Source organism: Strix aluco, chromosome Z, assembly GCF_031877795.1.
Source record: "Strix aluco isolate bStrAlu1 chromosome Z, bStrAlu1.hap1, whole genome shotgun sequence".
In the NCBI taxonomy this organism is placed as follows: domain Eukaryota; kingdom Metazoa; phylum Chordata; class Aves; order Strigiformes; family Strigidae; genus Strix; species Strix aluco.
The window spans coordinates 37,889,256-37,944,985 of NC_133971.1; the positions used below are offsets into that span (position 1 = coordinate 37,889,256).

Below are 55,730 nucleotides of genomic sequence, written 5' to 3' on the forward strand. Positions count from 1 at the left end.
AGGGGCTTCTTTGTGTGGTTGTGTGATTTGTGTTGTGTGTGAGACACAGCCCAGCTGCAGCTGTGGAGTGTGAATTTCTCTGTACCTATGGTAAATGATAGCCTGTGTGGTGAAGAAGATGGCAGCACCGAGACTGCCTGTGTGGTGAAGATGTGTGCTGACTTTGATTTTGTGTGTATTAGTGGTCAGTGTGTTGGAGGTGTAATGCAGCTCAGGTGAATGCATGCACTAAAAGTGGTGATGGCAGTGATGATGGTGTGAGAGACTGCTTGTGTGACTGGAGTGATGATGTCAGTAAAGTGTGTAACCAGCAGAGAGACTGCTTGTGTGACCAGAGTGACGAGCCCCTCCAGGAGTTATCTTCCTTATTTTGTCATTATTCTATGTATATTGTGTTTTCTGAAGTTTGTTTGTCTGAACCTTAATTGATAAAGCCTTTGCAGGTGCAGTTGTAAAACAAAGAAGGGGGAAATCACCACACACCCCCTTTCATCTCTCATCACCCATCTGTGCCCATTGCTACTAGCAGGCAATCTCCTGCTGCCTCCTGGTAGAAAGAAAACTCTCCTTCTTCTCCTCCTCTCTCACCACCTTTCTCATGACGATTGTGACAAGGGAAGGACGATATTGGCAAAAGCCAGGGCCAGTTTGCAAAACCACACCCTCTCTACTCACACACATCCAGCAAGGCATGAGACAGGAGAGCACAGAAATCAGGAAAGGAAGATGCTCCCTGTTGACGTTTGGACTCAGCAGCTGGATGCCACATGGGCGGCCGTTCACCTCCCTGGTGAAATAGGGGAGGGACAAAAAAAAAAAAAGAAGAGAATTCGTACGAATTTTCTTCTTTTTGTCCCTCCCCTATTTCACTGGGGAGGGGAGGGGGGAGGTGAACGGCTGCCACGTGGCAACTGGCTGCCGGCTGAGCTCAAACCTCAACACACACAGATCTGAAAATAAATTTACAGATGAGCCCCCATCCTAGTTCCCACCATTCTCTCCCAAAGTGCCTTCATCACAAGCAATTTCCCCCATTTCCTGAGATCTAAAGCTCTATTAGAAAGAAATAGAGTATCTCTACAGAACTTTCCAAATCCAGAATTCTGAAGTGATTCTCATCCACTTGATTTAGGTGAGCATTTCAGTGTTAACGTCAGACTAAGGGTTGTATTATATGAAAAACTAACTATTGTTCAACTGCTGAGTGTTTATCAAACCTGCAGAAACTGTTGTTGTGCTAGTTCATGTTTCAGTGTTTGATGTTGTTAACATGGCCAACTAAAGTGGCAAATAAATACCAATATCGAGTAAGTTAACACCGATATAGCAAATCCAGTCTTTCTTTGGGGCTTATGTTTCTTATTCTGAGGCTGTTTCTTTGCTTTCAAATATTCCTGCTAAAAATGATTCAATAAAAATTAGTTCCTGACTGTAACATTTTAATGCCCAGGTTGGATTTTCTCAGTATTTTAAAATATAAATATGCAAGACTCTCCAAATTAGATAACATCACAACTCATTATGTTGCCATTCCACACCCAAAAAATGGCGCAGTAAGGGCTTTTTCTGACCTTTACACACTTTCTCATACTGTTTGGAGATTTCTTCCAGCTTCTCATTATTCGGCTGCTTCTAAATATCACATTGAAAGCGAATTAAAGAAAACATGTCAAAAACATATTGAAAGAAACAAATATACATGCTACATATTAGTAGCTTTTCATTCTGAGCCTCAGTAAGTATTAAATGAAGTATTTAAAGACAAACAGTCGAGAATAAGTAAGTTTTTCATGTAGTGAAAGGAGCATTCAAGCTGACTAAAAAAGTGTTTAGAAGACATTACTACTAACATATCTAAGTGTCACTAATCAGAATCAGGGTATCTGCAGGTATTAAGTATGTATTTACTAGGCAGATTACTCGATTTAAAACAATTTGCCAAGGTCCTGCAGTGAGAAGTTCTTTAAACATCTTTCATTCATCCATTAAGACTAATTTCATCTGGATACTCTTGTTTTTACCCCTATTTCTGTAGGCTTTCTCCTGTTGGTTGGAAAATTTGCCTCATTACTGGATTACTTAAAAAAATTAAAAGCAAGTAAAATTTAAAAAAAATAGAATACCTTTTTAAATTGTAGGATTGTGCGCTGTTTGATCTCTAATTCTTTACTAAACTGGTTTTTAATTTTCTGAAGTTCATTAACTTTGTTCCTCAGGGATTTCTCCTCAGATTGCATTCTACACACCTGTAACAATGCATAAAGACAGCAAGCAAAGCTAACATTTAGCTATAAGCCTTTCACAATCTCTGCAGGTTATCTAAGTAAAAAAATACTTTCATCAAGAATCAAATCTTCGCAAGCATCTTTGCTAAATTTCAGGGGCTAGAAGTGCACTATGCTGTACATCCTGCCTAGGGAACAATTTTCACCATAGAATGGAGTATTAAGTTTGGCAGGAAAAAAACGAAAAACAACAAACCACACCACCAAAACCAAGCCACCAGGAAATAGCCTAATCGAACTACAAATTCAGTTGTCCTTTAAAAAAAAAGTGTTTCCTGACATGCGATCCCATCCACTCCTTGCTACTTCCCAAAGGATTATACACTGCATGTTGAGTAGGGAAAAAGTCCTGAAATGTTACGCTGCTGGGGAAGACATTAATACTTTTTTTAAAGCTTAACTTTCAAGCCCAAACTCTTGCAATAGTCTTCTGGATTCTAAGTTCTTGCGATATCCCATGAGGTTCTAAGAAATTCTACTGCTTAATAACTAAATACTAACAATCAACATTAGTAAAAGTTATTCCATTTTTTCATTTATTTTCCCCAAACTTAATAGAAAACATTTCAAATTTTAAGAAGTCTCTAGAATTTTGCGCTTTCCTTTTCCAATTAATCCATCTTTTCCTCCCAGAGATGAGCATTTTCCAAAAGTCTGAATTCTGAGGCTTTGAAGTCAGCACAAATAACAACAGAAGGCTACTGTTGTTATGATGATTACAAAGTCCTCCTCCATAACCAGGTTAACCTACTTTTGACAAGCCTTTTTCAAGTGTATTAATAAAATTTACTTCCCCCCTTCAATATCAGTACTAATCCATGTTTTGACACCTTATCTTTAGCTCACAGCTCAATGGCAATGTAACTTTAGAGTCACTCTTACTCTAAATGGATGGCTGAACACAGCCTTGTTATGAATCACTTTTAACAGCTGTAGCTTGGGACTTGTGAAAACAGGTTTTACTAACAGAACCCCAAACAAACTTGCAGAAGAAACATTTGCCCTAGGGTTACAAACCTGGTTTTGTACTTGCTGAATTTGTTTCTTGGCATCAGAAAGTTTCTCTTTCAAATCTGCATGTTCTTCCTCTTTCCTCTGCAAATCCTTTTTCAAGCTCTGTACAAGGGCAGAGCTCTCAGAAAGATCTTTACGTAGCCTTGTGTTAGAAATTAAGAGACGTAAATAACATTAGTGTTACACATCTCAAAGAAACAGCTTTTACACATTAACTCAGGCTCTTCGATAGCTGGTTTTATTCATGAATAGAATCCCAGATCTATCAGCTAAATGACAAGCATTACAATTTTGGATTTCAGCTACATATTATATGATCCTGAAGTAACAAACCGCTCAGATTCACTCTTGAACAGTGCAATTTTTTAAAATTCTTTTTTCTAAGCACAGTAGACTAACCATTTCTACCACTAGGTGTCCTTACACAGTAACAAAAGGGACAAGGTTAATATCAATTAAGTATAAACTTGATATTTACATCCAGACCTTGTAAGGATCAAAATAAATAAAAATCAAAAGAAAGTAGAAAAAACAACAACATTGTAACAAGTCCTGTTGTTATTAAGTGCTACAAAGTCATTAAGAAGTTTAATGGGTTTATTTTTAAATGGTCATATTTATTTTAAAAAGCTTACAGTAAGTTACCTTGGATTTTTACTTCGCAATTACCTAATAGAAGATTTCTTAAATTCTATAATTAACAATGCAAAATAAGGTCTCACAAAAGGAAAACCTTTCAAAGTTCCCCAGACCTTCATGCTAAATTGTATTTCAGAGTACATGCACGTGCCCACAGATATCAGAACTAAAGAAACCCTAGTCAGAAGGGCTACACAGCATCTTAAAGCTATTTTTACATGATTGCAATTTCCTTGCCACATAGCAAATATAATCTCTCAGATACATTTAATCTCTTATTTCTTAAAGATTTAAAAACTAGAGGGGGCTGGGGAAGTTCTAATCTCCTATACCCATTATTCCTTCAAGTTCTTATAGTATACTGTGTTCACCTAGAATAGCTATTACCAAAACCGGCTGTTTACTGTTTAATTACCAGGCCTTTTTTTCCTTTCTTCTTTTCCTTTTTACCATTCAGTCCTTTCTAAAGAAAACATTGCCTGCTTTTATACGAGTTACAGCATATAACATTAAACTATGTTATTTCCTCCAAAAAGGGTATGTAACATAATACTGTTAGAAATCCCCAAATAATTCATCATTTCCTGTTTGCCCCTACAATAGTTCTGCATGATTTAGATCTATATTTCTGAAAGAATACAGAAACAGGTGAGGAAAACATAGCTAGCAAAATATGCAAATATAGAAATCAAGTAGTGCATTAAAAGTTCTTAAGCAGTTTGGTTAATAAAGTTGACAAACATGAAGATGTGTTATGTCAAAATAAATTGATGTTCACAGAGGGTAGTTTTAACTTGAGTCCATTCTCAAAGGGCTAGGAATTATCTCATTATTTACTTACAAGTCTATAGATTGTATTTGCTCGTCCTCATTTTTCTCTTTTTCTTAAAGAGTGTGTTTCATGTTCTGCAAGCTGTTCATCAACTGCACAACTTCCTCCTTTAGATTTGCTTCCCGATCATTTAATTCTTTCAGTTTTTTGTCTGAATTGGCACATTCCTCTTGCAGAGCTACTGTATTACTTTCCAGATTTAAAATAATAGATTCTTTTTCTTTAAGTACTTCTTCTAACTTTGCTATGCTGTCATCTTTAGCTCTAAAAGCCTCCAAGAAGCATTCAAGCTCTCTTATTTTTCCCTTGGAGCTGGTAACTTCCTCTTCAAACTCTGCAATTACTCTGTGATCTTCTGCAGCCTGTTTTTCAAAATCCTGGGTTTTCTTCTGGATGTGCTCTTGTAACTGACTCATAAGATCTTTTTCCTTTGTGGACTGATGATCTTGATTTGCAGTCTCATTTAACTTTATTTTTAGTTGTTTATTGCAATTCTCAGCATCATCAAGTCCCTTCTTTAAGTCTTCAACTTGTTGAAGTAGTTCTTGAATCTGCTGCCTTTTTTGTGAAGAAGCCTTAATAATGTTTTTGCATTCTTCCCAAATGCTTTCAACACTGCAATGAAAGGAGCTCTCCTGTCCCAGAGCTGCTGTAGAAGCAGTTTGGGACTCCATGCACACAGGACTCATTTGAGCTCTCTCCAGTTCATCTTTCTGAGAGTCTAAGGAATCCTTTAGATCAACTGAATCAATATCCCTAGTGTAAGACTCTAACTGACATTTATACAACTCATCTACTTTGGACTGCATTGTTTTAATTAGTGGCACTTTATAAATTATATTTTGTTTAGCACCTTCTACTTCGTTATTTAGCTGAATAATCTTTTCTTCTTGTTCCCTATTGATAGTTTTCTGTTTGCCCAATTCAGAAACAATCTCCTGATAGTCAGCTCGACACTGCTGAAGTTCTTCACCTAAGCCAGAAGCCCTTTCTTCAGAAGCAGAGAGCTTGAGATTCAAGTTTTTTATTTGCCCACTGAACTCTTTTTTGTTTTTTTCTATTCTGCATTGTTCTTCAAGTGCAGCTAGCTGACCTTCCAAGGTTTCAGTTCTTTCCTTCAGTGCTAGTATTTCTGCATAGTTCTCAGTATTATTTGCTTTCACATATTCAGTTCTCTTTTGATCCAGAGAGTCATCTTCCCAACTCTCCTTCATACCTCCTAAAAAAAAAATAAACCAAAAAAACCAAAACAACAGTTCAGGATGATTAAAATCAGTAGTACAAGTCACTAGCACTGCCAAATAGCAATTACTATGTGGAAAATGGTCACCATCTGAAAGCCACACCCTTATATCACATGGCTTTTTGAAGTCTTGAAGTAAAGCCCCTCTGAACAGTTTAAAATGCAGTAGGTGCCTCTTAGGCTTATAGACGTGGTTTGCAGCAAGAGGTGTTCAGGAGCCTTAAAGAACATTTTGCCATGGCTCTGTTCCAGCCTTCTACTCTGCACCACTATAGAAAAATCTAGCTAGTTTTACTAATATGTAGTAATATCTATGAGCCAGATAATGGTCACAGTTATGTCTAGTTTCCACTTCCACTGGTTCAACAATCCTTTTAATACAGCCAATCACCCATTTTACACTTAGAAAAGCAATGGTATTGTATACTTTCCTGAGAATTTTCATTCATACTCAATATGCCCTTACTTTAAAAATTAAGCTAAAAATCCAGCACAAGTTTTTTGCTTAGTGTTTGGGACTTTCTTCTCTTTTTTCAGTTTTTTCAGGAGAACTTATGCCCACACCTAATGTGTTGCATGTAAGGTTCTCCCAGAAAGATCTACAACATTCCATCACGATCCCAAATTTCCATAAACATTTTATTAGCTTAAGACTGTTTTTTCCCTGAAGTAAAATCATATGCATTTCACCACCTTCAAAATTGACTCCAGCTGTATTTTCCACTGTTTTAGAATCCAGCTGTGTCCATTTAGTAACATGCATGTATGTTTTAGTATTAAAATCAAGCCTGACTATCACTAAAGGTTTAGGTCATCACAGCTATGTACTCCAAAGTGATACTATAGATTTCTGTGAGTACTGCAACTACAGTAAGGTGGAGTTTGGCAGTCATCTCGCTTTGGGAGCATTAAGCACACGGGTACATGTGTACTGCATGGAAACATCCTCTGAACAGATCCAACAAGTTTTATAGAGTCACTAACAAAAAGTCATACCGAAGCATTAGCAACAGTGGTTTCCACCTCAATTCAGGTTTTGGTTTTTGATTATTTTTAGAGGGATCAAATTCTACAGGACACTTTTTTCCTCCTGCTTTTCTGTACCCTTTCTTTTCTGTTCTAATTAGATGTATCAAGTGTTCCTGCTAGGTCAGAGGAAACAGCAGCTTTACTTTGGCTTGTAAAGCCATGCTTCTAAATACTACAAGATGAAAAAATTGGAATTGGGAGATGGTTTTCTCTGAAAGCCTAGTTGTGTGGTCTCAAGAAAACATATCAGACAAAATACTACAAACTCCTCACACTGGACATGAATTTAACATACTTCACTAAAACGGAGAGGTGCTGAGATGTCTTAAGACATATTTTGCGATCTAAGGTGCCAAGATACAAAAAGTAGCAGAGTTTTGCCCAACAGCTATAGTGAGAAGAGTATGATCATTCATAAGAGGATTTAGAGGTGATCGAGATGCTTTGTACTGACAACCACAATCACGTAGCAAAGCAGGATAAATACTAGTGCAAGAAGATGCATGATATTCAGTGCAGAAGCTTCTTATGTAGGAAGTACTAAGAAAGGAAGAAATCCCATCCCAAAACATGGGAGGCAAGTCCTAGAGAAGACTACAAAAACCTGAACCTCAAGACAAGATAACCTATCTTCTCACAAAATAAGCTTTGGTCATAGGCCACTAGCATGTCTAAATTCTACAACAAAGCCATCACAATGTACCTGTGCTCATTTTTCTATTGTACCAAGTATGTTTAACAAGAACGGTTAAATGTAAGTATATATAAGTTTCATCATTACAGAGCATCTAGTAACTCAGTTTTTAAATTAGATGCCTTATAGTCTCAACAGCCACATATCAAACATATTTAACATGACTGAAGAGCCTGCTCTTCCCAATAAAAAGAAAATCTCAGTGCTGTCATTAATTGGCACTGTTAACTAACTTCTTGTTTGAGAAGAGCTATCCCTTCTCTGTTTTTTGCTTGTTTAAACAAGTTTCAGTCATGAGATAAGAAACCTACTACTATATAATATATCAAAGAGTCTACATCAGCTTCAGTTCTCACCCCCTTCCTGTAACATTTATATAGCTGGCACTATCAAATGGTCATGCTAGGATCCAGTATTCATCCCAGCCAAAAAAGGTAGAGACAAATCAGAAAGGCATCTGGTACAGACAGAAGCTTTTCTTAAGACAGACTTCAAATGACACGTATTTGAACAAGCTGCACAGACATCAGAAGTGCCCTACTGGATGACACACCATCAGTTGACCTAGCCTAATATTTTGCCTCCTTTTGCTGCTGTTGGCAGGCCCAGCCACTTTCCACAAACCTTTTCTGACATAGGACACCTGGGAATGTTGGAGGAACATGAGACAGTAAATCCCTGCTTAACCCTGTCAGTATCTATGTATGAACCTGTTGGCCGTTAGCTTGTCTAACCACTCCTGGAATCTGAGAATGATCTGTCTCTCTCACCTCCTAGGGCAACAAATACTAGAAGTTCACTACCCATGGCATGAAGTGCTGTGTTCCATAAACTTAAACTGATCTTCTAGATTGAGCATTCCCTTGTTCTTTCACTGCAGTGATGAATGACAGTCCAGCATTCAGTTTATTCACCATCTGTATCCTCAGTTTTCTGTGATCATGTGAACTTGACAAGTCTCCTTGTAACATATTTTATCCCTCTTTATGGAGATAGATATTTTCTGATCCCCATTTTTAACCTTATTCTCTTTTTCTATCCTATCCTCACCCAAACAATTGCCTGGAAGATCTTCTTACTTGCACCTATTCTGCAGGAAGAAGGCAAGAAAGTGAGGGATACAAAGGGAAGATCTTTCATTCTCCTCTGGCATATGCTTTCCATAGTTCTACGAGAAACTGGAGCCCAGCTCTGTCCTGAAGATCTTACAAATACCATTTTGCACAAGTCAGTCCCATAAAGCTCAATCTCACCAATTAATAGACTTTAATGAAATGGATAACGTAAGTAGTGGTGTCCTTTTAAGTTTCACCTTCATGCTTGAAGGTCTTCAACTGTAGCTGGTTTATTCACCTCATTCTAAAAAGACTGGTAAGCTCACAGATAAAGCAAGGAAAGCAAAACAGATTGGAAGTGCAAACGTGAGAGCTGCACAAAATATGTATCTGTGGACTTAAAATAATTTTACTTCCATTCAACTGAAAAGCTTTTCTCCTTTGCCAGCACTGTCACCTTCAGCAAAGCTGGTGTGTTCACAGCACGCATACAGCATGAAACATCAAGTTTCACAGTCCGTGCTGTATGACTGAACAATCAGTAACTCGCTGACACCGTTGACGCTTGCGTAGGCAATTTTAATAAAACTTGAGCAGGGGATGCTACTCTCCCAGAAGTCCAGCAACAGCAAGTTTAGTCCAAAAACAATTGTTAAGAAATTAAGAACTACAGCTGAGTCTGCAAGTACATTAACAGATGAGAAAAAGCAGCAGAAAGGAGAGTCTAAAAACTAACGTTTATTTTAAGCATTTAGGAGTGAGCAGTATAGGACCTTCTGCAAAAGTGATATTTACATAACAGTTACTTTGATTTACAGTTTAACATAGTAGATTTTCTCCTCACAACATAACGTTTACACTTCACAATTTTTCGCTTCTGTTCTGGAATAGTAATCAAGTTTTTTTGGAAGGCCCCCTGTGAGTGATGGTAGAAATTTTACCTTTCTCTGCAGGTGGCTCTTTTTCCACAATAGGCTTACTTTCAGAGCAACGTTTTCTTCCCACTTCCAATACAGTCTCCTCACAATCCTTGAATTGGCTGCTTTCAATCACTTCCTTAGAGTTTTTTTCTGCGAGTTTTCTTTTTATGGTAGTTACAGTGTTGTCCTGTGTTAAAATAAGATCAATTACTTTGAAGTTTTACCAAGTGAGCACTTAAAAGCCTTAGTAATCCTTTAGATGCAAATATTTTTACAAATCTATCTGGGTAACCTGTATAGGGGTTGTCAGAAGAACAATTCAGTTACAGATCAGTTACTCAAGCAAAAAGCAGGTACAGCTTCAGACAGTAATAAGCACAATGTTTTGCACTGTACAGAAAGTAGAGCAAGAGACTAGGAAACTACAAAATGCAAAACGAGTTTACCACCTGAAGTATCCAGTGTCGAAAGAGCTGAGGAAATTCATGATTTGCTCAAAGGGCCAATGGTCAGCTCTACAAGTTCACCACTTTCTTGTCATGGTTGGTAGAGCTGGGAGTTTTAACCTCCTTCAGCAAAGCCACAGATCATTTTTATCATGACAGATCTGATGCAATTTGAAAGCCTAGTCAGTTCTGTCATATATACTTTAGACTATATATTTGACTAAGAATGAAGTTTCTTTACTCACAAGATGACACAAGTGGCAAGCCATGCTGGTTGCCAAGGACCAATCACTCATCTAAGTAATTCATTAAAAACAAATAATCTGTAGAACAGACTTGAGGTTTGTGGTCACATTTTAAGTTTCATGCCACAGAGTCTCATAGAAATGCTGGACAGAGCTGGAGCCTTTCTCTTGGAAGGAGCAGTGATAGGAAGCAGTCATCACAACTGCCATCACCCTGAGCATTCCTGCTACTGAAAAGCTAAGGTGCTCGGAGGCAGAGAGGGAACAGAAGATTAAGTATGGTCAAAGCCTTAAGTTCACAGTGGAAGAGAAAAAGGGATCAGAGTGCTGCCTAAGTTTAATTTAAAATGTTCTCAGAACTACGTTTCAGGTTACTGGGCATCAGGCTCAAAAAACCACCTAACTGCATGTTTTGATTTTTTTCTAACCTGTATACATGTAGCCAAGCCAGTCTTTTGGCATTCAGCAGCTAGCAGCAGACTAGCCAGCTGCAAGTTTTATTGATCGCATCAAAAGCGGAGATACCCTGGCCATCCACTCTTAGTTCAAACTCTACTCAACACGTTCATATTATTGCTCTGCCTTAAAAAGTTCGTGTGCATGGTGGTAGTAGGGGGAACACACTGATTTTTGTTGGCAATTTACACAATCACTGTCCTTCTCACATTAACTTCTAACTTCAATTAAATCTGACCTTTTGCTGCAGCAAAACCTCCTTTCCTTCCTCTTCCATTCAGGCAAAAATAAAAAGACAGTGACATAATCCCTCTCCTCCCACTGCTAAAGTCCTCCCAGTTTGAGTGTTGGGGTTTTTTTTCTCTTTAGAGTGGCTCTTCATAGTCTCATCGACAGTCCTCCAATAATAACTCCAGATCACTGCTTCCAAAAGTCCTATTTTCCACACACACCTCCACACACATTCTGCTGTAACTTCAGTTTCAATGCCAACTTCACCTGCTGCCATTTCAAGAAAGAAGCCATTACTTACAGAAAATTTCAATTTTCCAAAATAGTCAAGTCCATTATAAGCAAAGATTTAGATTTTTTTTGTAAACAGAAAATTAAGATGTCTCAGACTTACATAGTCTTTCATGGTTTTTTCTAAACGGGATATCAAATCTTGCAGTCTCATGGGAACATCATCTTTTTGCTCCACAATACCTATTAGTTCTTGAATCCTTTTATTCTGCGTATTCATTTTCTTAGAAAAGAAAGTAGTTCAGTCAATGTTGAATTCTCGAACTATACAATGCATTTAGAAGCAAGATCAGTTAAGCTAAACTTGATATAAAAAAAGCTAGAAACGTACTACAACAGCATTTTAAGCTACCGAAATTTTGTATTAAAGCAAGTAATTCTGCACAAGTTTTTTTTGAGAAAGTTACCTCAGTTGGTTCTTTAAGCTGCTCAGCAGACTCATCCGATTTAATCATCTGCATTTCAGAGTCTGTAACAGGAAAAGAACCCTGCATCAAATACCCAGCCATTACATATTTTACTCAGTAATCCATTTTTCCAGATCTCCTGGTCCTTTAGTAGCTTTTGAATAGACTCATTTTTTTTTGTGTTGGCTTCTACTTGCAGGACACATTTCAAAAGTTTAGGGTTTTTTGAATAGAATTGGGCCCTGCAACCCATATAAAATATAGATCACGTCAAGAGACTTCTGCTGAAATCATACTATGAGGTATTGCTACTTTTATCTATCAGTGTTCCACAGAATACCTGAAAACACTGCATCAGCAAAATGTAAAGTGCTGGGATCATAATATAACCATGAAATCACGAATAAATAATGTTGACGTGTTACCCCACAATTCAGAAGTCTTCAACTGACAGTTTTAAGTTTTGTCTTAAAAATGAAATAATCAAGGCCTGTGCAATTGTTCAACCTGAACATACACAAAACAATTATTATCACCTCTATACATATGATTTGGTTCCAAAATCCTGCTCAACTGGATTTTACAATGCTCAACTACTATTTTACAGTAGTCATTTCTTTTTTCTTTCACATCACACACACACAGAGCTCACCTTTGGTTTTCTGTGTCAACTCTTCTTCAATTTTGATTAGTTCATTGGTTTTCTTTGTCAGCTTTTCTTTGGTCTGAGTTAGTTCAGTGGTAGTTTTGCCCAGCTGTTTTGCAAGCCAACCTATAGCTTCCTGTGGGTCCTCCAGAGACACCACGTGTCTGTGTTTCTTCTGCCTGCTTTTTGATATCAATGACATCATTCTGCAGAGAATCAGCAATGCCCTCAAGATCAGTGTAGGTGCCTGGCCCGATGCCATATTCTTCATTCTGAAAGATAATTTATATCCTTTTAGAAATAGAAATAATTACACAATATCCACTATTTCTACTGAAAATTTGGAAGACCATTATGTCCTCAAACATCTAAGTACAGTTAATTCTGACTTCAAAGCCATCTTGTGGGTTCATAGGCAATTGGATTGCCAGTTTCTGTCTACCTTCACACAGAAGTCTCCAGCATCAAGGAACAGATACTTTATTTTTAAAGCATTTAATGGCCCATCATCACATTCCCTTTTATATCACCACAAAAGCATCCCCTCCAAATTTAATATAAAAGCTAGCATTTTTACCCAATGAGAACACTGAATGAACACAGCAAGCAAACAGTTTTAAAATGAATACATCCGAAATTTTCAAATATCAGTAAAAGTTTGTGAGGTCAAATAAGTTTGTGGTAACTTATCAAATTAAGTTGTACTTAAAACATTGACTTTATATCTTTCCTCCTTGTTTTTTAAAAACAAAGGGTTCCAAACTCACAAGAACCAGCCTCAACTTAAGGGTTTAGTTATGCTTAAGTGTCTATACAATTGTCATTGCTTCAGTTGTAGCTACAATAACCTAAAGAGGAAAAAAGTCTCTGGGACCACTCCAGTACAGTCCATATATGGGGCCTAAGAATTCAGCTTCAAATACCTTAAATATGCACTTAATGCAACAGTTTATAGCATGCTTCAGACAGAAATTATATGACGACAAAATCAAGATTCTTCCTTCCATGGGAAAGGAAGGGCACATATATCTCATCATTTCATCCTATTAGCACACAGAAATATGCTCCATCCAAATTAAGTGAGCAACCTTAGCCCGCGCTCTGAAAAGCCAAAGCACAGGGTCTAATATGAGCATGAACGCCCTATGTTCATACTCATCAAGGCAGAATTCTACCTGGACAGCTTCTCTGGTTTAGCCTATGATCTTGAGGGCAGGGGGGGAAATCACCTAGACATCTTTCAGGGCCATCAAGTTAAAAAAAAAAAAAAAAATCAGTGAAGAATTCTGTCTGCAGTATGATGACTGTATGTCATCTTGGTATGGGCTCGAGTAAATACCTACCACTCTACTAATGGAACTTATAATATGAACATTATGGCCTCTGTTAAACTAGAAGTCACCAAAATTGTACTAGCAAAAATACCAGCTGTGACCAAGAAAAATAAGAAAATCAGTAGCTGGTTTTCCTCAGTAACATCAGGAACAGCCTTATACTTCCAAATGTTATAAAAAGAGATTATGCTGAAGCATAGCTCATATATGATAGCCTGCTTAAAGGAGATTAGACCTGATGATTTAAAGAGCAAAACAAGGCAAGTTTAAGATAACTTTGGTAGATCGACAAGTCTATACATTGTTTCTGCCAAAATCTTAGTGTTAGCATTGCATATTTTAAACAATAGCTTTTAAACATTGGAGGCAGTACCTAAAAGCCACAACCAGTTTGCAATTCGTAAAAAAACTTACTTTGACTGTTGACAATTCTTGAGTGCGTTAACACACTTGCCCAGCATCAGAAGAGAGGTGTTTATATTTCCACTCTCTTTCAATCTATGACCTTCATTGTGGGTCTTAGCATATCCTTCTGAACCAGCAAGATCACACAGTGACAGTCTGAAAGCAGATAAGGAAAATTCCCTTTATTTACCTTAGAACATGCACAAATTATTCACTTTTAAAAACGATCACTTTTTTTAGAGGAAGAATTTCTTGATCTTCATCTGCACAAACACTTCCATCCTCTTCAATGTTGTTTTCTCAATCAAATTTTACATTACTTCCTGACAAACCTTTTCCCAACACACCTCCTATTTCCCCTCCCTCCCGCCATCTCTTCCTTCTGAGGACTCAGAGGAGTTCAGGTGTACAGCAGGCTAACAGAACCTTGTGCTGCACAGAGGGGACAAGGCACAGAACAGCCCTGCAGCCTGATGGCTGGAGGTAGAGGGCCAAGAACTGTGTGATGGTAGGAAGTGGGGAAACCACCACACACGCATGAGTTTCTATCAGGAAGCACTGGGTGTATAGTGCAGTACCAGTACACCAACACAGACCATAACTGACAGTTCCCAGTACCAGCACACCAACACAGACCATAACTGACAATTTCATCACAAAGAAGAGAGGGTCTCTGCTCTGAACTTACTCATTGACTCAGGTCACTCGCGGTGCTCCCGAATCTTCAGTTTTCAGTATCTTAACTGTGAATATGCTGTGACTAAAAGGAAAAGTTTAAATCAGCAGAGAAGTGATAGACAAATACATTCAAAATATTTTTAACCTCCACAACATCTGTTCAAAACTGTTGAATCTGTCAACTTCTCTAAGCATATACTCTATCAGATACAAACTTTTAAAGAGATGCTTATGTAGCCTTTATTTTGCTTTTTCCTCAGACATTTAGATGGAATAAAGCTAAGTGCTTTTGCTTGAAGGAGAGTATTTGATAAAACTGTTAGCTTTTGAACATGTTCATCTTACTGAAGGATTGAATCCTTTTGACTAAAAGCACTGGGTCACATAGTGCTAAAGGATGTCAAACCTAGATATCTAGACCCTGTTAAAGCCTCTTCCCCTCCTACAAGCCACAATCCATATTTTAGCTCCCCCCTCCTCCCAGAGACCATCCTATGCCCAATGTTATTCAAAAAGTTTCTCACCTTCTGCTGGAGCAAGTATTTAGTTTCTTGCTCACGATACTCTGGTGTTTCAACCCCAGTTTTAGAAGTCTAAAAGCTTCTTTAGAATCAGAAATCTGAACCCACTGCAGATCTTTAGGAAGAACAGACATGGTAATCTTGTAAATATCATTATCAAAAAGAAAGAAGGGATTAAGGGATAACATACGCACACCAAGAACGTTTACTTGAGACATAAAAACATTTTACTAAGCATGCTTCAGACAGAAATTATATGACGACAAAATCAAGATTCTTCCTTCCATGGGAAAGGAAGGGCAAATATATCTCATCATTTCATCCTATTAGCACACAGAAATATGCTCCATCCAAATTAAGTGAGCAACCTTAGCCCGCGCTCTGAAAAGCCAAAGCACAGGGTCTAATATGAGCATGAACGCCCTATGTTCATACTCATCAAGGCAGAATTCTACCTGGACAGCTTCTCTGGTTTAGCCTATGATCTTGAGGGCAGGGGGGGAAATCACCTAGACATCTTTCAGGGCCATCAAGTTAAAAAAAAAAATCAGTGAAGAATTCTGTCTGCAGTATGATGACTGTATGTCATCTTGGTATGGGCTCGAGTAAATACCTACCACTCTACTAATGGAACTTATAATATGAACATTATGGCCTCTGTTAAACTAGAAGTCACCAAAATTGTACTAGCAAAAATACCAGCTGTGACCAAGAAAAATAAGAAAATCAGTAGCTGGTTTTCCTCAGTAACATCAGGAACAGCCTTATACTTCCAAATGTTATAAAAAGAGATTATGCTGAAGCATAGCTCAGAGCAGACTATTTCCTACTTCACACATCTTCTAGTCTTTGAAGAAATGAAGGAGTTGGGTTTATCATCTGATTCAGCTTTCTGAATCTATAGTTTGGCATATGAAAGATAAAAGTAGCAGGCCAAATACCTACAAAAAAGCCTTTAATCTAGAATTGGGGTCTTGATTGTTCAAAGAACCTATAACAAATGAAACAGGATTTGAAAGCTGTTTTTCCCATGGCCAGAAACAAACACTGAACTGTTAGAGTTCTGCTAACTCCCTGCCTTGCCCAACCCACAACAAATTACATCACACACTTGATTAGAGTACTGTAAAATGTAATTTGCAGTCAGACTGAACTTTCTCACATATTCTCTGAAGTGTATCTCTACAGAAAATACTAAAAAATAGAACTGTTGAGCCAATTATAACTATAGGTAAGAATTTGGAGTCTTTTAAGAAAATGGAAAAAAACAAAACACTAAAAAATTTGTCAATTGTTCTCAATGTTTCTCCCATTTCAGAGAAATATCAAGGCAGTGGAGTGCACGCAGGCTTTTAAGAGTTACAGTTAAGAATAGAGAGAAAACACTATTAAAGGCACAGATACTTCTGTGTATGCAGGTTGTTGCCTTTCATGCTCAAGGCAGACATTTCTAGTGCCACAGTGAATACAGTTAGGAGTTTTCTAACCTAGAAAGAAACATTATTACAGGAAGACTGACTTTTCAAATTACACCTTTGGCAGTTTGCAATGTATTCTAATCACCTTTTACATAAGAACATCCCTTGATGTCTTGAGCAAGGCGTAGTGTTTTTCTTTTCTTGTCATTTGATACAGGAATCAATAGATCATAAAAACATTCATTGTAAATCTCACAAAATGAAACCCAAAGAGAAAACGTCACGTGATTTTTCGCAGTTGTGCTAGATTGTTCTGAGCCTTTTAAGAGTTCTTCCAAATCTGCCAAGTACAAAATATTACAAGTCATTATAGACCTTGTAAAATGAACTTCATTCAAAAAATTAATAAGAGAAAACTGATATTACAGCAGCCTTCTAAAAAGCACTTACCCCAGACAAAAATCCCTTGGAATTTTTCTCCCCTTTCCTAAATATCTGGAAGTCACATGCGTACCCTATATATTTGCCAGACACCTAATCTACCACTTCCTTTCCCACTTACAAATTCTATCAAAAACATGCAGCTTTGTTAGAATTATTCAAGTCTCTTCAATGTCTTCAGAAGATAGAGAATCAAACCGACAAGTACATGACATTCCAACATTTTAAAGCAAACCTAGTATTTAGGTAGTTTTTAAATGCCAGAATTAGGTTTATCTGATTACATAGAGGGTCAGGATACCACTAGAGACCATAGCATAAGTAGTACTACTTTTCCTTGCCATAGCCTCGTCTCATTTAACCCCTGTTCAGGTATACTTCTAACCATTTCATCCTTGTGTTTTCTGGCCAGATAACTTACTCACTATCCAATTCACTGGCATATAAAAATGTCAAGTAGCCATTTTATTATTAACATAGGCCAGAAGTCAGTTGTTGAACTTAAGAAAGCTTCTTTGCCTGCTTTAATTGCAATTCTTTAATATAAAACATACCCTTATAACCAACTGGTGCTCTGCTGTTAGTGCTCTCTCGATGGTCTACCTGCAAAAGAGAACAGAGACTTTAAGACACATCTCTGGCAGGACATCACCAGTTACTTGTGTAACAGCTCCACTGGACAGTAACACAGTGTCGTTGCAATATGCCAGTACAAAGATCCTGACTACACATCATGTCTAGTTCAATGCACCTGCACATTCCTATTGAAAGGATTGTTCTTACCTTAACACTTGTTCCTGACACCCCCCTCACCTCAGGCCCTATCACAGTAGAGAGCATTTCAGCTCGCTGAGCCAGAGGAAAACTCACCACGGAAAAATAGAGGGGTGGGACCCCGCAGAGAAGCAGGGTGATTTAACAGGATGATTTGCAGAAGTCCGGTTGTAGTTTACACATTATTCTTAACCTGGTGAATCTAGACAGTCTGGAAATTTTTATTATTGGTATTTTGCTAATTCAGAATTCCATATCTTACAGCTTCCTAGGTCAGCTCTCAGAAACAGAGGTAAACATAGAACACTTGTTCACTTAAGAAATTAAGTGAGCAACTTACAGCCTGTACCATGTAGTAGTATCACAGTTGAAATAAAGCCTAGGTTTTAGAAAGAGAAGGAAAGCTTCCTTCTGCTGAATCTTTAAAAAAAAAAAAAAAAAAAAAAAAAGAAAGGTAAAACAAATCCCTACAGATAGAGGTTAATACACATACACTCCATTCCCACTCTTAGTTTTGGTTGTTTGGTTTTTTTAGGCAGAGAACTGCAAAGAAGTGCGACTTGTCTACCAAAACCAGTATGCTTAAGAGAAGAAACATGGATTAAAAAACAGGTGTGATTTGGGTTGGGTTTTTTTAATGTTTTGTCAAGAGCATACGTCATATAAAGCTGGGATTCCATAAAGCGATTCCTGAAATAGTTAAATACGTATGTAATCAAAACTTTCAGGTTTAAGCTTTACACACGTAAAACACCCACCCAAACCTCTCTCTGTTGAAGTAGGTGTAAACTTTGAAAACTGTTGTTACAAGAACAATACTTCAGCTTATAAATTTAGTGGCAAAACTACAGGGGACACATACATGATCGTTTTTTCTGAAGCCCTTAAAGACTGCTAGACCTGGATAGAACATATGCCTGTGCTTTTGAAGTGAACTCTTGAAGAATTCTGCTGCCTCCTGCCTTCCACACTGGAGAATTCTAGTTAACTAACTCGGATAAAAATCAAGGTAACAGATATATTCCATCCCACAACAGTCACAACACTGTATTATAACCTAGCATACCACTAGGGAGATGCTTAATTCTTTTCACTAAATAAATGCACTGCAATCCCTTTCTAGTTCCAATTCCCAGCATATGCTCAGTTTTCTTACATTCTTGCATTCATTTCAGAATTAAAGACACCAGGAAGAAGGTACGCTTATACAAAATACAATCCCCGTAACTCTAATTGGACTAAACAGCTTTAGAATTCCAGGCACTGAAGTGTATTTCTGGACTACTCAACAGTGATCTGTTTAAGAATAAAGTCCAGCAGAAACCTGTTTGAATTCAAATCTTTAGAAGTCCAACAGCTTTATAGCTCTGCTGTTCCAAAAAAACTCTTCCTTCCTTTGAGGTTATTTGCACAGACTGGAAGAGGGGAACAACCCCAAAATCATTCATTTCTGTCAAGTATCCTGAAAGAGAGTAAATTGTTTAAAGGAGCAGACCTACTAGCATCCCCACAGATGGCGAGACTATTTGCATTCCGTCTTTATTAAGCACCAGTAACCCCAGAGGATAAATTATCAGATGCCCAAGCTATAGAAAAAAGCTCAGTGTTTACATTCTATCAAGTATTCAGCCACAAGGCAGAAATCCACAGAACAGGGTTCATCAGCAATATTGCTCACTTTGCTGCTAATCTGAAGAGCTACCTGACAGCAAAGACACATCCATACTTAAATACAGAGAGTTGCTTCCCACTGAAAAATGAAGAGCACTGAGCTCTCTAAAGATGCATGTACTCATCAGTACAGAAAGAAGTGCTCCTCTACCTCTTTTGTTCGGCAAAGTATTGAATTTTTAATAGCGGTTTCTTCTCTCACTTGGTCTCTAGTCAGCCTTATATAATCTCTACACCGATGGGGTTTGAAGTCCATTGCTGTGTATAGCTTCCCTTGAATACTTTTAAACAACAGATCCAGAGTCCTTGGCAGAATATCGACGTCATCCTCTGTCCCTGAAAGCAACATACCAAAGAAAGACCTTAATTATTACTGTGAACAAGGTATACAAATAAACAAAGACAGAAAGATAAAAAATTCTAATCTCAAGGCATACATGAGGAATTTGGAGGCCACTTACAGCACGAAGCAGTGGGTTTCTGTATTCTCCAGGTAACAGAAATGTCATTAGAGTGTTTCGAAAGGTATTTGGCTTTCAGCAACAGCTCATGCTCTACCCCTTAGACAGTGAGGAGCAGAAACAGGTGGGGTGTTCTGCATAAACATAGCCTTAATGAAAAAAACAAATCCAAACCAACCACAACCAACACACGTTCAACAGAGATTTGCAGTTTTCCAGTTGCATTTCTTAGGCTGCCTTCACTCTCTCTCTCAAGGAAGTAATTTGGAAATACAACTGATGACTCCCCTCTCAGCTGCAGTCCTGGACTAATTCCACAGACCCTACCAAAAAAGTTCTAGAAGCCTTGTGAAGACTCACTCCTTTCCCTGTCCCAGACCCTTTCCTACCAAAGCATCCTACTTTTGCACCTGAAAGGCAAAAAGGAGTCAAATAAAAGCCTCAGTGCACACTTGATCTTTCTGAATCCAAATGCAAGTTTAAAAAGGGTTCACTTAACTTTGATTTCTAAACCAGAGAGGAGAGGGAATAGGGCAGAATGGAAGAGAAACAACGATCCTGTCTCAGACTGACAGCATTATCTTCCAGCCTCTGATAACTCCTACTGCTCCTGAGACAGACGGGCTTTCAGCAGTTACAGCGCTAGCTGCGCTGCCCAAGTCAGAACCTCTGTAAAACGTAGTTGCACTCAAACACTGAGCTAGGAACCGAATAACATATTAAGTTAAAGTACTGCTGGATTACATTTGTTTCTCCTCATCTACTCATAATTTTTTGTTTATTGTAATGCCACTTGTAATTCAACCTCACATGAACAAAGTAACAGTCACTGGCAAACAATGAACAGCCCTAAAAAACTGTTGCATCCTCCACTGAAGTCCCTTGCCATTGACTGAACACAGACTGCCATGTAATGCCAGAAAGGAAAGGCTGTATTGGCAATACTGGGAATAACAGAAGAGGAGATCACGGCACCCCGTAGGCAACAGTCTGCCCTGACAGTTCTTATCACAAGTCAATAGTTAAGTCCTAGAAAAATAGAATACCATGAAAAAGTCTCCAGAGTCTGAAAAGACACGAATGAAAAATTCTTGAAAACCCACACAATATAGCCCGAACTAGTCAAGCGTGGGGGACTCTACTTTAGGAATTTTGGGTTTTGTTACTTACCTATTCTTTATTAGGCCAGAGCATGCCATTATTGCCCCAGATTAATGATAACTGAAAATACTGGCAGTAGTCTTTAGTTATAATCTACCTAACAGAAGATCACTTAGAAGACAATGTCACTTCAATAAAGATCAACTTCGTATGGCACAAGACTCATTGTCCCTCTACTACTTCTGTGTATAAAATAAGCATTATAGCCTCTAGAACTGCCATTCCGTTATAGGAGAAATTGTTTCCACGTATATCAAACCACCTTATTTGTTAAAATGCTTTGAAAAATAATTAAAGTGACATCTTCTGACCAGAAAGGATATTGAGCTTTAACAGTACAGACCAGTACATCAGGAGACAAGGTCTCCTAGGATATTATTGATAAACTCAGAAACTTGAGACAAGGCAGAAGTACTTGAAAGTACTCAAATATGTTTCGAATTATTTATGCTCTGCCTGTAATAACTGAAACAGACACAAATACTATTCCTTATCTGAAGACAATGCATATAAGATGTGTATGACCTTTACAATAATGATAAAAAAATAACAAAATATTAGTCTGAACTTACACACTTTTCACATTCTGATATACAGAACACATTTTCTTAACTCCCCCCTCCTCCCTCTAGATACTTGGAGGAAAAAAAGAAGTCACACACACCTGGTTGAAATTATTACAGCCTTATAAAGCAATACACTGTATGTTTATGTAAACTCTGGCAGTGACTGTCAGTTGGCAGTTTAGTGATACTTGTTATGGAAGGAGACTTTCAAAGGTTATTTATTATTATTCAAGAGAAGCCAATGTATAGGGCCTACAATTTAAATAAAGGAAAGAGTTACAATATTTCTGCTAGAAGTAACCCTCTCAAAAAAAAAAAAAACCAAAACAAAAAAAGGAACTTCATTCAAGGAGAACGCATTTCTACTTATACCTTGGGATGTGTAGGTTTTCCCAGCATTTCTAACGCCATACGTAAAAATAAGATGATTATATCCATCCAGCAAATCTTGCACTGGTTGCTTCATGGTACTTTCAAAGAATTCTTCTTGAGTTGTTTCAGGTCCAAACACCTGAGCATTACCAAGCAACATCTTTATTTTGTTTCAGCAATCACCAGAGACTTTTAAAGAATCCTTCAAATTCTGTATGTTTATAATCTTAAAGACTATCGACAGTTTAAAAATCTAGTTTGCTTGCTATTAAATAATGTAAGTTAAACAATTTTTCCAGGAAAAAATTAAAAACTTCTAAAGGCAATTCATTTACTTGTGAAAAAGCGAACTTACTCGTGAAAAAGTGAACTTCTGCATCATCTTTTCAGCAGTTTTTTCACTTAGCTGGCTCGAAGAATTTTTGGGAAGCTTCAGTACGATGCTTATTGAATCCTCAAGTGAAACACAGTTCTATTAAAAGGAAGCAGAAACAATGCAGGCATGAAAAGAGTATGAAAAGCTCAGTGGAAAAAAACCCCAAAACCCAACAAAAACCCCAAGCATACGTTTAAGGTATTTTTAAACTCTATAAATGTCACACCTGCAATTCATTTTCTCTTTCCGATGATGTAAATGGCCTAATACGCAGGCAAATTGTATGTGTTCCTTAGGCTCCAAACTGCTCCCCTTAAATTAAAAAAAAAAGAAAATAAGGAAGTTAGAAATTTGACTAGATTCTTTACTGGATAGCTAGCATGTTAAGGCAGTTTTATTTTCACCAGGCTATTCTGAACAGATTTATTTGATGACGAGGGAAGCAAAAGTAATTCACTACATCAGTTTTCACAAGTGCTTAGGCCCCTGCAGACGTTCGCTGTGATAACTTAAGAGTTCATAATATGTATATAATATGTATATAGCATGTGTATATATATACACACACACACACATATATACAACATTAAGGCAATTAGAGATCAAGAATGAAACCCACAAAAACATTCTATGATTAAGCTGCTCCAAGCTGGCAATTAGCCTCATTCACAGAAGACTGATGCACCCAGTGAAGTATCAATGCAGTGCCACACAACTTAGTCTAATCCTACGTATCTCCTCCAGATTAAAAACACACTAAAGACGCTTTTCATCTTCTCTGTAAAATTCTGATTATTCTTACTGATAAAAAGACTAAGCTTATTAAAAAATATCCAAACAATGCAAACATTAAAGCTTTCTTACCTGGCTTGTGTTTGAGCTTGAAGAAACCAAAGAGAGATCTGTTTTAAAATCTTCTACGCTTCCTGGTGCGGGTCTTTGAAACGGCTCAACACCAGCAATATAGGATGGTCCGAAAAAGTCCTCCTTACCCAAATTCTGTTCCATCCTGTGAGATAAAATAAAACCCTTTTTTTGCTTTCTGATCACATAACATAAAGCTTCTGAAGTCTCTTATATAAGACAAGTCAATCTGAAACTGATAGCTGCAGTTTCTTTAAGGAGAAAGCTTTCTTTATCCTGTTCAAAATTTACATAGCAAGTTTCTGATAGCTGGGGAGGGGGTCTGCAGTGGGGTTCAGATCATGATGAAACAAGACCAGCCATTCTTCTTCCAATGCAAAGCAACTGTTTACCAGGGAAAAGGCCTTATACATATACCACAACCTTGCTAAAACCCATGTCTGACAAGGAAGATATAATTAAAAAAAAAAACCAACCACAACCACCAAACAATCATATTGTTCAGCATCCATTTCTCCATCATCCCATTGTAGTGGCCATTTAGAATAAAAGTTCATTGCAAGAGTAACCCAAACTTCATGGTTATCTCTGCAGGACCTGATAAATAATTGGTATTATAAATATAACACAATGTAGCTTAATACATGACAGAGTTCAGAAAGATGAGCAGATAGTTTTAGCTATTAAGGGGACACTAGAAAATTAGAAGACCTCATGTCAGACTGCAAGTTAAAGAACTGCTTTTTAGTAATTTTTTCAGTCGTTTTACAGACCAGCAATTCATTTATTAATCCAAAATTTAATGATTTTTGTGCATCTCAGAATCTGGGCAGTGAAAATTTGCTATAGAAAATGAAAGTAAATTGATCCAGTGTTGATAGTAGACAGGTAGATTTCAAAATAATCTTTAAAAAGTGCATTTTATTTCAAAATATTAGTATATTTTGTCTGCACTTCACTCTCCAACTGTTCTTTCCTGTGATGTTACAGATGTGGCTTGGCAGCTTTTGTTCTGTATTAAGTTTAACTCCGTGGGCTCACAGACTATGACAGCAACTCCCTGGGCTCGTAGACTCACAGACTGTGGCAGCAAGCATTCCAGCAATTAGACACCTACCACGTGGCTCCTACAGTTTTGAAGCTTTGGACATGATGAGTCAATGTCTTCTAACACTACATTCCCATGTCTGTGCTACATCCATGCATATACGTTTTGTCTCTAAATACTAATGGAGAACACACAGTGTTCATTAAAACAGCAGACAGACCAGGGCTGGTTCAAAGACCTTTTGCTCAGAAAAAGTGTTGCCTATTAAGCAGGCGTAATATTTTTGTTCCCCCCAGCAAAAAACCTGAAAGATGCCAGCACTTTGGTGTCAGAACAGTTAACAGCTCAGCCCTCCTATCTACCTTGTAAAAGGCGGATACAGGACTTCATGAAGCCAGACAAACTTCACCAAGATGCAAATGAGGTAAAGCGATACATAAACTAAGCAGCAACGTTTAGTTTAATCTACAGTTCTTATTTTTGTCAGACAACTATATGAAAACCAGGAAAAACTTGGCCTGAAATACTGACAAAGCTTGAACAAACACTGAGCTGGGAATAAGCTACTACTGGAAAGAAACATACCTGTGCTGTCCCGATCCAGAAGTCTTATTCATCAGCTACACAAGTCACAGGGCAAAACTCTTGCCAGACCTTGACAGGAAACATATTTGTTAGGTAGCTGACAGCTTACATTTTGTTTTAAATACAAGCTTATTTTAAAGCGTGATTTGTCAAGATTATGCTCTCACTCGGTGCTTTTTTACCCAAGGGGCCAAAGGCAAACATGAAGCTCTGCGAGCCAAGCTGGAATTCAAAGCATTCCTGTGAGCCCAGCACTCAGAGAAGTCAGGTCCCACCACTAACAGCAGGTCAAAGACAAGATCGACTGTCCATCTGTCTGCACACTGTGTCAGTCACACAGCACTGTCATTACCTGAGATGTGCTGCGGGAAACGGGCACACTGCCTGGCTGGGGCCTCCAACGTACTTGTGTGCGGGGAGATGTCACTGTAGTTCTGCTTATGGTGTCAGCAGAGTTTGGAGCTGCAGACACCTCCCGAGGGGGATCCAGAATGGCACACAAAGCCAAACGTGCTCACAGCACACACACAGCCTGCAGCGCTGTCAGGCAGCACAAGGCCTGGAAAGGCTCCAAACCTCACAGCTGGCAGCTTATAAAACCATAACGCATCAGTACTTACACTTAAAGAGATTTAAACGAAGACTGTTCCCTCTGCAGATGCCCGTCTCTCAGCAAAAGGCTCCGCAGGTTTCCCGCTCTCACGGACACTGCCGCACGGCCTTGCCACGGCCCCGGCCGCTCCCCGCCACTTGCAGCCCCACAGCAGCCCCTAAAAGTTTTCACCCCCTCCGCCCCTCCACAGCCTTTCCCCCAACGTAACACCAGGAGTAACCGCGGCCGCAGTGGGGAGAGGCGGGGGGAAGAGGCCTGTCCTGGTTCTGGACCCCGGTGCCGCGCTACCCGCCCCAGCACCGGTCCCCGACGGACCTGCCCGCACCGGCACGGAACCCCGGTGGCGCGCTCCCCGCCCCGGAACCGGCCCCCGGTGTCTCCCAGCCGGCCCCGGGACCGGCCTCCGGTACCGCGCTGCCCGCCCCGGGACCGGACCCGGACGGCGCTGCCCGCCCCGGCACGGAAACCCGGTGCCGCGGTGCCCGCTCCGCGACCGGATCCCGACGGCGCTGCCCGCCCCGGGACCGCCCCCGGTGCCTCCCAGCCCTCCCCGGGACCGCCCCCGGTGCCTCCCAGCCCGCCCCAGGACCGATCCCCGGTATCTCCCAGACCGCCTCGGGACCGGCCGCCGGTACCTCGCTGCCCGCCCCGGGACCGGCCGCCGGTGCCTCGCTGCCCGCCCCGGGACCGGACCCGGTGCCTCCCAGCCCTCCCCGGGACCGCCCCCGGTGCCTCCCAGCCCGCCCCAGGACCGACCCCCGGTATCTCCCAGCCCGCCGCGGGACCGGCCGCCGGTACCTCGCTGCCCGCCCCGGGCCCGGACCCGGACGGCGCTGCCGGCCCCGGCACGGAACCCCGGTGCCGCGCTGCCAGCCCCGGGACCGGATCCCGACGGCGCTGCCCGCCCCGAGACCGCCCCCGGTGCCTCCCAGCCCTCACCGGGACCGCCCCCGGTGCCTCCCAGCCCGCCCCACGACCGATCCCCGGTATCTCTCAGCCCGCCGCGGGACCGGCCGCCGGTACCTCGCTGCCCGCCCCGGGACCGGCCGCAGGTGCCTCGCTGCCCGCCCCGGGACCAGACCCGGTGCCTCCCAGCCCTCTCCGGGACCGCCCCCGGTGCCTCCCAGCCCGTCCCTGGGACCGCCCCCGGTGCCTCCCAGCCCGCCCCAGGACCGATCCCCGGTATCTCCCAGACCGCCGCGGGACCGGCCACCGGTACCTCGCTGCCCGCCCCGGGACCGGACCCGGACGGCGCTGCCGGCCCCGGCACGGATCCCCGGTGCCGCGGTGCCCGCCCCGGGACCGGCCTCCGGTGCCGCGCTGCAGGGTCCGAACCTCGGCGGCGCTGCCCGTTCCGGGACCGCCCCCGGTGCCTCCCAGCCCTCCCCGGGACCGCCCCTGGTGCCTCCCAGCCCTCCCCGGGACCGCCCCCGGTGCCTCCCAGCCCGCCCCAGGACCGACCCCCGGTATCTCCCAGACCGCCGCGGGACCGGCCACCGGTACCTCGCTGCCCGCCCCGGGCCCGGACCCGGACGGCGCTGCCGGCCCCGGCACGGAACCCCGGTGCCGCGGTGCCCGCTCCGGGACCGGATCCCGACGGCGCTGCCCGCCCCGGGACCGCCCCCGGTGCCTCCCAGCCCTCTCCGGGACCGCCCCCGGTGCCTCCCAGCCCTCTCCGGGACCGCCCCCGGTGCCTCCCAGCCCTCTCCGGGACCGCCCCCGGTGCCTCCCAGCCCTCTCCGGGACCGCCCCCGGTGCCTCCCAGCCCGCCCCACGACCGATCCCCGGTATCTCTCAGCCCGCCGCGGGACCGGCCGCCGGTACCTCGCTGCCCGCCCCGGGACCGGCCGCAGGTGCCTCGCTGCCCGCCCCGGGACCGGACCCGGTGCCTCCCAGCCCTCTCCGGACCGCCCCCGGTGCCTCCCAGCCCGTCCCTGGGACCGCCCCCGGTGCCTCCCAGCCCTCTCCGGGACCGCCCCCGGTGCCTCCCAGCCCTCTCCGGGACCGCCACCGGTGCCTCCCAGCCCGCCCCAGGACCGACCCCCGGTATCTCCCAGCCCGCCGCGGGACCGGCCGCCGGTACCTCGCTGCCCGCCCCGGCACCGGACCCGGACGGCGCTGCCGGCCCCGGCACGGAACCCCGGTGCCGCGGTGCCCGCCCCGGGACCGGATCCCGACGGCGCTGCCCGCTCCGGGACCGCCCCTGGTGCCTCCCAGCCCTCCCCGGGACCACCCCCGGTGCCTCCCAGCCCGCCCCAGGACCGACCCCGATATCTCCCAGCCCGCCGCGGGACCGGCCGCCGGTACCTCGCTGCCCGTCCCGGGACGGCCCCAGTGTCCGGTACGACTTGAAGGACTCAGACAGAACGGCCTGTACTGCTCCGTTGTTAGAGGGTGATGTACTGGAACTTGTAGGCTACAAACCTTGGGAGGCCTGATAAAGGGAAGAGAAAAACACTGGGAAAAGTGCTGATATGGTGAAGAATTGCTAACCTGTGAGTCATGCTTGATAAACGGCCGAAGACGGTGCAGACAGCTGGGAATTTAGAGTTTTTTATAGGAGCGGCTTAGCTGCTATTAGTCCAATTGCTAAAGGTTAACTAGCTACCAATTAGCACGCGCTGGTAAGAATTCTGAAGCATAGCAACCAATCAGTTTAACCCACACATCTTCTGATTCTCTATAAAAATGAGTGTTACATGTAATAAAGTGGAGAACTTTGCTTGCATCAAGCCTGCCTCCCGTCTCTCAATCGCGGCAAATTGGTGACCCCGACGTGATCCGATTCCGGGACGCGGTGGGTCCAGGGACCGCTTATCTGCGCGGCAGGCTGCGAGTCCCACGGAACGTTGAATGAGCTGCTGAAAGGAAGCAGGAGCGGACCGGCCTGAAATCCCTCCGGAGTAGAGAGGTGAGCTGTGGGAAACATGGGGAATCAAGCGTCTTCCCCGGAGAGAGACGTATATGAGCTTATGAAAGCTCTTCTTCAAAAGCATGGGAAAGTTATCTCTGGGCACGACCTTAAAGCCATGCTTAAATGGGTACAAATGAAGATACCCGCTGTAACTGCTTCTAGTATTTTTACGCGGGAACTTCGGGATGATGTGGGGGTGAAGTTGTGGGATTCTGCCACATCGGGGAGTGTAGAAGCACAGCATATGCTCCCGTGGTGGAGGATCATTTTTGAAGCTTTAAAAGCTCAAGAGGAGAGTAACAATGGCGACGTAAAGACTAAAGGGAATACCCCCGCCGCCCCGACCGTTACCCCCACGGTCCCTTCTCCGCCTTCGGAAAGTCAAAGTTGCCGAGGACCCCCAGAGGTCGGCGCTGCAAATTATCCTCCGGGGGAGGACTCCTTTGATTCGGGGCCGGTAGATCCCGAGAAGGAGCCGGACTTATGTCCCCCTGACCCACGCGACGCATGGGCTAATATAAAACGCCAAGCCTTAAAGGAAGGGGACCTCGAGATTGCAAAAATGATAGTTGCTCCTGTGATTTATCAGGGCCGGGGGGCACAATGGGAAGCCTTAACTTTCTCTGTAATTAAGGAGTTGCGCCGTACCGTCACTGAGCACGGGCTTTCCTCTCCTTATTTCGCAAGCCTGTTAGCTTCGGTTTTTGATACCTATGTCATGACTCCTCATGATTTAAAATCCTTAGCACAATTACTGTTAACTCCGACTCAGTTTTCGTTGTGGGAGTCGCAGTGGAGGGGAGGGCTCCAAGTTCTTCTCCGTGCATTTGCGGGTCATGCTAATCAAGCTGTGGCTGCTTTAACTATAGAGCATCTTACCGGCACGGGTCAGCACACTGATCCGGTAGCCCAGGCTCGGGATATCCCTCGGGAGGCTCTAGAAGCGATCTGTGAGGAAGCAAAAAAGGCCTTTTTTAAGGTCCCAGACACACAGAAGCCACAGAAAGCTTTTACAACTATTACTCAAGAACCTCGAGAGCCCTATATGCAATTTATTGATAGATTAAAGCAGGCTCTGGAGCATCAGATAGATAATGTGGAAGCGCGGGACATTCTGTTGCTGAAACTGGCTGTTGAAAATGCTAATGTGGATTGTAAAAAGCTCCTGAAATCCCTTCCTAACCCGAATTAACTGGTTGAAATGGTGGAGGCTTGTAATAGAATTGGCACTGTGGATCATAAATTTGAGGCCATGACTGCTGCCCTTGCAGCCATGCGCGGTCCGTCAAGCTTGGGAAATTGCTATGGCTGTGGTAAATCGGGGCATTTTAAAAAGAATTGCCTGACTATGAATGTGGGGGCTAGGCACCAAGCCCCTGGGGTTTGCCCTAGATGCCGAAAAGGGCGTCATTATGCTAATCAATGTCGGTCTAAGTATGATTTTCAGGGCCAACTGATACAGGGAAACCGGTCATGGAGCGCGGGGCAGCGACGCGCGCAGACACAAATGCCGCAGCCGACATTCCAGCCCTCACAGAGGGAAGCAGCAGCGCCTCAAGTCTTCGTCCAGCAACAGCCGGGAGCGCAGGATTGGACCTGGCAACCGCCCACACAGTAACATTACTTGATTGCTCAGTTCACTTGCTGTCGACAGATATCTCGGGACCCTTACCCCCTAAAACACAGGCGCTGTTGTTAGGAAGATCATCTACTACATTGTCAGGGCTTTTTGTATTACCAGGGGTCATTGACTCTGACAGTACTGACAAAATTAAGATTACGGCATGGACTCCGTTTCCTCCCTGCACGATACCTAAAGGTAGTCGTGTAGCGCAATTAATATTGATTCCTGCGGGGACGAACTCCCCCGCTCCTGGTCAATCTTATCAAAGGCGGGGAGGATTTGGGTCTACAGGGAACCCACAAATTCTATGGGTGCAATCTATTTCTCAGAAGCGACCTGTATGTCAATGTACCCTTATTCGTGGAGAGCAGCAAGTAGTACTAAATGGAATTATTGATACTGGAGCTGATGTCACGATAATATCTCTGGCTAAGTGGCCTCCACAATGGCCTCTGGCTAATGTTTCCCACACGTTAGCTGGAATTGGAGGAACTGGTAACAGCCGTCAAAGTGTGGAATTAATTCAGATTCAAGGTCCAGAGGGGCATATAGCCTCTGTTAAACCTTTTGTGTTACCTGTCCCTCTGATCCTGTGGGGGCGTGATGTGCTGTCCCAGTGGGGAATGTCCATTCGGACCCATTTTTAGAGGGGGCCATTGAAGCGCGCGACACCCTTAAATTGACATGGAAGACCGATACCGCTATTTGGGTAGATCAATGGCCCCTACCACTGGAAAAGCTTCGCGCCCTCCAAGAATTAGTTACAGAGCAATTAACAAAAGGGCATATTGTGCCTTCTACCAGTCCTTGGAACTCGCCTATTTTTGTCATTAAAAAACAAATCGGCAGGTGGCGCTTGCTCCACGACCTCAGAAAAATTAACGACGCTATGGAAGACATGGGGGCCCTCCAACCAGGACTCCTGTCCCCTACTATGATTCCTCGAAATTGGTATTTGACTGTCATTGATCTTAAAGACTGCTTTTTCAATATCCCACTGCACCTTGATGATGCTCCTAAATTTGCCTTTTCAGTTCCAAGCGTCAACATGCCAGCCCCGTTGCAAAGGTACCAGTGGGTTGTGCTGCCACAAGGAATGAAGAATAGTCCTACAATTTCTCAGTGGTATGTAGCTAAAGTACTTAGTCCTGTTAGAGCCACGATGCCTAATGTTTTGTTATATCATTATATGGATGACATCTTGGTGGCCACACAACATCACGAGGTCATGGAGGAAGCTATAGCCCTTGTCACGGCTGCTGTCAACTCGGCAGGCCTCTGTATTGCGTCGGAAAAAATTCAAAAAATATCACCATGGAAGTACTTAGGTTGGCGCATCAGGGCTCAGACTATAGTTCCTCAACCCTTACAGATACAGACAGACATTAGAAACTTGCATGAGGTACAGAAATTGTTGGGAACAATCAATTGGGTCCGACCGCTGTTGGGAATTTCTAATGCAGACTTAAGTCCTTTATTTGAACTGCTTAAAGGGGATACTGACTTGTGTTCCCCCCGCAGTCTCGGCTCTGAGGCTGTTGCCTCTTTGCAAAAGGTTGCCACAGCGATCGCCAACAGGCAAGTTCACCAGTGGGCTCCTGAATTATCTTTTCATCTCATTATTTTAAATCCTGCTCGACAGCCTCATGCACTGATTTTTCAATGGGACTCTCAGAAGCCAGACCCATTGTTAATTATTGAATGGATTTTTTTGCCAAATCAATCTACAAAAACTATTTCGACACAGCATGAGATGTTTGCTTCTTTAATAATTAAAGCCAGACAACGCTTACTTACATTATCAGGGGTAGACTTTACTTGTATCTGCCTACCTGTGACAAGCATGTATCTACAATGGCTTTATCAGCAATCAGACGTTTTTAGTATGGCACTGGCAGACTATATGGGTCAACTCACATCCCACCCACCTTCGCACAAACTGCTTAATGCCAATATTCACTTGATATCCAGGCCGAAAAGAAGTGACCAGCCATTACAAGCCCTTACTGTATTTATGGATGGGTCTGGGAAATCGCACAAATCAGTCATCTTATGGTGGGACGACCAGCACGGACGATGGGACTCAGACATAGAGACCGTTCCTGGTTCTCCCCAGATCGTGGAACTGGCTGCAATTGTTCGAGTTTTTCGGAGGTGGTCTACACCACTTAACCTTATTACTGATTCAGCTTATGTTTCAGGGATTGCTGAGCGAGCTGAAGCATCTGTATTACGTGATATCTCACATTCTGAGCTGTTTGTTTTATTACAAGAGCTTATCTTTCTTTTGGATTCTCGCCCTCATCCCTATTTTGTTATGCATGTCAGATCGCATACTTCTTTACCTGGTTTTATTGCAGAAGGGAACTGACGAGCAGATATGCTGACATTACCAGTACAGGTATTGCCGGATCGCATAGCACAAGCTAAACTCAGCCATTCCTTTTTTCACCAGAATGCTGGAGGTCTCAAACGACAGTTTGGGCTTACCTCCCAACAAGCATCTAATATTATCGCTGTGTGTCCTGACTGCCAAAGGCATTCTTTCCCATCGATAGCAGGAGGGGTTAATCCTAGAGGTCTACAAAGTTTACAACTATGGCAAACAGACGTTACGCATTATCCAGAATTTGGTAAATTGAAATATGTTCATTCTTCCATTGACACCTTTTCAGGCGCTTTGTTTTCTTCTTGCCACACAGGAGAGAAGGCGCGTGACGTTCGTAAACATTTAATGCGTGCTTTTGCCACCTTGGGCATACCTTCTCAGATAAAAATGGACAATGGTCCTGCATATGTCTCAACTGCAACAAAAACCTTTCTTGACTCCTGGGGTGTAATTCACACTACTGGCATCCCTCATTCCCCTACAGGTCAATCTCTAATTGAACGCTCTCGCCAGTCTTTAAAGCGCTTACTACAACAACAAAAAGGGGGAGTAGGGGCTGCCACCCCTGAGGAACGACTACAGAAAGCTTTGTACGTTTTTAATTTTTTGAATTGTTCTTTGCTAGATAACAATCCTCCAATAGTTCGACATTTCAACGCAAATACTTCATTCGAGACACGAGTTAAAGCCCCAGTGTTGGTTCACAACCCGGAAACAGGTAAAATAATGGGACCATATCCTCTTCACGTGGGGAAGCATCTCCCTTTGCCACTCTTGGGGCAGAATATTGAACTAGACAGACTGTTGGTGAGACCCACCAGGGCACGTCTTATGATGGCATCGTGAGTCGAGGTTACTGCCTTCGACTTGTGTTGTCTTTCAGCCCAGGTGTTCATTAGCTGTCTGCACTTGAGCTTTTGTATTGTAGCTTTAGAAAAATCAAAATATTTTGAGGTTTACAGTTTAGCATAATCTTTTCTCATTCTAAATATTTACACTTCATGGAAAAATAAAGCAGAACTAATCCTTTACTTGGACAAAGTATTCCAGTTAGATATGATGAAGTTAAAAGGAATTATTCATTATCTCGATGTCTTAGCAGTGCCTCTTCATTAAGTGAGGTAGGTACAAAACTGAAATTTAAAAATTTTATGCAGTTGTATGGGTTTTGCTAAATGCAGAATAGGGAAGAAAATGTATCCTGCTGTCTGAACAATTCTAAAGTTTTCTTCTGCAAATACCTTTCTTGGTGATCAGATCACCTGATTTAGTGGCTTTTGGTAGAAATGAAAGATGTGTAACATAATCACGTGAATAGCTATATCTGACTTCAACTGCATGCTCTTGAAATCCTGCCTCTCACCAATGCTTATGAAGTGGCTGATTATTAGATAAGTCACTTGAAAAAAAGATAAATAAACCCTTTTAAATGGATGAGAAATAGCAGGGCAAATTGGATTTGCTTTCTTCCACTGCAGGATTCTTGTGTGTAACTTTGTTAGCTAACGACACTAGACATTCCTACGTAACTTTTTGATTGCTAACTCTCATGAAGTAGCAGTTACAAAGAAAAATGTTTTTATTAGCCAACTGCATTTTTGGGAATGCAGTGGTGCTCGTATTCCCACTCAGAGTCCCAGCTAAACTGCTGCCACAGAGATGCAGGAGCTGGGAAGACCACAGCTCTAATTTGCTGGTTTTGCTAAGAAAAACAGGTTGGGTGGATGGTGGAAGGTAAGTGCTGATGAGGAAGAAAAATTGTGCAAACTGACTTTTCCGTCCCACCCTCCCTGTGCAGTCCGTGCGGTTTGGCTGTGAGCAGGTACAAGACAAGGTTTTCAGCTTGTGGGCAGCGGGCTGCCTTAATGACTGCTCTTCCTCCAGAGAACAGGTGGTGATGTAGAAGTCTCTCATAGGTTGAATTTGGCTTGTAGCTTGCTGGTTGGACCTCGTTACTTGCACAACTTCTCTGGTGTAGAAGGGGAAGGGAGAGTTCCTTAAAGATAGGCTAGAGAAAGGTTATACTTTTCTCTCAAAAGCTCCCGTTACTGCCTAGCTCCTAAGGAGCGGCAGAGTTAAGATGAAAGTCATATCAATTCTACTCCTGCTACTTGTGAAAACTGTGACTGTCTCTGCCCTTGAGCAAAATGACTTGGAAACAAAGTATCAGGCTGAGTTCAAGTTCTGTGGTTGTGGATAGAAACATTAACTTTTTAAAATGTAACAAAGATTTAGAAAGTAAGGGTTAAACTCTGCTATGCTTGAAGTAGATTCCTTCAATTAGAAGTGTTCTGAAAGTGAACAGCTGGAAAATGGAATGCTTACTTTGCAATCCATTGGGGAAAGATATGTATTATGGGTTTTTTAGCTCAGTTATTTCAAAACTTGTGTTCTTAAAATTTCCATGTATTTGCAGGACCATTCAGAAATTGTCCTTCACTCTTCAGAAGTGTCCACAGAAAATGGAAATACTAGTCAGTTCCCAAAACCAGAGGAGGAAATCCAGTTCACAGCTCTGCAACCCAGTAAGATGGAGGTGAAGCACCAGGGCAGCACCTTACCACTTACAGTTAAAATGCTCAAGCCAAGAAAGAAAAGGAAGAGTGAAGAGGTGGATGAGGTATGACTTAGACCAACTGACAAAATATGTTGTGCAGTTTTTCAATTTATTACTCCGATCATTTGTTAAAATCCTATCCTTTTGATTCTCACTGAGATCCTAAGGATACATAGAGAGAATATTTAAACCTCTTCCCCCCCATGCCCCGCCCCCTGCCAAGTGGTGGATCTCTGGCCTATGTTGAATAAAGTCATAGATTTCAATTTATCCAGACTCTGGACACTTGTCCCTGATCGGTACTTCCTCTTTACCTTTTAATTTCTCTCTCCTTGCTCTTACTGTTTGCTTCTGTCTCTAGCTGTGATCTGCAGGATTACAGACCAGTTCAATAGAACTGCTTCTTTTGGTTTAAGCAACTGTTGGTATCAATTATAATCTCTTCTAATAGGCAGTTACAAGTTAAGCCCCTGGGCTTAATCAATGCATTTCAGAGTTTCAAGACCACTTCCTTTGACTTTTTGTCCAGTCTGTGTTTTCTTTGATCTTTTTATACTTAGAGGGAATATACAGAACTAATTGCATGAGCACCTGAACCTCCCTATTTTCTGTAGAACTTAATTCCTCTTTAATTCCTTCAGCTGTGCTAGGTTATATGCACCAGCCTTCCTAGAGTGCTGTGGTGTCTACATGCGAGACTAAGGCTTCACAGCAGTTCAGGCTGGTAAAAATCTTCTCCGCTCCTACTTGAACTGCACATTTCTTTCCTCTGCCTTTTATCAGCACTAGCACAAACACAGCTATCTCTACAACACGTACAGAGGCTCTGAAACCCTGACACCTCATTGTGGTGGTACTTACATACCTGTAATCTTACTTGTGGGGCTTATGAATCTCTGCACTTGTAAGGACTTCTGCAGCTGACAGGGGGGTATAAGGGAGGTGACCTGTGGATCATTTGCATAAGTGGTAAGTGACGCTTTGAGTGAGTTTGTCTCAGCTGGGGAGTGAAGTGTCTGATGCTTTTCTAGCATTCTCCTTCAAGTGTTCTCAAGTGATGTTTTTCTAATCTCTTAGTAAAATAGTTAAGGGAAATGGCCACTTCAGTGATTAGTGTTCAACAGTACTTCGATAAACTCACTTTGTTAAATTTGGATTGCAAAAGTAACTGTTAAAAGCTGTGTAAGTTAATTCATCTGGAATTGAACACTTCATTCTGGAATAATGTGCAGAGTTGATTTAAACTTCCTATGTCTTGAACCAATTTTCTTTGAGAGTAGTATTCTCTTAGGCTGCTGGAAAAGTAAGTGTAAAAATAATCATCCTTCTGAAGGCACTGAAAAAGTACTGCACTTATCTACAGATGGATATATTTCATCTAACGTAGTCACCCATGTTTTGAGAAGACTGTTTTACTGATCCGTTTATAAATCCTCTCATAGTGTAGATGTTCATACCCCGATGGGATAACATTTAGCTAAGTAATTTTTCAATAACATGGAACTAATTTTAAAAGTATCTTATTGCTGTTTTATTCACCTGAATGTTACTCTTGAATATTTATCTTCATGTTACATATGCCAAACAGAGATAGATTATAAAGTGATTCAGTAACTTTAACTGTTACAAGTCTACTGAAGACACAATTTGGTTTTTAAATTTCCTAAAACTGAAAAACACTGTTAAAACTAAAACTAAGGACTGAGGGGAAACCTGTAGTGCTAAAATAACCACATACTGCTCATGTCAAATTTTTTAAAAAAATAAAACAAAACCCCCTTGTTTTTTTAGAAACAAACAAAACCAAATCTTTTGCAGAGACTCCCTTCTAGTTAAAGAACAAAACCCTCTTTCCATTTTCTGATGCTGTTACCAGCTGGTATGGCTGTCGGTTATCTGAACTCTCTTGGCACCACTTCACGAGATAGAAGATGTCATTACAAGACAGCTTAACCAGGCACTGTGCTACCAACCTGGCTTTCATACTTGTCACCATAAATCTGAATTGACACTTAGATTTATTAATTTCAATTTGTGTGTTGGCTTGTCAAATCTCTTAAAGACAAAAGTATAGGAAATAATGGAGAGAAGAAAATAGTAAATGTCAGAATGGTTTGACTGCAGGCATTTCTAGTTCCCTTCCACAAGTTTGTTTAGCGTTTCATTCACATTTGAATAGTTACCTCTATCCAGTATTAGTCAATGCCTCCCTACTGTTAGTCATAGCATTTAAACAGTGGCTGCTTCTCTAATACAGATAATTGTTCTTTCCAGAAGAATCCTAGTTAGAATTTGTCATATTTATTTTCTTAGGATTTTGTGAAAAGTGAGAACAAGAAAAATGCAAAACCTGCTATGACTAATTCACCTTCTACAAGCAACAAGACAATAGTTTGGTTATGTTCAATTTTGAAGTTAGTTCTCCTTTCACGAGTCCACCTTTTCTGTATAGGTGGACTCGTGAAAGGAGCAAACATTCTTATGCAGCAGTATCTTATCCTTATCTATGTATTTTGATAGGATTCTTAAACACTTACGTTGTCTTCCTACTAAACTTTCTAAGCTAACCAAAGAGAGTCAGTCTGTATTTGCCAAGAACGTGTACTAGCTGCAGCGTACAGGGATTCACAGGGAAGGATGTTGCATGCTGAGTAGCTACGAAGACTAGTCTGAACATACTCTTAGCATATGTCATGTTATAGGCAATTCCTTTTGAGGTAAAACTAAGGTTTGTGTCATCTGTATGCATGACAATTATAAAAATATGATTTTAGGCCTTAGTAGTAACCTGGGCAGGCTCAAAGGGTGGACAGAAGACTTATTTTCACCATCAGTTTCCTTCTGTTTTATAACTAGAACAGCTGGTCTAATGAAATACTCTAAAACTTTGAATCTACTTTTTTGTGAAAGAAACTATTTGTTTCCTATCTTACTCATGCCCTTAAATGTATTCTGTGAAACTCTGATAATTTTTTTTCTTTTGGGTATAAAATAAGGTTGTCTACATTGCTTGCTGTGGCAGTATCATTAGTATAATGAACAGAGGTATCAGTAGCAAAGCTCAAAATGTCAGCTTGAAAATAACATTGAAGTCAAATAAAATGGAATTAAACTTGAAGATAAGTCAGTTTTTCAACTTAAACAATGATCTTGTATTTCTGTACAGATGTCTTCTACAAAGTTGTTTAGAAACGTATATCCCTTAAGAAAGCAAGAATCTACTTCAAGTAAGAAGTCAGCTAAAAAGAAAGATGGAACACTACGAAAAACTGGAGATTTTTTCCAAAGTTCTCCTGTTATTATTCGCTCTAAAGGTTTGTACAGGATAAATAAGGCTTATTCCATGTTATCTGGGTATTGCTCCAGCTCTCTGTGGTCTCTCTGATATGGGGGGGTTTTGTGGGATATGGGGGTGTGATTTGAGGGCCTATGGGGGGGTTTAATGTGATTTGCTGGAATATGGGGGTGTTTGGGGGGGAAATGTGGGGGTGATTTGGGGGGATCAGGGGGGTTTGGGGGGGATATGGGGGGTATAAGGGTATTTTTGAAGGATATGGGGGTTTGGGGGTGATATGGGGAGGTTTTGAGGTGATTTGTGGGGATTTGGGGAGATATGGGGGGTTGGGAGGATTTGGGGGGATATGGGCGTATATGAGGAAGTTTTGGGGAGATTTGGGGGAATATGACGGGTTTGGGGTAATTTGGTGGGATATGGGTGTTTGGGGGATATGGAGGATATAAGGGGTATTTTGGAAGGATATGGGGTTTTGGGGGTGATATGGGAAGGTTTTGAGGTGATTTGTGGGGATTTGGGGAGATATGTAAGGGTTTGGGAGGGTTTGGGGGCATATGGGGTGTTTGGGGGGATATGGGGAGGTTTGGGGAGTGATTTAGGGAATATGGGGGGGTTTAGGGATGATTTGGAGGATATAGAGGAGGTTTGGGGGTATAGTTGGTTTGGGGGTGATATGGGGGGTTTGAGGGGATATGGGGGTGTTTTGGGGTGATTTGGGGGGTTATGGGATGTTTTGGGGTGATATGGTGGGATATGGGAGGTTTTGGGGTAATATGGGGATATGGGGGGCTATAGGGAAATTTTGGGGTGATTTGAGGGGATATGGGGGGGTTGTGGTGATATGGGGGTTGTCTGGGGTGATTTGGGGGTGCTAAGGTCTGTGGGGAGCACTGTGGGGGCACGGTTTGGGGGCAGCTGTAGTGCACTTTGGGGTCACAGCCCCCCCCCTTTCTGCCTCCTCTTCTCCCGCAGCCGCCCTGACGCACTTTGGGCAGCGTCTGTGTGTGGTGGTGTACTGCTCCCGCCCTGGCCCCCAAAGTGACCACCCCCCCCCCCAGCGACCCCCCCATCTCTGCCGGTCACCCCCGCCAGCCCCTCACTTCCCCGTCCCCCCCCAAGCCCAGTGGGTTGCTCTCCCCCCACCCCACAAGTGCCTTAAACCTGCCGGGCGGGGGGGAGGAGTGTGGGGGGGCATGGCTTGTGGAAGTCCCACCCCCCTTTTATTTTTGGTGTATTTTGGGGGGTTTTCTGTCCGGGGGAGGGGGCAGGGGTGTCCTAAGGGAATAAAGAACCTTGCAGTGAAGGTGTGGGGTGGAGTCAGTGTCAATGGGGGGGGGGCGTGTAGGTCCTACAGAAATATTTGGGGGGGGCTGTGAGCCTTCAGGGGATCGGGGAGTGGGGCTGGGGGGGCTGTGAGCCTCCAGCTGCCTTGTCAGCAAACCAGGCTGCCCCGGCGTGCCCCAGCATGGCTGTCTTCTCCATCTGAAGCTTTGTTTTAGGCTATTTACAGCATTTTTTATTTGTTTATTTACTTGTTTATTGATTTAAAAAATCAAAGGCGAGCTGAGGTCTTGCTCAGTACCGTGCCTGCGGGCCATCTAAAAGGTATTTGTACCCCCTGGGGCTGGCGGGGAGACCCAGCGCTATGGCTGCCCCCTTCACCCACCAGAAACCCCCGACCGGCTCCTTACTTTGGGAGCGTTTAGTATTTCCCTGTGCAGAGGAAAATTGTGTTGGAGGAAACCCCCCAGGCGCAGCTGCAGGACTCCAACCCAGGAGTGGGTGCAGCGTTTGAGGGGAGGGTTTCTACCGCCCAGAGGGGACGTTTGGTTTGTACCATTGCCATGAGTTTCGGGGGCTCTGAGGAAACCGCCCGACAATCCGTGTGCAGGGATGAGGGCCCCGGGGGACAGCGAGCTGCCGGGGACGGTGGCCCCATAAGGACCTTCAGCCCTTCCTGGCCACTGTGCCCTGCCTACGTCTCGCCCTCACCCTGAGCTCACGGCGCTGCTCCTGGGAGAAACCCCAAACTACCCAGGACATGGTGCTGGGCAGACTGCTCGAGCTGAGCCTGCTTGAGCCCAGCTTGGACCAGACGACCTGGACAGGCTCCGTCCAACCTCCACCCTCCCGCGTGACTCTGGGCTTGGGTTTCCCTCCTACAGCACCTCGACTCAGCCCTGACGCCCACTGGGAAGGGTGCTGGGACAAGGGACCAGCCCAAACTCCTCCCCCAGGATCCATCACAGAACAACAGCCCCCACTCCAGAATGTCTTGTGGCAGACTCGGTCACAAGAGAGAAAACAACTTTTTATTGCAAACAGCAACGCTGGGGGCCCCAAAGTCAGCGGATCAGGCGGTGACAATGAATCGGCACCTGCAAGGAGAGAGTCAGAAAGCTCTGGTGAGTCCCTGGCGGCAGGAAGAGGCAGGGTTGTGCTGCCCTCTCTGGGGAACACCGTGTGTGAGGAATTGCTGACGGCCCAGAGCAGAGAGCTGTTGCTGGCGCTGGCTACGGGGTGGCTCTGGCGCCTCGTCCCCCGGGCAATGCCCTTCGAGCCCCGAGCGCGCGCAGAGACGCGCAGTGCCCCTGTGCCACGCCGCAGGGCTCGGCCGGGAGCCCCTGGGCCCTGCCAGGGAGTTATTTCCAGACCCCGCGCAGCACCGTCCCTCGCTGTCCCTCGCCAGCGCGTTGGGCTGACGCAGAGGAGTGTGGAGAGGTGTGAAAGTTGGGCAGAGAGCCCGGCACGCACCTGGGCTGCCCGACCTGCTGCGCCTTCCTGCGTCTTTTCGCTGGTCCGTCGCCAGAAGCACCTTCTCTCTTCCTCCTCTTCTTTTCCACGCAGCTTTCGCTCTCTTCTCCCCAGGCTTCTCTTCTCTTCCGGCTCCTCTTCTTCTCCTCGTCGTGGGCAGAGCCTGCAAATCTTTCCATCCCACAGCGGGATTAGATAGGGAAAGCCACGACCCACTGGAGTCAGTTCTGATTTTAACCAAAGCGAGCTCATTTTACCTTCTTTCCTCTGGAAACCTGGCCAGTTGTTCTGGGCGCCCCAGGGAGTCTGCCATGCTCTCGGGGGTGGCTCGAGGCAAAGCTGGCGGTGCCTAAACCAGAAATGTCACGGTTGGCATGTGGCAAGGGGTGACCTGGAGTGGTAAGCGACTCTTTGCTAAATTGGTACCTGAGATCTCCAGAGGAGATGCCTTGGGCTGGTTTGCATCAGCCACAGTTCACACAGTCCCCCTGCTGACCCCAAATAGACCGGAGGAAGCTCTGATGAAGTAGGGCCTGAGCAAAACCCCCCTGAAGTTGACAGCTGCTCCCCTCTGCCTCTTTGTAGGCATTTTGTGGGCCTTTGGTTTGATTAAGCACCTGCCGAGTGCATTTGAGACACAACCTTGCCAATTTCCCTTGCTATGTATCATCCCAAGGGGTGGAGGAATAACCCAAACCCACACCAGCTCTACTGCCAGGCAGAGGCACAGCAGCGACTCCCCTCCTACCCCAGACACGCTGTCACCGTGTTTGGGGAGCTGACGTACCTCTCCCACTTCAGACTCCACCGCCGTATCTCCCCCATCTTCCGTGAGGACACCGAGCAGAGAGGGGGGTGCATGCGGCAAAGCTTCTGCTCGGTGCTTGGTGTCCACTTTGCCTGCAGGGACACTTTTCTCTTCCAAACTCAGGTCTAGAAAGCAAAAGCATGTGCAACATGGTGACTTCTTGGAAGCAAACAGAGCTAAAGCAACCCCCACCCGAAGCCCTACACTTCTGTGGTCAGCCCTCCGATGCCCTGTCTGCAGGCTTCAGCTCATCCTGCAGAGGAAGACGTTCATGTTTGGAGAGCAGTGGCAAGAGAGGCCACAGGACAAGCGGGACTGAGAGGACAACACTCGATGCCCAGCCCTGTCAGAAGCAACACGGAGGTTTCTGGTGTCCCAAGGCCCAGCCGGTGCCAACCCTCAGTCCCCCCTCTCACCTCTGAATCTCTCCAGGGGGACTGGCAGCTCCTCGTCTGCTGGGCTGGAAAGGCTGCCCGCTTCCTCCTCAAAGAGCTCCCTGCAGTTCTCCACCAGAAACTCCACCAGCACGTTCACCTGCACACATCAAACCGTGGGTCTCAATCCCCCTGCCTGACAAGGGACCAAGCAGCCTTTCCCACCCCTGCCCCCTGCTCCTGCCCAGAGGCTGTGGCTGTGGGGCTGCTCCTCCAGGCAGCCACCCCGACAGCATTTGCTGGTGGGAGGAGGCCTGCAGAGCCCTCTGCGCAGCCAAGCGCTGGTGGGCCGGGAAGGCTGCCCCGGCAGGTGGGGATGTGTACCTTGTGGGTCACCTCCAGCATGGCCTCCAGTGGGAGCAGGTCTGCGTGGGCTGGGCTCAGCAGGTTTGGCCCAACGCAGACAGCCAGGTTGCTGCAGCCCATCCTGCTGGTGGCTGCGTGGTGGCCGATGTGCTGGAGGAGGGACAGCAGCTGCTTCAGGAGGAGGAGGTTGGCTGCAGGCAACTTCTCGGCCACCCTGGGGGAACAGGAACACGGCGCTAATAAAGCAGATGTTGCCCACAGCGTTCCCCAGACTCGCCCGAGGCTGGTGGGAGCCAGCGCAGCTTTCCAGGTGCTCTGGGCCAGCGGTCAGAGCTCCTGCTCAACAGGCAGGCTGCTGCCCACACTTACGCTCTCAGCTCCCTGATCTTCTCCTCCCTGCTGGCCTTCTGCATCGCCGCCATCCAGTCCTCATAGAGGTCAGTCACAAGGAGCTTGCAGGGGATGCTCCGGAGGAAGTCCTGCAAGGCCCAGGGCTCCAAGTGAGCATTTGAACACTCAGGGCCAGCCAGGAGCTCCTCCAGCCGCAGGGCAGAAGCGCTCACCTTCAGGATGGCGGCCAGCAGCAGCGCGGGCTGGCTTCCCAGGTCGACGTCTGCGCCGCAGTCCAAGGCCTCCCGCAGCTCCCGAAGCTCTGTCCCACCGGCGGCTCTGCGGAATATCCCCTCGGTCGCTGGTCCTTCCTGCTTCAGCACAGCCAGCAGCTCCTGCAGGAGAGGCAGGAGGACAGTTGCATGGCTGAGGAGCCGCCTTCCAGCAGCGGTGGCCAGAGCACTGCCCCAGAGCTGGCTCCGTGCTGGGGGTGAAGAGCCCAGTGCCCCATCCTCAGAGCTCCTGGGGACACCCGCTGCCCCTCCGGAGACTGCGGAGGGAGCGCTGGGGACCCCCTGGACAGGCTGGCTGACCTGGATGGGCCGGGGCAGTGTGCCATCCTCGCAGAGGGCTGCCAGGGGCTGCCCAAAGAGCACCCTGCTGCAGCCGGAGCCCGCCTGCCCTGGCGCCAGGACAGAGGCCGGGCTCCGCCGCAGAGCGAAGGGCCAGGGCAGCCCCCTCCACCTCCTGCTGCTGCTGCTGCTGCTGCTTCTGCTGTTGATCCCTCCTGCTGCAAAGGAAAAGAGAGCAAGAGCCCATCAGTGGATGCCGCCAGGCCAGCGCTCCCGGAGCCTGCCCTGCCCTGCCTGCAGCACAGTGCTGAGCAGTGTGGCAGGACAGGCAGGGAGCCGGCAGCTGGAACCACGGCTCCAGCTCAACAGCTCCGGCTCGGGGGTTCCTGAGAGCCTGGGATAGCCTGGCCCAGTCCTGGCCCTGTCCTCCTCCAGGCTGTGGGCAGCACCAGAGGCTGCGTGTCCCTGCAGAGCCACGTCCATCGGCCGCTGCCCAGCGCTGTCCTTCCTTCTCTGGCTGACGTCCTCCCTTGGGCTGCCCAACCTGCACAGGGACACTCAAGGGACAAGTGAGCACAGCCCAGCTGCTTGCAGGAGGGTCCTTTCTTTCCCAAACTCACCTGGTGAGCGGCAAACTCCCCCTTCACTGCTAGACAGGACTGTTGGAGGCCCTTGCTTGAGATCAGCCTGCAAGAACCCGGCACCAGCAGCCTGAGCACCGCGGAGTGGGGACCCTCTGCCCTCCTGGGCTCTCTGACCCGTGTGGCAGGTTTTCTCCCAGTGCCACCAGCAAGGATATGCCAGCATTCCTGGTGGCTCCTCAACCCTCCCCACTCCCTGAATTGCACCAGGGGACCCTCCCTCCCTCCCTCCCTCCCTCGCAAGCTCACCCCACTGCACGCCCATCCCTGCACCCCAGCACAGCCAGAGGGGAAAGGCAGCCGTTCTCACCTCTGACTGGTGCTCCACCAGCCTCTCCAGGCTCCTGGTGCTGAACGGCCTCCACTGGCAAGAGAGAAGCAGCGGCAGAAGGTGAGCAGTGATGCCTGTGCTGCTCGGCTGGAGGAGCAGTGCTGGGGACAGCGCCCAGGCCAGACAGACACTCACGGCATGGCGGCGGCTCAGCTTCTCCAGGAGCTTGAGTGACGGGACAAGGGTCACTCGGGGCTTCTTGGCTGCGTCGGGTATCCTGTGCACCGGGAAGGGACAGAGCTGGGTGAGCCCCAAGCCGCCTCTTCTCTCTCATCAGGCAGCTCTCCCCGAGAGCTGCCCACAGCCGCGGGGGCACCTCTCCCCAGCTGGGGAGCTGTGTTCCCCCATCTGGCTGTGCCTGCAGCACCCCCCAGCTTACCCCAGCAATGTCTGCACCCACAGCTCCTTCAGCGCCTGGGAGCTGCAGCAAGAGGAGAAACAGCGTCAGGCCCCGCTGCCCCCCAGCCCGTGGGCAGAGGCGGATGCCTGCACAGCCCTGCCCCCTGGGGAAGGACACAGGGGCAGGACGAAGCGCCATGGGGCGGGACAGAGCTGCTGCCCAAGCCCTGGCTCCCTCTGTCCTGCCACAGCACCTGCTTTGGCCCTTCCCTTCTGGGGATCAAAAGGTGACCAGGGGATGCAGGACGCAGAAATGCCCCCCATCCCTCCCTGCCGGCGTGCTGCCCGCTCCCTGCCCAGGCTCTGCACGGAGGGCAGAGGCCCTTCACAGGAACCTCTCCTGCCCGGCCGTGGGACGTGGCACCACGACTCACCCGAAAGTGGCAGTGCAGGAGCCCCTGGGCCAGAGGAAGATGAGGGAGCTCCTCTCCTCGCGGCTGCCGACACCCTCCACCTCTTCCTCCCACGCCGCCTCCTTCCCGTCACTCAGCACCCACAGCTGGTCCAGGGCCAGGCGGAGCTGTGGGCGCAGGGTGGTGCCACCTCTGCAGAGAGCAGAGGCAGGCAGTGAGCTGGAGGTGGCCTCCTTGGGGTGCCCCCCCGGGCAGAGCCCTGCTCCCCTCCTGCCCTTGGGATGGGCATTGGTGCATCCAGCACACAGGTCCTGGGGCCGGGGGCCGGGGTGTCCCAGCCCTTGAGCCGGGGCCAGGGATGGGGCAAGGGCAGCTCGGTCGGAGGGTCTTACCGCAGCTTGGTGACCACCAGTTCCTCCTGGAGGAGGAGAAGGCGCCTCTCGCTCCTCTTGCAGCCCCGGGTCAGCTGCACATCTGCGCTCAGCACCGGCTCTGCATCGGCGAGAGCGTCCCTGCGGAGCAGAGCACGGCAGGCATCAGAAAGGCCGCTGCTGCGGGGCCCGGCCGTGCTCCCCTGTCCCCGAGCCACAGGGGGAGCCCACCTGGAGCCACAGCAGCCGTTGGCCTGGCCCATCCTGCCCGGGACAGGAGGACCCTCGCTGTGCACCAAGGATGCGGCCCAGCCGGTGACAGCGAGGATGGGAAGCGGGTTGCCGGAGCCTGGTCAGCGCTGCTCGGCCAGACCCTGCCTCCTCCCAGTGCCACTCTGTGCCAGCACAGCTCCGTGCTGCCGGCGCTGGGGGCTGTTGGCTCCAACTGATTGACAGCCCAGCCCCAACGGACAGTGGGAGGGGCCACAGGCTGGGCGTTCTCTCCAGCATGGCCCCGCCTCTCTAGCATGGCCCCGCCTCTCTTGCCCTGGGGAGCCCAGCGCAGGACGGAGCAGAGGGAAGGACCCCTCCTCCCTCCACCTGCTGGCAATGCCTCTTGCCTTGGGCTTCCCCGCTGGCTCCCGGGCTCCAGCTGCACTTGGTGCCGCTGCTCACCACCCTCTGGCCTTGGCTGGTCAGCCACTTTCTACCCACCTCCCCCTCTCCTCAGCCAGCCCACGCTGCTTCAGCGTCTCCACGGGGCTATTCTGGCAGACGCTGCGGAAAGCCTTCCTCACGTCTGGGTGGACAGTGGCCACCGCACTCCTCTCGTCTCCCCAGCCAGTCATTTCACCACAGAAGGTTATTAGGTGGGGCCAGCAGGGTTTCTCCTGCTGACTCCATGCTGACGCCTAGTTCCAATGACCTTCGTTCCTTCATGTTTCCAGGATGTGCTGCGGCATTCCCAGCACCTCCATGAACACAGAAGCCCCTTTTCTCATCCAATATAATAATACAATAATATTATAATAATTATAATAATAATATAATGGTGCCTGGGAAACACACACACACACACACACACACGCACGCACGCACGCACGCACGCGCACACACACACACACACACAGACACAGACACAGACACAGACACAGACACAGACACAGACACAGACACAGTGACAGAGAGGGGTGTCTTGGGAGGAACCAGGCACCTGGGGAGTCCCCAGCCCCACTCTGAGGGAACCCAGGTGTCCGGGGGGTACCCTGGTGTGTGGGGGGTCACTGGAGTGGAGGTTGGCCACGGGGGTGTTTGGGGAAGTTTTGGGGTGATTTGGGGTACATGGGCTGATTTGGGATGATATGGGGGGCTTGGGGGCATATGGGGAGGTTTTGGGGGTGATTTAGGGTATATGGGGGTTTTTGGGGTGGTTTTGGGGGATATGGTGTTTTGAGGGGATATGAGGGTTTGGGGAGTGATTTGGGGGGTATAGTGGTTTGAGGGGATGGGGGGGTGATTTGGGGTATATATGGGGGTTTGGAGGGATATGGGCAGGTTTTGAGGTGATTTGTGGGGATATGGGGAGATATGGGGGATTTAGGGGGGATTTGGGGGGGTTGGGGGGTATGGGAAGGTTTTGGGGGTGATTTAGGGGATATGGGGAATTTTGGGGTGATTTGTTGAGATACGGGTGGTTTTGGGGTCATATGGGGATATGGGGGAATATGGGGTTGTTTTAGGTTTATTTGGGGGGTTATGGGGGTTTTGGGGGATGTGGGGGTGGTTTGGGGGGATATGGGGTTTTTTGGGGGTGATTTGCTGGGATATTTGGGGGTTTGGGGGGATATGGGGGATATAAGGGGGACTTTAGAAGGATATGGGGGTTTTGGGTGTAATGGCAGGTTTTGAGATGATTTGTGGGGATATGGGGAGATATGGGGGGTTTTGGGGGGGATTGGGTGGATATGGGGGGTTTGGGGGCTTATGGGGAGGTTTTGGTGGTGATTTAGGGGATGTGGGGAGGTATTGGCGTGATCTGGGGATATACAGGATGTTTGGGGGTAAAATGGGGGATATGGGGAAGTTTTGGGGGGGTTTGGGGGGATATGGGGGGTTTTGGGGTGATTTGGGGGGATATGGGATGTTGGGGGGATATTGTGGTGTGATTTGGGGAGATATGGGAAGTTTTTGGGGTGATTTGGGGGATATGGGTGGGTTTGGGGTCATATGGGGAGGTTTTGGGGTTGATTTAGGGTATATAAGGGGTTTTTGGGGTGAGTTGGAGGGATATGGGTGGGTTTGGGGCCATATGGGGAGGTTTTGGGCTTGATTTGGGATATATGGGGAGTTTGGGGGGATATGGGGGATATGGGAGGGGTTGCGGGATATGGCGGGTGATTTGGGGGGATATGGGTGGTTTTGGAGGTGATTTGGTGGCATATGGGGAGGTTTGGGGGGATATTGAGTGGTGATTTGGGGGTGATATGGGGGTGTTTGGGGGTATATGGGGGATAGAAGTGGTATTTTGGAAGGATATGGGACGGTTTGGGGTGATATGGGAAGGTTTTGAGGTGATTTGGGTGTATTTGGGGAGATATGGGGCATTTAGGGGGGATTTGGTGAGATATGGGGGGGTTTGGGGGCATATGGGTAGGTTTGGGGGGTGATTTAGGGGATATGGGTGGGTTGTGGGTTGATTTGGGGATATAGAGGAGGTTTAGCGGGTATAGTAAGTTTGTGGGTGTTATGGGGGTGGTTGAGGGGATATGGGGGTGATTTGGGGTTTATGGGGGTTTTGGGGGATATGGGGGATATGGGGGTGTATGGGGAATTTTAGGGGTGATTTGGGGATATATGGAGGGGTTGTGGTGATATGGGGGTATATGGTGGGGTTGGGGGTATATGGGGGTGATTTGGGGGCATATGGGGGGTTTTGGGGGTGATTTGGTGGTATATGGGGGGTTTGGATGGGATATATGGGGGAGACCTGGGGGATATGGGGGTGTTTGGGGGATATGGGGGATATAAGGGTTATTTTGGAAGGATATGTGGGGTTTTGGGGTGCTATGGGAAACTTTTGAGGTGATCTGGGTGGATTTGGTGAGATATGGGGGTTTGGGGGGTTATGGGGAGGTTTTGGGGTTGATTTAGGGGATATGGGGTGTTTTGGGGTGATTTGGGGAGATATGGGGGGTTTGGGGGTGATTTGGTGGGATATGGGGTGGTTTGGGGGGATATGGGGGATATAAGAGGTGTTTTGAAATGTTAGGGGGGGGGTTATCCCCCACAAGATCCCTCCCAGTACCCCAGCAGCCCCCACTGGACCCTTCTTGCACCCCATTACTGTCCCCCAGGACCCCAATATCTCCCCCAGAAACCACCCCCAGGAGGCCATTAGACACTGCCCCCCCCCCCCGACACTAATAACCCCTTGAACTCCCCCATGACCCCAATAACACCCCCCAAGCACCAAGACCCTCCACCAATACCTCCCTCAAAACACCCCCAGGACCCCAGTACCTCCCCCAGAACCCCCTCCAGGATGTCCCCAATCCCCCCACCTCGGACACCAATATCTCCCTCAAGACCCCCCCCGAGGACCCCAAGAACCCTCCCAAACCCCTCCAGGACACCCCCCACCCCCCGACTCCATTACACTCCCTCTAGGACCCAAATAACCCCCTCAGGACACCAATAACTCCCACAACTCCCACAGAACCCCAATAACACCCCCCCAAGAATCCCCCGGGTCCCAAATCCCCCACTCACAGCACAGGCAGGAGTGTGGGCAGGTGCTGGGGGGGGGACAACATGCTGCAGCCCCCCCGGGGGTCCCCCTGGCCCCCACAGGGCCTACTTCCTGCTGACAGTCTGCGAGGGCCTATGGTCTGCAGTGAGGCGGCCTAGGCAGGAGGTCCTCCAGCTCTCTGTGGTCTGCACTGAGGGATGTTCCAGGAAGAGAGTTTGGTTCACCCAGCAAGTGGGAATTCCTCCTTTTAAAACACTCGCTTTGTTCTGGACGGCTGAATGAATAGTCTTCCTGCAAAGGTGGCACCAGCACCAGCACCAGCAGCACCAGCAGCACCAGCACCAGCACCAGCACCAGCACCAGTGGTGGTGGCTCCGGCCTAGCAGTGGGTGAGTGCAGGGGCTGGGGCCGATTTCCCTGGAGGGGGTGGTGGGATCGCCGGGGAAGGGGAAGCTTTGGTCTAAAAACCCAAACTTTTTCATGGTTCTGATTTTTTTTAAAAAAGGTTTTGTTGTCACAGTTCGGGCTGTTCAGACGTTCTGATGTGTGACTGTGCTTGTCCTTTTACCTTGAACTTGTTGGGTCTTTGCTGTCTGTAAGGGTCTGTTGTGTCTGCGGGGTTTATCTGTCAGGTTACCCCAGGGAAAGTGAATTTTAGCTCTTTATTTTTACTTCAAGTGTGAAAGAAGTGACACATTTAATATTTTCTGCTCTCTGTGGTGATTTGGGTTGGGTGGGTTCAATCTGATGAAACACCTCAGAGTGGTGCTTCAGAGGGTGCCAGTCACCAGAGCCAAGAGGTGCTGATCAGAAACCGGCATTGAGCCCGAGGGCAAGAGCTGGCCCAGGCGGGCTCTTGCCTTCTGGCTGTGGGACAGTTTTTCCCAGCTCGGGGGTGCTGGGAGCGATGTGGGGGGGTGAGCAGGGGGGTGTGCTGGAGCCCAGCCCCTTTGCAGAGCCCTGCTGCTCCTCTGGCTTTCTGGACAAAGTTCAGTTTCTGTGCTGAGCTTCTAATTTGCACCTTTTCCAAAAGACAAATCCTGTTTTGTTTCAAGTTGGAACGACCCTGCTCTTCTTTCAGAAAAGAATCTCTTGACATCTGCAGGCAGAGCAGAAGTCTCACACAATGAAGGTACAAGAAGTAATTGAAAAGTAATTAAAGGACAAGTTTCTGTGTGCTGGGATCCTGGAAGTGCTTCTGGTTGTGAAATCCGGCAGCACCACTTGCTCTCAGGCTGCAAACAGCCGGCAGAGCTCCTGCCGTGGGTGGCACTGCTTCAGCCTCCCCCGTCAGCCGCTCCTTCATCTCCAGCTCTCTGCTCTGCACCAGCTCTGCATAAAATAGTCGCTTTTCACTGCATGTAGCTGTGGATTGCTTTAAACGTGATGTAACTGGTTGCCATCGTTCTTCTTTGCAAGCTTGTCCCGCCTGATGTGCTGTCGGTCTTGCAGATCGTCACCTCGTTCCTAGGTGAGTGTTGGGGCTTCTCCTGGGGTCTCCTGTGCATCTTCTTAAATGTTGACAAAATGCCCATGTGGAAATAGAATTAATCATCAGAATAACTGATAAGGAAGAATTAATCAAGATTTAAACAAAACCAGGCTCCTGTCCAGAACACCTGTGTAGTTCATCTTGCCTGTTTTTTCTTCCCGTCGCTTTCAAGCTCCTGTTCAGTTCTGCTCTGCCCTGCATCTCTGCTTGTTCTCACCCCGATTTCATGTAGCCAGGCAGACCGACTTCCTCCTCCTCCTTTTCTCTGGTTTTCTCCCTGTGAAATCTGTTTTCTGTAATTGCCTGGTCTTCGTGGGAACACATTTAAAAACTGCTCTCGCAGGTTCCCCCCTTTCAGGAGGTGCCTGTGGCTGCAGGGATGCCGTGCGAAGCAGGTGGGACAGGGCTGGTGTCTGCTCCGGGTCGGGGTTTGCACCCCTCGGGTGCTGCGGAGAGGCAGGGTGCTGTGGGCTCGTGGCGGTAGCTCGGGCTCGGAGCAGAACCTGGTCTTTGGGGAAAACGTGAGTTTTCCTGGAGTGACTCCCTGTCCCTAAGGCTGGCTGGCGGCCTGCAGCCGGCGTGTGCCCTGTGCCGGGGAGCTGGCCGGGGGGCTGTCAGGGGAGCGGAGAGGTCTGACAGCACCTTCCTGGGGCGCTGGCTGGGACAGGCTGGGGAGGTCTTGAGCTTTGTGTGTGGTGGTCAGGGGAGGCCATGCAGCAGATGGAGCCGGCTCGTCTCTGATCGACCTTTTGAGGCAATTCCTGTTGGGGATTTAGGTTTTAGGACAGTTAACTGAAATCTTGCTTTCGAAGTTCTTGCTGATCGGTATGAAAAATGCAACACCTCAGAATGGCAGTAGTCAGAGGTGGGCTGCATCTGGATCCAGGTGATGCTCCTCTGTCCTTAGAACTTAAGGAAGGAAGCTTGCAGGTGTCAGTAGTGCTGCTGCTGAGGGGATTGGGTTTTCCAGAGCTGGGGAGCAGATTCTTACCCTGTCTATACTGCGTCTGCACTGTGAAAGCTTGTGCACAGTAATGCCTTGCTGTCTGACCCTTCTGTTTCAGAGCTCTGCCGTCAGTTGTTTAATACCCTGCTCTGGTCACTGTTGTCATGGTCCTGTTTTCCTTCATCCTTCACTGACCTTGCTGAGTAGCAGGCATCTGAAGGTGGTGATGAAAATGTGATGGAGCAGGAGAGGCAGCAGGACCACTGGCAGTGAAAGAGTTGTCAGGTGTTCAGTGTCACAGGAGAAGCAGCTGAGAGGTTTCAGAATGGTGATTTGTTTGAAGATGGGTCACACGGGGTCACCAGGACATCATGAAGTTTAATTTTGTGTTATAAAGGGATTTTCCACTCTAAAGCTCAGGCAAGTAGCAGTTATTTCTTGGTATATTAAAAGCAGTTAGAATTTCCTCTACTACTTCTGTCATTACCAGGTGTTGAATTGGCAGCTGACAACCCCAGAGGTCTCGCTTCTGTCTCACCATCTTCCACATCACACCAGCTGTTCCTGTGTGGTTCGGCTGTGTGCATTGCTGAGGCGCCTGCACACATTCCTCTCTATCCCATTGTTTCCTATGGGAAAAATGGAATTGAGAACAGTCGCACTCTGGGGATTCCATCCTGGGCAGGCGATGGGATGTGCCTGAAACTGTAGTTTGACTGTGTGGGGAATTATTGCAGAACCAGAGTGTAGGGTTGGGGAGTCAAAATGTTTCAGCAGCAATGAAGAGAGAAGTATGGGAAGGTTTCAGCTGCAAGCCTGCACACACTGGGTGTGCATGTACTCGAATGCACGGCTGCATTGCCCCAGGCTGCAGAGGTTATTGTGTAGAAAAGCCCTTGGTTAGTGGAATAATTCTCTGTTGGAATAAATCTGCATCTGGGCAGCAGAATGGGATATTTACCTTGTGACACAGAGGTACCTCTTGGGCAAAGCAAAATACGATGTGATTTTTTTTATGAATGTTCATTTTCATTCTGATTTCATGCAGCCTGAACTGTTTTGTCAAATCTTGACTGTTCTCCCCAGCTGTCTATCACCGACTCTCATGTTTTGATGGCTCTTGTCACAGACAGCCTGGTAAAAAGATCTTGGTTATTTTTTCTTTCCTTTTTTTCCCCTTTGAGAAGTCTCATGAACTTTTTGCAGCTGTCCTGACTCTCCTTACCTGTCCTCACTGAGCAGCAGTGTGGCAGTTAGAGCTGGCCACCCCTGGGAGGAGGTGTGCTCTGCTGGCTGTTAAAGAGTTGGCAGTGCTGTGCGCTGTGCTCATCTCCAAAGCTTCTCTGCTCTCCCTGGGCAATGGATTTTAGTGTTCTGCCGCTCCAAGTACAGTAACATCTGTACAGATACAGAACCTCTAGTTCATGGATTGGGTTCATGAAGCCCTGATTCTTTTGATCTCCTTTGGAAGCTCCATTGTCCCACATTTTCTCTCTCCCCTCTTCTCTGTCAAACTGTTTCACAGCTGGCCTTCTTCCCCAGGCTTTGCCTCGTCCCCTGGTCAGACCCGAGTTGTTCAGTTCCTGCAGGCCCAGCGGCTGTAGGGGGATCTGAGCTGCTCAGAGGCAGCAGGGCCTGATCACTAAAGGAAGCAGATTTTGTGGTCTGACTCTGATCTTGCTGAAGCTGCTTTTGTCACCCTTTCAGAAAACCAACCGAGGGCCGAATCAGAGCTGGTGGTTTGCTGAAGGTACTAAAGAATGGGGGGTTTAGAAGCCAGTGCCTAATCCCGTGGACAACCTTAATGCTGTTGCTTTGATAACCTGTAGGAGGTATTTTATTGTGGGTTTTGTGTAAGGTGCCTTAAAGCAATCACATGCAGCTGGAAGCCAGAGGCAAGACTATTTATTTCAGAGCTTTGAAGATCTGTACTCCTGTGACAGCTGTCTCGCTGCTGCAGTGGTTGGGTTTTATTTTGCTTTGGAAAAACTGAACAAAAATTTTTGTTCCATTTCCTTTTCCCTGAGGTGGGAGAATTCCTGGAAGTCTCCAAATAGAGTTAAGGGGTGTCTTCATCTTTTTACCCTGGACTGGGCTGAGTGCAGCTCCCAGAAGGGCGGGGTTTGGAAGGCTGGGAGCGCTGACCCGACCAGTCCGAGAGGACTCCTGACAGCAGGGCTGGGCTGCGGCTGTGGCTGCAGGTACTGCGGGGAGATGCTGGGTGTCTGGGTGGGCTGACCTGGCTGGTTTGGTTGTTTTGAGGGCGCTGTACTCTCTGCACCAGCTGCTAATAAGGTGTTTTCTGTCGGCAGGTCTGGTGGCCCATCAGTCTGTGTTCTCAGAGATGAGCCCACAGGAGTCCCTCGCTGGGTCTTGGCTGCAGAGAGCTTTGTGGTATCTTGACAGTGTTTGATATTTCCCAGACAATGCTTAAACCTGCCAGTTGACGCTATTTAACACTCTCCTCTGTAAGAGCCTTCCAGCGGTGATGCCTATCAACTCTGGCTTTCCCTTCAAAGAATTGTTATCAAAAGCTGCTGTTATCTTTGTCACTCGCCAGATGCCACCAATGAATGTCTACTTTTGTTGCTTTGGGCTTTTACATGTTGCCTTTAATTAGGATGTGTGCTCTTCTGTCCAGGGGCTGGTGGGCAGCTCTCTGGTGACCAAATCCAGGAGAAAACAAGAGGGTTTACTGTATTACCTCTTGTACTTGAAGGAACAATCCTTTAGCCCGGGTGTCTTTGGACATGTCTTTTGGGAGGGGGCTACCAGGCCTCCAAATCCAGCAGTTTGTCAGTTTATTCTTTGTCCTGTTTGTGTTTTGCTTCTGGCCCTTAATCTGCAGCAGCAGATTGGGGCTGCGTGATGCACAGAGGTTCAGGGCAGGGTTACCTGTTCCTCCAGGACAGGATCTGCTGATTCAGCTCAGTATTTTAAGCAAGATGGAGCCGAATGAATCCTCCTCGTAGCAAGAGCTGGTAGCCAGGATGGATGAGCAGTTCATTCACAGTTGCTTAAACACTGAAGGAAATTCTATTTGTAATTTAAAAATTGCTTTCTTAACCAATGTTTAGCATCTTGGGGTCTCAAGGGTTAAAATACCTCTGGCAACTTGGATCAGTGTATGGGGATTTAAAAGTGCTCTGGATTAAGCAGGCAACTGAGTTAAACTGCATTTAGCTGATTCCCTGGCTGTGAATAATCCAGCCAACCCTGTGCTGAAGACATCTGGGGCTCGTCTGCTGTTCGCAGTGGAGGTTTCGGACCCTTTCTCAAAGATGTCACCGCTCTGTAAGTTATGGCTGTACTGACCAGAAGTTAGGAGTCACTTTGGGAGTGGCCCCTTGTGATGGAGACTGGAGACCTCTGCTCTTCTGTCCTGGACGTCAGGCAGTGGCTTTCACAGTGGTCCCATCTCTCAGCTCAGCTCTGCTTTCTGTCATTAGGATACAGCTTTGATTTGCCAGGGGTGAGTGAATTGGCACATCCCCTACTGCAGATCTGCACGAGACATACCCCTCTAGCAAGGTACAGGACAACCTTACAAATACAGAAAGCTAAACCTCCCACTAATTACTCAATGGGAATGCAGCAGGCAGAGCTTTTGGTCTAGATTGCATCCGTGCTGCTGTTAGCTTCAGGAAGCCAGTGCTTCCAGCACTGCATCTTCCTCCGCGTTCTCCCCCATGCCCTGGGCAGATCTCTGTTTCAGGGTTGGCCCTGCTGTTCCATGAGCTGTGCC

General features: G+C 46.3%; 1 pseudogene; it reads right to left on the reverse strand.

Moving 5' to 3' along the window:
• Positions 1-522: 522 nt before the first annotated feature.
• On the reverse strand, positions 523-25,750 carry LOC141918778 (kinesin-like protein KIF20B; annotated as a pseudogene).
• Positions 25,751-55,730: the final 29,980 nt, after the last annotated feature.